The sequence below is a fragment of the Rhipicephalus microplus genome, chromosome 1 (assembly GCF_043290135.1).
Source record: "Rhipicephalus microplus isolate Deutch F79 chromosome 1, USDA_Rmic, whole genome shotgun sequence".
Lineage (NCBI taxonomy): Eukaryota > Metazoa > Arthropoda > Arachnida > Ixodida > Ixodidae > Rhipicephalus > Rhipicephalus microplus.
In genome coordinates, this window is record NC_134700.1 from 13,512,161 (window position 1) to 13,584,249 (window position 72,089).

At 42.0% G+C, this 72,089-nt stretch overlaps 12 non-coding genes across 12 annotated transcripts; all 12 read right to left on the bottom strand.

Annotated features, from left to right (window-relative positions):
• Window positions 1-2,704: 2,704 nt before the first annotated feature.
• On the bottom strand, window positions 2,705-2,777 carry TRNAK-UUU (transfer RNA lysine (anticodon UUU)). Its single transcript has one exon. It is a non-coding gene; the product is annotated as a tRNA-Lys (tRNA).
• Window positions 2,778-6,339: 3,562 nt separating this feature from the next.
• TRNAK-UUU (transfer RNA lysine (anticodon UUU)) lies at window positions 6,340-6,412 on the bottom strand. The gene has a single exon. It is a non-coding gene; the product is annotated as a tRNA-Lys (tRNA).
• Window positions 6,413-17,862: 11,450 nt separating this feature from the next.
• Window positions 17,863-17,935, bottom strand: TRNAK-UUU (transfer RNA lysine (anticodon UUU)). Its single transcript has one exon. It is a non-coding gene; the product is annotated as a tRNA-Lys (tRNA).
• An 838-nt stretch (window positions 17,936-18,773) lies between these two features.
• Window positions 18,774-18,849, bottom strand: TRNAT-UGU (transfer RNA threonine (anticodon UGU)). The gene has a single exon. It is a non-coding gene; the product is annotated as a tRNA-Thr (tRNA).
• Window positions 18,850-19,683: 834 nt separating this feature from the next.
• Window positions 19,684-19,756, bottom strand: TRNAK-UUU (transfer RNA lysine (anticodon UUU)). The gene has a single exon. It is a non-coding gene; the product is annotated as a tRNA-Lys (tRNA).
• Window positions 19,757-29,698: 9,942 nt separating this feature from the next.
• On the bottom strand, window positions 29,699-29,771 carry TRNAT-UGU (transfer RNA threonine (anticodon UGU)). The gene has a single exon. It is a non-coding gene; the product is annotated as a tRNA-Thr (tRNA).
• A 4,017-nt stretch (window positions 29,772-33,788) lies between these two features.
• On the bottom strand, window positions 33,789-33,861 carry TRNAT-UGU (transfer RNA threonine (anticodon UGU)). Its single transcript has one exon. It is a non-coding gene; the product is annotated as a tRNA-Thr (tRNA).
• A 7,192-nt stretch (window positions 33,862-41,053) lies between these two features.
• TRNAA-UGC (transfer RNA alanine (anticodon UGC)) lies at window positions 41,054-41,126 on the bottom strand. Its single transcript has one exon. It is a non-coding gene; the product is annotated as a tRNA-Ala (tRNA).
• A 7,192-nt stretch (window positions 41,127-48,318) lies between these two features.
• TRNAA-UGC (transfer RNA alanine (anticodon UGC)) lies at window positions 48,319-48,391 on the bottom strand. Its single transcript has one exon. It is a non-coding gene; the product is annotated as a tRNA-Ala (tRNA).
• Window positions 48,392-54,224: 5,833 nt separating this feature from the next.
• Window positions 54,225-54,297, bottom strand: TRNAT-UGU (transfer RNA threonine (anticodon UGU)). Its single transcript has one exon. It is a non-coding gene; the product is annotated as a tRNA-Thr (tRNA).
• A 3,556-nt stretch (window positions 54,298-57,853) lies between these two features.
• On the bottom strand, window positions 57,854-57,926 carry TRNAT-UGU (transfer RNA threonine (anticodon UGU)). The gene has a single exon. It is a non-coding gene; the product is annotated as a tRNA-Thr (tRNA).
• Window positions 57,927-71,941: 14,015 nt separating this feature from the next.
• Window positions 71,942-72,014, bottom strand: TRNAT-UGU (transfer RNA threonine (anticodon UGU)). The gene has a single exon. It is a non-coding gene; the product is annotated as a tRNA-Thr (tRNA).
• Between the last annotated feature and the right edge of the window lie 75 nt (window positions 72,015-72,089).

Below are 72,089 nucleotides of genomic sequence, written 5' to 3' on the forward strand. Positions count from 1 at the left end.
TACGACCTTCGAATAACGCGTTCGATGCTCTAACCACTGATCTACCACAGCTGCCTTCCCTCCATCCACTTTTTTGAGTTTATATGTGAACTTAGAAGAAGGAGTGGCAGTCAGCGCCATCTATAAGCCAAACGACGAATGTGAAAACACTCCTATGCGCATGTTTGGCGTCACGTAGCACGTGAACTTATAATGAGCGAGCAGCTGATTAATTGTCCCTCCTCTACAACCTAAGCACACCAAGTCTGCCAGTACGAGACCCTCGTTCATTGTAATAGGGGAAAGAAGTGTATACCTAAGGGCTCGTTTTTGCGTGTTTTAACACAATATAATGAGATCTAACAGACAGTAATGCCAAGGAATGTACAGGGGAAGTTATTAGAACCAATGGAATGTAAATAAGAAGAAAGAAAAGTGGATGAAAGAGTAAAGAGCCGTGGGCAGGAATCGAACATACGACCTTTAAATAACGCGTTCGATGCTCTAACCACTGAGCTACCACAGCGGCCTTCCATCCATCCACTTTTTTGAGTTTATATGTGAACTTAGAAGAAGGAGTGACAGTCAGCGCCATCTATAAGCCAAATGACAAATGTGAAAACACTCCTATGCGCATGTTTGGCGTCACGTAGCACGTGAACATATTGTGTGCGGGCAGCGGATTAATTGTCCCTCTTATACAACCTAAACACAACACGTCTGCCAGTACGAGACCCTCGTTCAATGAAATAAGGGAAAAAAGTGTATACCTAAGGGCTCGTTTTCCGTGTTTTAACACAATATTATTGAGATCTAACAGACAGTAATGCCAAGGAATGTGCAGGAGAAGTTGTTAGAACCAATGGAATGTAAATAAGAAGAAAGAAAAGTGGATAAAAAAATAACCAGACGTGGGCAGGAATCGAACCTACGACCTTCGAATAACGCGTTCGATGCTTTAACCACTGAGCTACCACAACGGCCTTCCTTCCATCCACTTTTTTGAGTTTATATGTGAATTCAGAAGAAGGAGTGACAGTCAGCACCATCTAAGAGCAAAACAACGATTGTGAAAACACTCTTATGCGCATGTTTGGCGTCACGTAGCACGTGAACTTATTATGAGCGGGCAGCTGATTAATTGTCCCTCTTATACAACCTAAAGACACCAAGTCTGCCAGTACGAGACCCTCGTTCAATGAAATAAGGGAAAAAAGTGTATACCTAAGCGCTCGTTTTTCCGTGTTTTAACACAATAATAATGAGATCTAACAGACAGTAATGCCAAGGAATGTACAGGGGAAGTTATTAGAACCAATGGAATGTAAATAAGAAGAAAGAAAAGTGGATCAAAAAATAACCAGCCGTGGGCAGGAATCGAACCTACGAACTTCAAATAACACGTTCGATGCTCTAACCACTGAGCTACCACAGCGGCCTTCCCTCCATCCACTTTTCTGAGTTTATATGTGAATTCAGAAGAAGGAGTGACAGTCAGCACCATCTATAAGCAAAACGACGATGGTGAAAACACTCTTATGCGCATGTTTGGCGTCACGTAGCACGTGAACTTATTATGAGCGGGCAGCTGATTTATTGTCCCTCTTATACAACCCAAAGACACCAAGTCTGCCAGTACGAGACCCTCGTTCAATGAAATAAGGGAAAGAAGTGTATACCTAAGGGCTCGTTTTTGCGTGTTTTAACACAATATTAATGAGATCTAACAGACAGTAATGCCAAGGAATGTACAGGGGAAGTTATTTGAACCAATGGAATGTAAATAAGAAGAAAAAAAGTGGATGAAAGAGTAACGAGCCGTAGGCAGGAATCGAACATACGACCTTTAAATAACGCGTTCGATGCTCTAACCACTGAGCTACCACAGCTGCCTTCCATCCATCCACTTTTTTGAGTTTATATGTGAACTTAGACTAAGGAGTGACAGTCAGCGCCATCTATAAGCCAAACGACGAATGTGAAAACACTCTTATGCGCATGTTTGGCGTCACGTAGCACGTGAACTTATTAGGAGCGGGCAGCTGACTAATTGTCCCTCTTATACAACCTAAACACACCAATTCTGCCGGTACGAGACACTCGTTCAATGAAATAAGGGAAAGAAGTGTATACCTAAGGGCTCGTTTTTCCGTGTTTTAACACAATATTATTGAGATCTAACAGACAGTAATGCCAAGGAATGTACAGGGGAAGTTATTTGAACCAATGGAATGTAAATAAGAAGAAAGAAAAGTGGATGAAAAAATAACCAGCCGTGGGCGGAATCGAACCTACGACCTTCGAATAACGCATTCGATGCTCTAACCGCTGATCTACCACAGCTGCCTTCCCTCCATCCACTTTTATGAGTTTATATGTGAATTTAGAAGTAGGAGTGACAGTCAGCGCCATCTATAAGCCAAACGGCGAATGTGAAAACACACTTATGCACATGTTTGGCGTCACGTAGCACGTGAACTTATTATGAGTGGGCAGCTGAATAATTGTCCCTCTCATACAACCTAAACACACCAAGTCTGCCAGTACGAGACCCTCGCTCAATGAAATAAGGGAAAAAAGTGTATACCTAAGCGCTCGTTTTTCCGTGTTTTAACACAATAATAATGAGATCTAACAGACAGTAATGCCAAGGAATGTACAGGGGAAGTTATTAGAACCAATGGATTGTAAATAAGAAAAAAGAAAAGTGGATGAAAAGATGACCAGCCGTGGGCAGGAATCGAACCTACGACCTTCAAATAAAACGTTCGATGCTCTAACCACTGAGCTACCACAGCGGCCTTCCCTCCATCCACTTTTTTGAGTTTATATGTGAACTTAGAAGAAGGAGTGACAGTCAGCGCCATCTATAAGCCAAACGACGAATGTGAAAACACTCTTATGCGCATGTTTGGCGTCACGTAGCACGTGAACTTATTGTGAGCGGGCAGCTGAATAATTGTCCCTCTTATACAACCTAAACACACCAATTCTGCGAGTATGAGACCCTCATTCAATGAAATAAGGGAAAGAAGTGTATACCTAGGGGCTTTGTTTTTCCGTGTTTTAACACAATAATAATGAGATCTAACAGACAGTAATGCCAAGGAATGTACAGGGGAAGTTATTTGAACCAATGGAATGTAAATAAGAAGAAAGAAAAGTGGATGAAAAAATAACCAGCCGTGGGCAGGAATCGAACCTACGACCTTCGAATAACGCGTTCGATGTTCTAACCACTGATCTACCACAGCGGCCTTCCCTCCATCCACTTTTTTGAGTTTATATGTGAACTTAGAAGAAGGAGTGACAGTCAGCGCCATCTATAAGCCGAACGACGAATGTGAAAACACTCTTATGCGCATGTTTGGCGTCACGTAGCACGTGAACTTATTATGAGCGAGCAGCTGAATAATTGTCCCTCTTATACAACCTAAACACACCAAGTCTGCCAGTACGAGACCGTCGTTCAATGAAATAAGGGAAAGAAGTGTATACCTAAGGGCTCGTTTTTGCGTGTTTTAACACAATATTAATGAGATCTAACAGACAGTAATGCCAAGGAATGTACAGGGGAAGTTATTAGAACCAATGGAATGTAAATAAGAAGAAAGAAAAGTGGATGAAAGAGTAACGAGCCGTGGGCAGGAATCGAACATACGTCCTTCAAATAACGCGTTCGATGCTTTAACCACTGAGCTACCACAGCGGCCTTCCTTCCATCCACTTTTTTGAGTTTATATGTGAACCTAGAAGAAGGAGTGACAGTCAGCGCCATCTATAAGCCAAATGACGAATGTGAAAACACTCTTATGCGCATGTTTGGCGTCACGTAGCACGTGAACTTATTATGAGCGGGCAGCTGACTAATTGTCCCTCTTATACAACCTAAACACACCAATTCTGCCGGTACGTGACACTCGTTCAATGAAATAAGGGAAAGAAGTGTATACCTAAGGGCTCGTTTTTCCGTGTTTTAACACAATATTAATGAGATCTAACAGACAGTAATGCCAAGGAATGTACAGGGGAAGTTATTAGAACCAATGGATTGTAAATAAGAAGAAAGAAAAGTGGATGAAAAAATAACCAGCCGTGGGCAGGAATCGAACCTACGACCTTCGAATAACGCGTTCGATTCTCTAACCACTGATCTACCACAGCTGCCTTCCCTCCACCCACTTTTATGAGTTTATATGTGAATTTAGAAATAGGAGTGACAGTCAATTCCATCTATAAGCCAAACGACGAATGTGAAAACACACTTATGCATATGTTTGGCATCACGTAGCACGTGAACTTATTATGAGCGGGCAGCTAATTAATTGTTCCTCTTATACAACCTAAACACACCAAGTCTGCCAGTACGAGACCCTAGCTCAATGAAATAGAGGAAAGAAGTGTATACCTAAGGGCTCGTTTTTCCGCGTTTAACACAATATTAATGAGATCTAACAGACAGTCATGTCAAGGAATGTACAGGGGAAGTTACTAGAACCAATGGAATGTAAATAAGAAGAAAGAAAAGTGGATGAAAAAATAACCAGCCGTGGGCAGAAATCGAACCTACGACCTTCAAATAACGCGTTCGATGATCTAACCACTGAGCTACCACAGCGGCCTTCCCTCCATCCACTTTTTTGAGCTTATATGTGAATTTGGAAGTAGGAGTGACAGTCAGCGCCATCTATAAGCCAAACGACGAATGTGAAAACACTCTTATGCGCATGTTTGGCGTCACATAGCACGTGAACTTATTGTGAGCGGGCAGCTGAATAATTGTCCCTTTTATTCAACCTAAACACACCAATTCTGCGAGTACGAGACCCTCATTCAATGAAATAAGGGAAAGAAGTGTATACCTAGGGGCTTTGTTTTTTCGTATTTTAACACAATATTATTGAGATCTAACAGACAGTAATGCCAAGGAATGTACAGGGGAAGCTATCAGAACCAATGGAATGTAAATAAGAAGAATGAAAAGTGGATGAAAAAATAACCAGCCGTGGGCAGGAATCAAACCTACGACCTTCAAATAACACGTTCGATGCTCTAACCACTGAGCTACCACAGCGGCCTTCCCTCCATCCACTTTTTTTAGTTTATATGTGAATTCAGAAGAAGGAGTGACAGTCAGCACCATCTATAAGCAAAACAACGATTGTGAAAACACTCTTATGCGCATGTTTGGCGTCACGTAGCACGTGAACTTATTATGAGCGGGCAGCTGATTATTTGCTCTCTTATACAACCTAAAGACACCAAGTCTGCCAGTACGAGACCCTCGTTCAATGAAATAAGGGCAAAAAGTGTATACCTAAGCGCTCGTTTTTCCGTGTTTTAACACAATAATAATGAGATCTAACAGACAGTAATGCCAAGGAATGTACAGGGGAAGTTATTAGAACCAATGGATTGTAAATAAGAAGAAAGAAAAGTGGATGAAAAAATAACCAGCCGTGGGCAGGAATCGAACCACGACCTTCAAATAACACGTTCGATGCTCTAACCACTGAGCTACCACAGCGGCCTTCCCTCCATCCACTTTTCTGAGTTTATATGTGAATTCAGAAGAAGGAGTGACAGTCAGCACCATCTATAAGCAAAACGACGATGGTGAAAACACTCTTATGCGCATGTTTGGCGTCACGTAGCACGTGAACTTATGAGCGGGCAGCTGATTTATTGTCCCTCTTATACAACCCAAAGACACCAAGTCTGCCAGTACGAGACCCTCGTTCAATGAAATAAGGGAAATAAGTGTATACCTAAGGGCTCGTTTTTGCGTGTTTTAACACAATATTAATGAGATCTAACAGACAGTAATGCCAAGGAATGTACAGGGGAAGTTATTTGAACCAATGGAATGTAAATAAGAAGAAAGAAAAGTGGATGAAAAAATAACCAGCCGTGGGCGGAATCGAACCTAAGACCTTCGAATAACGCGTTCGATGCTCTAACCGCTGATCTACCACAGCTGCCTTCCCTCCATCCACTTTTATGAGTTTATATGTGAATTTAGAAGTAGGAGTGACAGTCAGCGCCGTCTATGGGCCAAACGACGAATGTGAAAACACTCTTATGCGCATGTTTGGCGTCACGTAGCACGTGAACTTATTATGAGCGGGCAGCTGAATAATTGTCCCTCTCATACAACCTAAACACACCAAGTCTGCCAGTACGAGACCCTAGCTCAATGAAATAAGGGAAAAAAGTGTATACCTAAGCGCTCGTTTTTCCGTGTTTTAACACAATAATAATGAGATATAACAGACAGTAATGCCAAGGAATGTACAGGGGAAGTTATTAGAACCAATGGAATGTAAATAAGAAGAAAGAAAAGTGGATGAAAAGATAACCAGCCGTGGGCAGGAATCGAACCTACGACCTTCAAATAAAACGTTCGATGCTCTAACCACTGAGCTACCACAGCGGCCTTCCCTCCATCCACTTTTTTGAGTTTATATGTGAACTTAGAAGAAGGAGTGACAGTCAGCGCCATCTATAAGCCAAACGACGAATGTGAAAACACTCTTATACGCATGTTTGGCGTCACGTAGCACGTGAACTTATTGTGAGCGGGCAGCTGAATAATTGTCCCTCTTATACAACCTAAACACACCAATTCTGCGAGTATGAGACCCTCATTCAATGAAATAAGGGAAAGAAGTATATACCTAGGAGCTTTGTTTTTCCGTGTTTTAACACAATAATAATGAGATCTAACAGACAGTAATGCCAAGGAATGTACAGGGGAAGTTATTTGAACCAATGGAATGTAAATAAGAAGAAAGAAAAGTGGATGAAAAAATAACCAGCCGTGGGCAGGAATCGAACCTACGACCTTCGAATAACGCGTTCGATGTTCTAACCACTGATCTACCACAGCGGCCTTCCCTCCATCCACTTTTTTGAGTTTATATGTGAACTTAGAAGAAGAAGTGACAGTCAGCACCATCTATAAGCCGAACGACGAATGTGAAAACACTCTTATGCTCATGTTTAGCGTCACGTAGCACGTGAACTTATTATGAGCGAGCAGCTGAATAATTGTCCCTCTTATACAACCTAAACACACCAAGTCTGCCAGTACGAGACCGTCGTTCAATGAAATAAGGGAAAGAAGTGTATACCTAAGGGCTCGTTTTTGCGTGTTTTAACACAATATTAATGAGATCTAACAGACAGTAATGCCAAGGAATGTACAGGGGAAGTTATTAGAACCAATGGAATGTAAATAAGAAGAAAGAAAAGTGGATGAAAGAGTAACGAGCCGTGGGCAGGAATCGAACATACGACCTTCAAATAACGCGTTCGATGCTTTAACCACTGAGCTACCACAGCGGCCTTCCTTCCATCCACTTTTTTGAGTTTATATGTGAACCTAGAAGAAGGAGTGACAGTCAGCGCCATCTATAAGCCAAATGACGAATGTGAAAACACTCTTATGCGCATGTTTGGCGTCACGTAGCACGTGAACTTATTATGAGCGGGCAGCTGACTAATTGTCTCTCTTATACAACCTAAACACACAGATTCTGCCGGTACGTGACACTCGTTCAATGAAATAAGGGAAAGAAGTGTATACCTAAGGGCTCGTTTTTCCGTGTTTTAACACAATATTAATGAGATCTAACAGACAGTAATGCCAAGGATTGTACAGGGGAAGTTATTAGAACCAATGGATTGTAAATAAGAAGAAAGAAAAGTGGATGAAAAAATAACCAGCCGTGGGCAGGAATCGAACCTACGACCTTCGAATAACGCGTTCGATTCTCTAACCACTGAGCTACCACAGCGGCCTTCCTTCCATCCACTTTTTTGAGTTTATATGTGAACCTAGAAGAAGGAGTGACAGTCAGCGCCATCTATAAGCCAAATGACGAATGTGAAAGCACTCTTATGCGCATGTTTGGCGTCACGTAGCACGTGAACTTATTATGAGCGGGCAGCTGACTAATTGTCCCTCTTATACAACCTAAACACACCAATTCTGCCGGTACGTGACACTCGTTCAATGAAATAAGGGAAAGAAGTGTATACCTAAGGGCTCGTTTTTCCGTGTTTTAACACAATATTAATGAGATCTAACAGACAGTAATGCCAAGGATTTTACAGGGGAAGTTATTAGAACCAATGGATTGTAAATAAGAAGAAAGAAAAGTGGATGAAAAAATAACCAGCCGTGGGCAGGAATCGAACCTACGACCTTCGAATAACGCGTTCGATTCTCTAACCACTGATCTACCACAGCTGCCTTCCCTCCACCCACTTTTATGAGTTTATATGTGAATTTAGAAATAGGAGTGACAGTCAGTTCCATCTATAAGCCAAACGACGAATGTGAAAACACACTTATGCATATGTTTGGCATCACGTAGCACGTGAACTTATTATGAGCGGGCAGCTGATTAATTGTTCCTCTTATACAACCTAAACACACCAAGTCTGCCAGTACGAGACCCTAGCTCAATGAAATAGAGGAAAGAAGTGTATACCTAAGGGCTCGTTTTTCCGCGTTTAACACAATATTAATGAGATCTAACAGACAGTCATGTCAAGGAATGTACAGGGGAAGTTACTAGAACCAATGGAATGTAAATAAGAAGAAAGAAAAGTGGATGAAAAAATAACCAGCCGTGGGCAGAAATCGAACCTACGACCTTCAAATAACGCGTTCGATGATCTAACCACTGAGCTACCACAGCGGCCTTCCCTCCATCCACTTTTTTGAGCTTATATGTGAATTTGGAAGTAGGAGTGACAGTCAGCGCCATCTATAAGCCAAACGACGAATGTGAAAACACTCTTATGCGCATGTTTGGCGTCACGTAGCACGTGAACTTATTGTGAGCGGGCAGCTGAATAATTGTCCCTTTTATTCAACCTAAACACACCAATTCTGCGAGTACGAGACCCTCATTCAATGAAATAAGGGAAAGAAGTGTATACCTAGGGGCTTTGTTTTTTCGTATTTTAACACAATATTATTGAGATCTAACAGACAGTAATGCCAAGGAATGTACAGGGGAAGTTATTAGAACCAATGGAATGTAAATAAGAAGAATGAAAAGTGGATGAAAAAATAACCAGCCGTGGGCAGGAATCAAACCTACGACCTTCAAATAACACGTTCGATGCTCTAACCACTGAGCTACCACAGCGGCCTTCCCTCCATCCACTTTTTTTAGTTTATATGTGAATTCAGAAGAAGGAGTGACAGTCAGCACCATCTATAAGCAAAACAACGATTGTGAAAACACTCTTATGCGCATGTTTGGCGTCACGTAGCACGTGAACTTATTATGAGCGGGCAGCTGATTAATTGCTCTCTTATACAACCTAAAGACACCAAGTCTGCCAGTACGAGACCCTCGTTCAATGAAATAAGGGAAAAAAGTGTATACCTAAGCGCTCGTTTTTCCGTGTTTTAACACAATAATAATGAGATCTAACAGACAGTAATGCCAAGGAATGTACAGGGGAAGTTATTAGAACCAATGGATTGTAAATAAGAAGAAAGAAAAGTGGATGAAAAAATAACCAGCCGTGGGCAGGAATCGAACCACGACCTTCAAATAACACGTTCGATGCTCTAACCACTGAGCTACCACAGCGGCCTTCCCTCCATCCACTTTTCTGAGTTTATATGTGAATTCAGAAGAAGGAGTGACAGTCAGCACCATCTATAAGCAAAACGACGATGGTGAAAACACTCTTATGCGCATGTTTGGCGTCACGTAGCACGTGAACTTATGAGCGGGCAGCTGATTTATTGTCCCTCTTATACAACCCAAAGACACCAAGTCTGCCAGTACGAGACCCTCGTTCAATGAAATAAGGGAAATAAGTGTATACCTAAGGGCTCGTTTTTGCGTGTTTTAACACAATATTAATGAGATCTAACAGACAGTAATGCCAAGGAATGTACAGGGGAAGTTATTTGAACCAATGGAATGTAAATAAGAAGAAAGAAAAGTGGATGAAAAAATAACCAGCCGTGGGCGGAATCGAACCTAAGACCTTCGAATAACGCGTTCGATGCTCTAACCGCTGATCTACCACAGCTGCCTTCCCTCCATCCACTTTTATGAGTTTATATGTGAATTTAGAAGTAGGAGTGACAGTCAGCGCCGTCTGTGGGCCAAACGACGAATGTGAAAACACACTTATGCACATGTTTGGCGTCACGTAGCACGTGAACTTATTATGAGCGGGCAGCTGAATAATTGTCCCTCTCATACAACCTAAACACACCAAGTCTGCCAGTACGAGACCCTAGCTCAATGAAATAAGGGAAAAAAGTGTATACCTAAGCGCTCGTTTTTCCGTGTTTTAACACAATAATAATGAGATATAACAGACAGTAATGCCAAGGAATGTACAGGGGAAGTTATTAGAACCAATGGAATGTAAATAAGAAGAAAGAAAAGTGGATGAAAAGATAACCAGCCGTGGGCAGGAATCGAACCTATGACCTTCAAATAAAACCTTCGATGCTCTAACCACTGAGCTACCGCAGCGGCCTTCCCTCCATCCACTTTTTTGAGTTTATATGTGAACTTAGAAGAAGGAGTGACAGTCAGCGCCATCTATAAGCCAAACGACGAATGTGAAAACACTCTTATACGCATGTTTGGCGTCACGTAGCACGTGAACTTATTGTGAGCGGGCAGCTGAATAATTGTCCCTCTTATACAACCTAAACACACCAATTCTGCGAGTATGAGACCCTCATTCAATGAAATAAGGGAAAGAAGTGTATACCTAGGGGCTTTGTTTTTCCGTGTTTTAACACAATAATAATGAGATCTAACAGACAGTAATGCCAAGGAATGTACAGGGGAAGTTATTTGAACCAATGGAATGTAAATAAGAAGAAAGAAAAGTGGATGAAAAAATAACCAGCCGTGGGCAGGAATCGAACCTACGACCTTCGAATAACGCGTTCGATGCTCTAACCACTGATCTACCACAGCGGCCTTCCCTCCATCCACTTTTTTGAGTTTATATGTGAACTTAGAAGAAGGAGTGACAGTCAGCGCCATCTATAAGCCAAACGACGAATGTGAAAACACTCTTATGCGCATGTTTGGCGTCACGTAGCACGTGAACTTATTATGAGCGAGCAGCTGAATAATTGTCCCTCTTATACAACCTAAACACACCAAGTCTGCCAGAACGAGACCGTCTTTCAATGAAATAAGGGAAAGAAGTGTATACCTAAGGGCTCGTTTTTGCGTGTTTTAACACACTATTAATGAGATATAACAGACAGTAATGCCAAGGAATGTACAGGGGAAGTTATTAGAACCAATGGAATGTAAATAAGAAGAAAGAAAAGTGGATGAAAGAGTAACGAGCCGTGGGCAGGAATCGAACATACGACCTTCAAATAACGCGTTCGATGCTTTAACCACTGAGCTACCGCAGCGGCCTTCCTTCCATCCACTTTTTTGAGTTTATATGTGAACTTAGAAGAAGGAGTGACAGTCAGCGCCATCTATAAGCCAAACGACGAATGTGAAAACACTCTTATGCGCATGTTTGGCGTCACGTAGCACGTGAACTTATTATGAGCGGGCAGCTGACTAATTGTCCCTCTTATACAACCTAAACATACCAATTCTGCCGGTACGTGACACTCGTTCAATGAAATAAGGGAAAGAAGTGTATACCTAAGGGCTCGTTTTTCCGTGTTTTATTTATTTATTTTATTTTATTTATTTTAATACTGCCAACTTGCTTTACAAGCCATAGGCAGGAGTGGATTGTACACAAAAGAAAATGATGAACAATCTGTGAAAACGGTTCCAAACAAATCTGTGGAATAAAACTAAAAACAGTGTTGAACAATCTTTTCAGTATGTGAAACAAGAAACAACAGGTTCCAGTAAAACACACACGATAATACAGTTGAAAATACTGGTAAGAAAATACATGGACCACAGGGTGAAAAAATGTTTCAGTTTAGGACAAATAAAATAACTACAAGGGGAAAAAAAGAGAAGAATGTGCAAAAGAGCGCATGTTCACGCAGTAGTCTGCTCGACAACGATAAGAAGGGTGCAATGATTTTTGTTTCAATGTCGCACGCCATCTGGAAAGCGACAGACGCCACAGGAAACATCTCGGTCATAGATGAGCGAGAGCGTGCATAAACGACGACATGGTTGGGCTCTGTAATACATTTTCAGGCAATGCGTTCCATTCATGGATTGTACGAGGGAAGAACGATTTTTTGAACATGTTGGTTCGGCACGAGTATTCGATTAGTTTGAACGAATGAGATGAACGGGTTGGGCGCCTACTACACGGTTTAATATACAGTTCCCTATCTATTTTGACATGTTGTCGATAAATCAGGTATAACATCTTGAGCCTGTCTCGATAGCGTCGTACCTCTAGAGTTTCGAGGTTCGCGTCCTGTAAAAGAGCACTGACGGATGTATGACGACGGTAAGAATTAAAGATAAATCTGACTGCTTTCCGCTGTATGTTTTCGATTTCGCTTACGTTTGATTGGGTGTAAGGGCCCCAGACAGGAGTAGCGTATTCTAGTAATGGTCTTATGAATGTCTTGTAGGCCAACAATTTTATATTGCTCGTAGATTTAGCCAAGGTTCTTCTCAGGTATCCAAGTTTCTTCATGGCCTTATTTTTAATGTGAGCTACATGGTTACTCCACCTAAGGTCCGACGTGATCACTAAACCGAGGTATTTATATTGCGTGACAGACGATAAGTTATGGCCATTAATGCTGTACACAAAAGGTAATGACTTCTGTTTGCGTGTTATGGTCATCGATACTGTTTTTCTGAGGTTAATGCTCATTTGCCATTCTAAGCACCAAGTAGCTATAACTGATAAAGATGAATTTAGGATAGCCTGATCTGCCTCGCTGTGGATTTCATTGTAGAGTATGCAGTCGTCTGCAAACAACCGAATTTTAACTGGTATGTGTTGCACTATGTCATTAATGAACAGTAGAAAAAACAGGGGACCCAAGACTGATCCCTGTGGTATTCCAGACCGCACATCAGATGAGTCCGACTTTGCGTCGTCGACAACGACTGTTTGCCGCCTGTTTGTCAGATACGCCTCTGTCCATTGAAGTAGCTGGTCGTTTTTGAGAATGGGTTTTAGTTTTAATAGCAACTTTTGATGGGATACACGGTCAAAGGCCTTTTCAAAATCCAAAAATATTATGTCAATTTGACCTTGGCTGTCCAGTGTTGCCGCAATTTCATGTACGGTTTCCAGTAGTTGCGTTACGGTTGACATTCCGCGACGGAAGCCGTGTTGACGTGTGTCGCAGAGGCCATTATTTTCAATGAAGACTGAAATGTGCTTAAATATAATGTGCTCCATCAGTTTCGATGAGGTACAAAGAAGAGAGATAGGGCGGTAGGAGGACAGCAGTGAGCGGTCTTCTGATTTAGGGATGGGAATAATCTTTGCATGCTTCCAGTCGTGTGGTATTTCTGCACGTGAAAGTGATTTGTTGAAAATAATGCACAGATATTTGGCGCACCATTCCGCATATCTCCGGAGGAAAGCATTAGGTATTTCATCGACGCCTGGCGATTTTTTCACGTCAATGCCAAGAAGCAAGGACAGTACTCCCGCTTCGTTTATGTCGAGGGAGCTTATGGGCGGAGTAGCGTCTAGAACAGATATGCGTGGTATCTTGCCATCATCACTCGTGAACGCGGAGCAGAAGTACTCGTTCAGTGCATTTGCAATTCTGAGTTTGTCAGTCAACATGATACCATCAACACAAATATCAGACACGTGGGTCTTCTTTGGCGATAGATATCTCCAGAACTTATCCGGGGATGACTCAAGAAAGTTTTTCAGTGATACATTTTGATAGTGATCTTTAGCTTTTAATATGCCGTTTTTAAGCTGTCGGCGCAGGTTGGTTAGCTTATCAGAGTTTGCTTTTGATGGTCGTACCGTATGCTGCTTTCTCACTTTTTTTAATTTTCGCCCAAGACGCACAAGGTTTCTTGTCATCCACGGATTCGTTTCACACACATATTTTCGCTTTTTGGGCACAAAATTGTCGATACAGTTGTGAACAAGTTTTTTAAAGAAGCACCATAAGCTATGAACAGAGCCGTCATGTGATTCCGAAAGACATACAAATTTGGAAAACTCATTATCTAAAGCATCAAGTATGTCGACGTCGCTAGCATGTGAGTACACAGGAATTAAGTGTTGGCTTTTAGATGGTTTTAATCGGAAGTTTAACTCTAACGTAAGAGATGCCATTCTGTGATCTGAAATTCCCTCAAATATGTCGACTCTCGGATTGCGCTTGAGGACGTGGTCGTTTACCAGGAAAAGATCTAATATGTTAAGTGCGCGAGTCGGTTGTTTTACTAGTTGCGTCAGCCCATGAAAAAGAACGATATCGGTTAAAGGTTCTGCTGCTGCGCAAAGAGCATTAGGGAAATCAGTTGACCAGTCAACTGACGGGGCGTTGAAATCACCAGCAAGCAAAATGTTCTTACAATGCGTGCCAGCTGTACACAAAAATTCATTCAAATTGTCAAAAAATATGTCACAGTTTGGTGGGCGGTAAAAACCGGCGATTACGAGATGGAAGTCGTTTAAAAAGACTTTCGCAATGACGCATTCGGTGTCTGCTATGTCAGGGGATCTTTGAACATGCATGGACTCTTGAAACAACAGAGCGACTCCGCCCCCTCGGGAATCTCGGTCCTTCCTATATATTTTGTACCCTGGTGGTGTTATCTCGAAGTCTAAGATACCTGAGTGCAGCCAAGTTTCAGATATTATTACGACATGCGGCTCATGCGCCACTATAATACTTTGCAAGTCGCTAACTTTGTTTACGATGCTGCGAGCGTTCAGATTAATGATGCGGAAGTATTTTTGAGTGACCGAAGAAGTTCACTGTTTCTTCCTAGATTTTTTGTTGGCTGCTAAAACGGGAATTCTTTTCATCTCAGCAGCATCCCAAGCATATGTATCTCCATTTATGATGACTTTGTCGTGTACAAGTTTCACTTTCTCGCCCTTTTTCCTGATATTTGCAGTGCTTTCCCATAAGTACCTCCTGGTCTGCCTAGTTTCTGGTGAAAAGTCTTCGGCAACTGAGATATCTTTTCCCTTCAGTTTAGAGCAGTTTCTGAGTACATTAATTTTTTCACGGTGATCAATTAACCGGAGCACTACCGGTCTGTTTTTGTTTCGCCTCTTTTGTCCTATTCGGTGAATTCTTTCGACTGTTGACACCTTTACACCGAGCATGTTTTCAAATATTTCAGAAACCACCGAATTTGTTAGTGACTGGAATGTTTCATCAGGACGTTCCGGTAAACCGAACACAAGAAGATTATTGCGTCTGCTCCTGTCTTCGAGGTCGATCAGTTTGGTTTGTATGGTCTGGATAGTTGCCTCAAGGCTGGAAATTTTGCTTGTGAGTTCTGTAAATGCTGCTGTCGAATTTTCGACCTTGGATTCAATAGTGTCAAGCCTTGCTTGCATGGTTTTTTGACCATCAAGGATTTGGCGCAAAAGCTCCTCTGTGTTCGGCCCAGGGTTCGATTCCACATCACCACACATTATCAGCAATGAGCATACAACATCTTGAACAAAAAAGTACAACTTATTCAGACATGTGAGGCACGTCAGCTGGATGAAACAACGGTTGCTAGTTTTGACAATGGAGTAATTTTTACTAACCTGCATGAAATACAGGAAGGGGTTCATGTTTGCTGGGGAGCAGCCGACGTGCCCACTGAAGAAATTGCAGCTCGGTCCGTCTCTTATAGTCGGCCGCACTGATGACGTCGAACTGGGGGGTGGGTAGATCTGGTCAATGTGGCCGTCGAAGTAACAGTGGCCGTCGAAGCAACAAAGAAACCCATCTGCGCAGGCGCCTCCAGTTAAGTCTGTCGATGCGGTGCCGTGCGTTTTTCCATCTACAGATGCGCTGCTCAGTCCAGTCGAGCCGACGAGAACAATCTGCATGAAATACAGGAAGGGGTTCATGTTTGCTGGGGAGCAGCCGACGTGCCCACTGAAGAAATTGCAGCTCGGTCCGTCTCTTATAGTCGGCCGCACTGATGACGTCGAACTGGGGGGTGGGTAGATCTGGTCAATGTGGCCGTCGAAGTAACAGTGGCCGTCGAAGCAACAAAGAAACCCATCTGCGCAGGCGCCTCCAGTTAAGTCTGTCGATGCGGTGCCGTGCGTTTTTCCATCTACAGATGCGCTGCTCAGTCCAGTCGAGCCGACGAGAACAATCTGCATGAAATACAGGAAGGGGTTCATGTTTGCTGGGGAGCAGCCGACGTGCCCACTCAATTATTATTGAGTGGGCACGTCGTACTGGGGAGCAGCCGACGTGCCCACTCATTATTATTGTTTTAACACAATAATAATGAGATCTAACAGACAGTAATGCCAAGGAATGTACAGGGGAAGTTATTAGAACCAATAGAATGTAAATAATAAGAAAGAAAAGTGGATGAAAAAATAACCAGCCGTGGGCAGGAATCGAACCTACGACCTTCGAATAACGCGTTCGATTCTCTAACCACTGATCTACCACAGCTGCCTTCCCTCCACCCACTTTTATGAGTTTATATGTGAATTTAGAAATAGGAGTGACAGTCAGTTCCATCTATAAGCCAAACGACGAATGTGAAAACACACTTATGCATATGTTTGGCATCACGTAGCACGTGAACTTATTATGAGCGGGCAGCTGAATAATTGTTCCTCTTATACAACCTAAACACACCAAGTCTGCCAGTACGAGACCCTAGCTCAATGAAATAGAGGAAAGAAGTGTATACCTAAGGGCTCTTTTTTCCGCGTTTTAACACAATAATAATGAGATCTAACAGACAGTAATGCCAAGTAATGTACAGGGGAAGTTATTAGAACCAATGGAATGTAAATAAGAAGAAAGAAAAGTGGTTGAAAAAATAACCAGCCGTGGGCAGGAATCGAACCTACGACCTTCAATTCACACGTTCGATGCTCTAACCACTGAGCTACCACAACGGCCTTCCCTCCATCCACATTTTTGAGTTTATATGTGAACTTAGAAGAAGGAGTGACAGTCAGCGCCATCTATAAGCCAAACGACGAATGTGAAAACACTCTTATGCGCATGTTTGGCGTCACGTAGCACGTGAACTTATTGTGAGCGGGCAGCTGAAGAATTGTCCCTCTTATACAACCTAAACACACCAATTCTGCGAGTATGAGACCCTCATTCAATGAAATAAGGGAAAGAAGTGTATACCTAGGGGCTTTGTTTTTCCGTGTTTAAACACAATATTATTGAGATCTAACAGACAGTAATGCCCAGGAATGTACAGGGGAAGTTATTTGAACCAATGGAATGTTAATAAGAAGAAAGAAAAGTGGATGAAAAAATAACCAGCCGTGGGCGGAATCGAACCTACGACCTTCGAATAACGCGTTCGATGCTCTAACCACTGATCTACCACAGCTGCCTTCCCTCCATCCACTTTTATGAGTTTATATGTGAATTTAGAAGTAGGAGTGACAGTCAGCGCCATCTAAAAGCCAAACGACGAATGTGAAAACACTCTTATGCGCATGTTTGGCGTCACGTAGCACGTGAACTTATTGTGAGCGGGCAGCTGAATAATTGTCCCTCTCATACAACCTAAACACACCAAGTCTGCCAGTACGAGACCCTAGCTCAATGAAATAAGGGAAAAAAGTGTATACCTAAGCGCTCGTTTTTCCGTGTTTTAACGCAATAATAATGAGACCTAACAGACAGTAATGCCAAGGAATGTACAGGGGAAGTTATTAGAACCAATGGAATGTAAATAAGAAGAAAGAAAAGTGGATGAAAAGATAACCAGCCGTGGGCAGGAATCGAACCTACGACCTTCAAATAAAACGTTCGATGCTCTAACCACTGAGCTACCACAGCGGCCTTCCCTCCATCCACTTTTTTGAGTTTATATGTGAACTTAGAAGAAGGAGTGACAGTCAGCGCCATCTATAAGCCAAACGACGAATGTGAAAACACTCTTATACGCATGTTTGGCGTCACGTAGCACGTGAACTTATTGTGAGCGGGCAGCTGAATAATTGTCCCTCTTATACAACCTAAACACACCAATTCTGCGAGTATGAGACCCTCATTCAATGAAATAAGGGAAAGAAGTGTATACCTAGGGGCTTTGTTTTTCCGTGTTTTAACACAATAATAATGAGATCTAACAGACAGTAATGCCAAGGAATGTACAGGGGAAGTTATTTGAACCAATTAAATGTAAATAAGAAGAAAGAAAAGCGGATGAAAAAATAACCAGCCGTGGGCAGGAATCGAACCTACGACCTTCGAATAACGCGTTCGATTCTCTAACCACTGATCTACCACAGCTGCCTTCCCTCCACCCACTTTTATGAGTTTATATGTGAACTTAGAAATAGGAGTGACAGTCAGTTCCATCTATAAGCCAAACGACGAATGTGAAAACACACTTATGCATATGTTTGGCATCACGTAGCACGTGAACTTATTATGAGCGGGCAGCTGATTAATTGTTCCTCTTATACAACCTAAACACACCAAGTCTGCCAGTACGAGACCCTAGCTCAATGAAATAGAGGAAAGAAGTGTATACCTAAGGGCTCGTTTTTCCGCGTTTTAACACAATAATAATGAGATCTAACAGACAGTAATGCCAAGTAATGTACAGGGGAAGTTATTAGAACCAATGGAATGTAAATAAGAAGAAAGAAAAGTGGTTGAAAAAATAACCAGCCGTGGGCAGGAATCGAACCTACGACCTTCAAATAACACGTTCGATGCTCTAACCACTGAGCTACCACAACGGCCTTCCCTCCATCCACTTTTTTGAGTTTATATGTGAACTTAGAAGAAGGAGTGACAGTCAGCGCCATCTATAAGCCAAACGACGAATGTGAAAACACTCTTATGCGCATGTTTGGCGTCACGTAGCACGTGAACTTATTGTGAGCGGGCAGCTGAAGAATTGTCCCTCTTATACAACCTAAACACACCAATTCTGCGAGTATGAGACCCTCATTCAATGAAATAAGGGAAAGAAGTGTATACCTAGGGGCTTTGTTTTTCCGTGTTTTAACACAATATTATTGAGATCTAACAGACAGTAATGCCCAGGAATGTACAGGGGAAGTTATTTGAACCAATGGAATGTTAATAAGAAGAAAGAAAAGTGGATGAAAAAATAACCAGCCGTGGGCGGAATCGAACCTACGACCTTCGAATAACGCGTTCGATGCTCTAACCACTGATCTACCACAGCTGCCTTCCCTCCATCCACTTTTATGAGTTTATATGTGAATTTAGAAGTAGGAGTGACCGTCAGCGCCATCTAAAAGCCAAACGACGAATGTGAAAACACTCTTATGCGCATGTTTTGCGTCACGTAGCACGTGAACTTATTGTGAGCGGGCAGCTGAATAATTGTCCCTCTCATACAACCTAAACACACCAAGTCTGCCAGTACGAGACCCTAGCTCAATGAAATAAGGGAAAAAAGTGTATACCTAAGCGCTCGTTTTTCCGTGTTTTAACACAATAATAATGAGACCTAACAGACAGTAATGCCAAGGAATGTACAGGGGAAGTTATTAGAACCAATGGAATGTAAATAAGAAGAAAGAAAAGTGGATGAAAAGATAACCAGCCGTGGGCAGGAATCGAACCTACGACCTTCAAATAAAACGTTCGATGCTCTAACCACTGAGCTACCACAGCGGCCTTCCCTCCATCCACTTTTTTGAGTTTATATGTGAACTTAGAAGAAGGAGTGACAGTCAGCGCCATCTATAAGCCAAACGACGAATGTGAAAACACTCTTATACGCATGTTTGGCGTCACGTAGCACGTGAACTTATTGTGAGCGGGCAGCTGAATAATTGTCCCTCTTATAAAACCTAAACACACCAATTCTGCGAGTATGAGACCCTCATTCAATGAAATAAGGGAAAGAAGTGTATACCTAGGGGCTTTGTTTTTCCGTGTTTTAACACAATAATAATGAGATCTAACAGACAGTAATGCCAAGGAATGTACAGGGGAAGTTATTTGAACCAATTAAATGTAAATAAGAAGAAAGAAAAGTGGATGAAAAAATAACCAGCCGTGGGCAGGAATCGAACCTACGACCTTCGAATAACGCGTTCGATGCTCTAACCACTGATCTACCACAGCGGCCTTCCCTCCATCCACTTTTTTGAGTTTATATGTGAACTTAGAAGATGGATGGATGGATGGATGCTATGAGCGTCCCCTTTATAACGGGGTGGTGACAAGTATGCCACCAGGCTCGACAAAAAAAAAACCTTTTTTCCTTTTTTTTATGTTGGCCTAATGCCTCTACTTCGATAAATTCTATCTTAATGGAAAAAAGGTAAATTTTCAGCTTAAGTTCTTTGCCATTTACGGCACACTGTCCATATTTTATTTTTCCAATATTTATTTTTGTCCTTTCTCTCTAATTTTCTGCCACCAATACTCTAACCGTCTCTTACTTATTTCAATCGCGGGTGTGTTCAGCTTTCCATTGTTGTCCCTAAAACCCAAGGCTTCCTGTAGGCTCGTGCCCAAACGTACACCTGGGTGGATATCTCCACATTCAATCAGAACATGCTCCGCCGTTTCCTTATCTTTCCCGCAGCATGTGCATTGTTCTTCTTCTTTACTGAATCTTGCTTTATAACTACGCGTTCTAAGGCAACCCGATCTCGCTTCAAACAGTAAAGCGCTTCCCCTTGAATTGTCGTAAAATGCCTCCCTCCTTATTTCATTTTTGCCCTTTCGGTAGTTACTCAAAGCCGGTTTTTTCTCCATAGCTGCCATCCAGTAAATCCTCTCCGCCTCCCTGACTTTTCCCTTAACGCTCTTTGTTGACATATGGCTCACAATACCAGCCGTATATTTACTAGTGAGTCTTCTAGTTCTTTTTCTCCACTGTGTGTCCACGCTCTTCCTATACAAATAACGGAACACCTTCTCTGCCCATCTACTCTCCTTCATATTTCTTAGCCTTTCTTCGAACCTTATTTTGCTCTGCGCTTCCCTCGCCTCAAAACCTGCCCACCCCATATCGCCCTTTACAGCCTCGTTTGTCGTCTTCCCGTGAGCACCCAACGCGAGGCGTCCCACAGTCCTTTGATTTACATCCATTCCCGATTGCACCTCTGCCCTCATGCACACCACTGAGTTCCCAAAAGTAAGCCCTGGAACCATTACACCCTTCCACAGACCTCGAAGCACCTCATACCTATTGTATCCCCACAACGCTCTGTGCTTCATTATTGCCGCATTCCTCTTTCCTTTTGCTGCCGAGGCTTTTTCCTGTACCTCCATGTATCTATCACTCTCATTTACCCATACTCCAAGGTACTTGTATTCACTTACCCTCGGTATTTCTTGGCCTTGTATGGACACCGTCTGATCACAGGGATCATTGAATACCATCAAACCACACTTCGTTACACTGAATCCTAGTCCAAGAGCTTCACCTTCCCTTCCGCATATATTCGCCAGCTGCTGTATATCATCTCGACTGTCCGCAAATAAGACGATATCGTCCGCATAAAATAAACCTGGAAGCTTCTGCTCAATCATCATGCCGCCCTGTTTGTGTGACAGATTAAAACCAATGTTGCTACCTTCTAGCGCTTTTTCCATACTCACCATGTACAGCATGAATAACAGTGGGGACAAAGGACATCCCTGTCTCAGACCCCTGCTAACCTCAACGTTCTCTTTGCTACGCATTCCTTCCCACTCTATGCAAACTGTATTTTCTCGGTATATCTCCCTCAAAAGCTGTATACAGTCGTCGCCCATGCCCATTCCTTTCAATATATCCCACAAAAGTTCCTGATTAACGTTGTCGTATGCCCCAGTGATGTCTAGAAAAGCCACGTACAAGGGCCTATTCTCTATTTTAGATATTTCTATACACTGGGTGAGAACAAACAGGTTATCGTCTAACCGCCTGTCGACTCGAAATCCGTTCTGAAGTTCTCCCAAAATATCGTTATGTTCGGCCCATGTTTCTATTTTCATTTTTAGAAGAAGGAGTGACAGTCAGCGCCATCTATAAGCCAAACGACGAATGTGAAAACACTCTTATGCGCATGTTTGGCGTCACGTAGCACGTGAACTTATTATGAGCGAGCAGCTGAATAATTGTCCCTCTTATACAACCTAAACACACCAAGTCTGCCAGAACGAGACCGTCGTTCAATGAAATAAGGGAAAGAAGTGCATACCTAAGGGCTCGTTTTTGCGTGTTTTAACACAATATTAATGAGATCTAACAGACAGTAATGCCAAGGAATGTACAGGGGAAGTTTTTAGAACCAATGGAATGTAAATAAGAAGAAAGAAAAGTGGATGAAAGAGTAACGAGCCGTGGGCAGGAATCGAACATACGACCTTCAAATAACGCGTTCGATGCTTTAACCACTGAGCTACCGCAGCGGCCTTCCTTCCATCCACTTTTTTGAGTTTATATGTGAACTTAGAAGAAGGAGTGACAGTCAGCGCCATCTATAAGCCAAACGACGAATGTGAAAACAATCTTATGCGCATGTTTGGCGTCACGTAGCACGTGAACTTATTATGAGCGGGCAGCTGACTAATTGTCCCTCTTATACAACCTTAACACACCAATTCTGCCGGTACGTGACACTCGTTCAATGAAATAAGGGAAAGAAGTGTATACCTAAGGGCTCGTTTTTCCGTGTTTTAACACAATATTAATGAGATCTAACAGACAGTAATGCCAAGGAATGTACAGGGGAAGTTATTAGAACCAATGGAATGTAAATAAGAAGAAAGAAAAGTGGATGAAAAAATAACCAGCCGTGGAAAGGAATCGAACCTACGACCTTCGAATAACGCGTTCGATTCTCTAACCACTGATCTACCACAGCTGCCTTCCCTCCACCCACTTTTATGAGTTTATATGTGAATTTAGAAATAGGAGTGACAGTCAGTTCCATCTATAAGCCAAACGACGAATGTGAAAACACACTTATGCATATGTTTGGCATCACGTAGCACGTGAACTTATTATGAGCGGGCAGCTGATTAATTGTTCCTCTTATACAACCTAAACACACCAAGTCTGCCAGTACGAGACCCTAGCTCAATGAAATAGAGGAAAGAAGTGTATACCTAAGGGCTCGTTTTTCCGCGTTTAACACAATATTAATGAGATCTAACAGACAGTCATGTCAAGGAATGTGCAGGGGAAGTTACTAGAACCAATGGAATGTAAATAAGAAGAAAGAAAAGTGGATGAAAAAATAACCAGCCGTGAGCAGGAATCGAACCTACGACCTTCAAATAACGCGTTCGATGGTCTAATCACTGAGCTACCACAGGGGCCTTCCCTCCATCCACTTTTTTGAGCTTATATGTGAATTTGGAAGTAGGCGTGACAGTCAGCGCCATCTATAAGCCAAACGACGAATGTGAAAACACTCTTATGCGCATGTTTGGCGTCACGTAGCACGTGAACTTATTGTGAGCAGGCAGCTGATTAATTGTCCCTTTTATACAACCTAAACACACCAATTCTGCGAGTACGAGACCCTCATTCAATGAAATAAGGGAAATAAGTGTATACCTCGGGGCTTTGTTTTTCCATGTTTTACCACAATTATATTGAGATCTAACAGACAGTAATGCCAAGGAATGTACAGGGGAAGTTATTAGAATCAATGGAATGTAAATAAGAAGAAAGAAAAGTGGATGAAAAAATAACCAGCCGTGGGCAGGAATCGAACCTACGACCTTCGAATAACGCGTTCGATGCTCTAACCACTGATCTACCACAGCTGCCTTCCCTCCATCCACTTTTTTTAGTTTATATGTGAACTTAGAAGAAGGAGTGGCAGTCAGCGCCATCTATAAGCCAAACGACGAATGTGAAAACACTCCTATGCGCATGTTTGGCGTCACGTAGCACGTGAACTTATAATGAGTGAGCAGCTGATTAATTGTCCCTCCTCTACAACCTAAGCACACCAAGTCTGCCAGTACGAGACCCTCGTTCATTGTAATAAGGGAAAGAAGTGTATACCTAAGGGCTCATTTTTGCGTGTTTTAACACAATATAATGAGATCTAACAGACAGTAATGCCAAGTAATGTACAGGAGAAGTTATTAGAACCAATGGAATGTAAATAAGAAGAAAGAAAAGTGGATGAAAAAATAACCAGCCGTGGGCAGGAATCGAACCTACGACCTTCGAATAACGCGTTCGATGCTTTAACCACTGAGCTACCACAGCGGCCTTCCTTCCATCCACTTTTTTGAGTTTATATGTGAATTCAGAAGAAGGAGTGACAGTCAGCACCATCTATAAGCGAAACAACGATTGTGAAAACACTCTTATGCGCATGTTTGGCGTCACGTAGCACGTGAACTTATTATGAGCGGGCAGCTGATTAATTGTCCCTCTTATACAACCTAAAGACACCAAGTCTGCCAGTACGAGACCCTCGTTCAATGAAATAAGGGAAAAAAGTGTATACCTAAGCGCTCGTTTTTCCGTGTTTTAACACAATATTATTGAGATCTAACAGACAGTAATGCCAAGGAATGTACAGGGGAAGTTATTTGAACCAATGGAATGTAAATAAGAAGAAAGAAAAGTGGATGAAAAAATAACCAGCCGTGGGCGGAATCGAACCTACGACCTTCGAATAACGCGTTCGATGCTCTAACCACTGATCTACCACAGCTGCCTTCCCTCCATCCACTTTTATGAGTTTATATGTGAATTTAGAAGTAGGAGTGACAGTCAGCGCCATCTATAAGCCAAACGACGAATGTGAAAACACATTTATGCACATGTTTGGCGTCACGTAGCACGTGAACTTATTATGATCGGGCAGCTGATGAATTGTCCCTCTCATACAGCCTAAACACACCAAGTCTGCCAGTACGAGACCCTAGCTCAATGAAATAGGGGAAAGAAGTGTAAACCTAAGGGCTCGTTTTTTCGTGTTTTAACACAATATTAATGAGATCTGACAGACAGTCATGCCAAGGAACGTACAGGGGAAGTTATTAGAACCAATGGAATGTAAATAGGAAGAAAGAAAAGTGGATGAAAAATTAACAAGCCGTGGGCAGAAATCGAACCTACGACCTTCAAATAACGCCTTCGATGGTCTAATCACTGAGCTACCACAGCGGCCTTCCCTCGCTCCACTTTCTTGAGCTTATATGTGAATTTGGAAGTAGGCGTGACAGTCAGCGCCATCTATAAGCCAAACGACGAATGTGAAAACACTCTTATGCGCATGTTTGGCGTCACGTAGCACGTGAACTTATTGTGAGCAGGCAGCTGATTAATTGTCCCTTTTATACAACCTAAACACACCAATTCTGCGAGTACGAGACCCTCATTCAATGAAATAAGGGAAAGAAGTGTATACCTAGGGGCTTTGTTTTTCCATGTTTTACCACAATTATATTGAGATCTAACAGACAGTAATGCCAAGGAATGTACAGGGGAAGTTATTAGAACCAATGGAATGTAAATAAGAAGAAAGAAAAGTGGATGAAAAAATAACCAGCCGTGGGCAGGAATCGAACCTACGACCTTCGAATAACGCGTTCGATGCTCTAACCACTGATCTACCACAGCTGCCTTCCCTCCATCCACTTTTTTGAGTTTATATGTGAACTTAGAAGAAGGAGTGGCAGTCAGCGCCATCTATAAGCCAAACGGCGAATGTGAAAACACTCCTATGCGCATGTTTGGCGTCACGTAGCACGTGAACCTATAATGAGCGAGCAGCTGATTAATTGTCCCTCCTCTACAACCTAAGCACACCAAGTCTGCTAGTACGAGACCCTCGTTCATTGTAATAAGGGAAAGAATTGTATACCTAAGGGCTCGTTTTTGCGTGTTTTAACACATTAATAATGACATCTACCAGACAGTAATGCCAAGGAATGTAGAGGGGAAGTTATTTGAACCAATGGAATGTAAATAAGAAGAAAGAAAAGTGGATGAAAAATCACCAGCCGTGGGCGGAATCGAACCTACGACCTTCGAATAACCCGTTCGATGCTCTAACCACTGATCTACCACAGCTGCCTTCCCTCCATCCACTTTTATGAGTTTATATGTGAACTTAGAAGAAGGAGTGGCAGTCAGCGCCATCTATAAGCCAAACGACGAATGTGAAAACACTCCTATGCGCATGTTTGGCGTCACGTAGCACGTGAACTTATAATGAGTGAGCAGCTGATTAATTGTCCCTCCTCTACAACCTAAGCACACCAAGTCTGCCAGTACGAGACCCTCGTTCATTGTAATAAGGGAAAGAAGTGTATACCTAAGGGCTCATTTTTGCGTGTTTTAACACAATATAATGAGATCTAACAGACAGTAATGCCAAGTAATGTACAGGGGAAGTTATTAGAACCAATGGAATGTAAATAAGAAGAAAGAAAAGCGGATGAAAAAATAACCAGCCGTGGGCAGGAATCGAACCTACGACCTTCGAATAACGCGTTCGATGCTTTAACCACTGAGCTACCACAGCGGCCTTCCTTCCATCCACTTTTTTGAGTTTATATGTGAATTCAGAAGAAGGAGTGACAGTCAGCACCATCTATAAGCGAAACAACGATTGTGAAAACACTCTTATGCGCATGTTTGGCGTCACGTAGCACGTGAACTTATTATGAGCGGGCAGCTGATTAATTGTCCCTCTTATACAACCTAAAGACACCAAGTCTGCCAGTACGAGACCCTCGTTCAATGAAATAAGGGAAAAAGTGTATACCTAAGCGCTCGTTTTTCCGTGTTTTAACACAATAATAATGGGATCTAACAGACAGTAATGCCAAGTAATGTACAGGGGAAGTTATTAGAACCAATGGAATGTAAATAAGAAGAAAGAAAAGTGGATGAAAGAGTAACGATCCGTGGGCAGGAATCGAACATACGACCTTTAAATAAAGCGTTCGATGCTCTAACCACTGAGCTACCACAGCGGCCTTCCATCCATCCGCTTTTTTGAGTTTATATGTGAACTTAGAAGAAGGAGTGACAGTCAGCGCCATCTATAAGCCAAACGACAAATGTGAAAACACTCCTATGCGCATGTTTGGCGTCACGTAGCACGTGAAATTATTGTGTGCGGGCAGCTGATTAATTGTCCCTCTTATACAACCTAAACACAACACGTCTGCCAGTACGAGACCCTCGTTCAATGAAATAAGGGAAAAAAGTGTATACCTAAGCGCTCGTTTTTCCGTGTTTTAACACAATAATAATGGGATCTAACAGACAGTAATGCCAAGGAGTGTACAGGGGAAGTTATTAGAACCAATGGATTGTAAATAAGAAGAAAGAAAAGTGGATGAAAAATAACCAGCCGTGGGCAGGAATCGAACCTACGACCTTCGAATAACGCGTTCGATGCTCTAACCACTGAGCTACCACAGCGGCCTTCCTTCCATCCACTTTTTTGAGTTTATATGTGAATTCAGAAGAAGGAGTGACAGTCAGCACCATCTATAAGCAAAACAACGATTGTGAAAACACTCTTATGCGCATGTTTGGCGTCACGTAGCACGTGAACTTATTATGAGCGGGCAGCTGATTAATTGTCCCTTTTATACAACCTAAAGACACCAAGTCTGCCAGTACGAGACCCTCGTTCAATGAAATAAGGGAAAAAAAGTGTATACCTAAGCGCTCGTTTTTCCGTGTTTTAACACAATAATAATGGGATGTAACAGACAGTAATGCCAAGGAGTGTACAGGGGAAGTTATTAGAACCAATGGAATGTAAATAAGAAGAAAGAAAAGTGGATGAAAATATAACCAGCCGTTGGCAGGAATCGAACCTACGACCTTCAAATAACACGTTCGATGCTTTAACCACTGAGCTACCACAGCGGCCTTCCCTCCATCCACTTTTCTGAGTTTATATGTGAATTCAGAAGAAGGAGTGACAGTCAGCACCATCTATAAGCAAAACGACGATGGTGAAAACACTCTTATGCGCATGTTTGGCGTCACGTAGCACGTGAACTTATTATGAGCGGGCAGCTGATTTATTGTCCCTCTTATACAACCCAAAGACACCAAGTCTTCCAGTACGAGACCCTCGTTCAATGAAATAAGGGAAAGAAGTGTATACCTAAGGGCTCGTTTTTGCGTGTTTTAACACAATATTAATGAGATATAACAGACAGAAATGCCAAGGAATGTACAGGGGAAGTTATTTGAATCAATGTATTGTAAATAAGAAGAAAAAAAGTGGATGAAAGAGTAACGAGCCATGGGCAGGAATCGAACATACGACCTTTAAATAACGCGTTCGATGCTCTAACCACTGAGCTACCACAGCGGCCTTCCATCCATCCACTTTTTTGAGTTTATATGTGAACTTAGACGAAGGAGTGACAGTCAGCGCCATCTATAAGCCAAACGGCGAATGTGAAAACACTCTTATGCGCATGTTTGGCGTCACGTAGCACGTGAACTTATTAGGACCGGGCAGCTGACTAAATGTCCCTCTTATACAACCTAAACACACCAATTCTGCCAGTACGAGACACTCGTTCAATGAAATAAGGGAAAGAAGTGTATACCTAAGGGCTCATTTTTCCGTGTTTTAACACAATAATAATGAGATCTAACAGACAGTAATGCCAAGGAATGTACAGGGGAAGTTATTAGAACCAATGGAATGTAAATAAGAAGAATGAAAAGTGGATGAAAAAATAGCCAGCCATGGGCAGGAATCAAACCTACGACCTTCAAATAACTCGTTCGATGCTCTAACCACTGAGCTACCACAGCGGCCTTCCCTCCATCCACTTTTTTTAATTTATATGTGAATTCAGAAGAAGGAGTGACAGTCAGCACCATCTATAAGCAAAACAACGATTGTGAAAACACTCTTATGCGCATGTTTGGCGTCACGTAGCACGTGAACTTATTATGAGCGGGCAGCTGATTAATTGTCCCTCTTATACAACCTAAAGACACCAAGTCTGCCAGTACGAGACCCTCGTTCAATGAAATAAGGGAAAAAAGTGTATACCTAAGCGCTCGTTTTTCCATGTTTTAACACAATAATAATGAGATCTAACAGACAGTAATGCCAAGGAATGTACAGGGGAAGTTATTTGAACCAATGGAATGTAAATAAGAAGAAAGAAAAGTGGATGAAAAAATAACCAGCCATGGGCAGGAATCAAACCTACGACCTTCAAATAACACGTTCGATGCTCTAACCACTGAGCTACCACAGCGGCCTTCCCTCCATCCACTTTTTTGAGTTTATATGTGAACTTAGAAGAAGGAGTGACAGTCAGCGCCATCTATAAGCCAAACGACGAATGTGAAAACACTCTTATGCGCATGTTTGGCGTCACGTAGCACGTGAACTTATTGTGAGCGGGCAGCTGATTAATTGTCCCTCTTATACAACCTAAACACACCAATTCTGCGAGTACGAGACCCTCATTCAATGAAATAAGGGAAAGAAGTGTATACCTAGGAGCTCTGTTTTTCCGTGTTTTAACACAATATTATTGAGATCTAACAGACAGTAATGCCAAGGAATGTACAGGGGAAGTTATTAGAACCAATGGAATGTAAATAACAAGAAGGAAAAGTGGATGAAAAAAATAACCAGCCGTGGGCAGGAATCGAACCTACGACCTTCAAATAACACGTTCGATGCTCTAACCACTGAGCTACCACAGCGGCCTTCCCTCCATTGACTTTTCTGAGTTTATATGTGAATTCAGAAGAAGGAGTGACAGTCAGCACCATCTATAAGCAAAACGACAATGGTGAAAACACTCTTATGCGCATGTTTGGCGTCACGTAGCACGTGAACTTATTATGAGCGGGCAGCTGATTTATTGTCCCTCTTATACAACCCAAAGACACCAAGTCTGCCAGTACGAGACCGTCGTTCAATGAAATAAGGGAAAGAAGTGTATACCTAAGGGCTCGTTTTTGCGTGTTTTAACACAATATTAATGAGATCTAACAGACAGTCATGCCAAGGAACGTACAGGGGAAGTTATTAGAACCAATGGAATGTAAATAGGAAGAAAGAAAATTGGATGAAAAAATAACAAGCCGTGGGCAGAAATCGAACCTACGACCTTCAAATAACGCGTTCGATGGTCTAATCACTGAGCTGCCACAGCGGCCTTCCCTCCATCCACTTTTTTGAGTTTATATGTGAATTTGGAAGTAGGAGTGACAGTCAGCGCCATCTATAAGCCAAACGACGAATGTGAAAACACTCTTATGCGCATGTTTAGCGTCACGTAGCACGTGAACTTATTGTGAGCGGGCAGCTGATTAATTGTCCCTTTTATACAACCTAAACACACCAATTCTGCGAGTACGAGACCCTCATTCAATGAAATAAGGGAAAGAAGTGTATACCTAGGGGCTTTGTTTTTCCGTGTTTTACCACAATTATATTGAGATCTAAAAGACAGTAATGCCAAGGAATATACAGGGGAAGTTATTAGAACCAATGGAATCTAAATAAGAAGAAAGAAAAGTGGATGAAAAAATAACCAGCCGTGGGCAGGAATCGAACCTACGACCTTTGAATAACGCGTTCGATGCTCTAACCACTGATCTACCACAGCTGCCTTCCCTCCATCCACTTTTTTGAGTTTATATGTGAACTTAGAAGAAGGAGTGGCAGTCAGCGCCATCTATAAGCCAAACGACGAATGTGAAAACACTCCTATGCGCATGTTTGGCGTCACGTAGCACGTGAACTTATAATGAGCGAGCAGCTGATTAATTGTCCCTCCTCTACAACCTAAGCACACCAAGTCTGCTAGTACGAGACCCTCATTCAATGAAATAAGGGAAAGAAGTGTATACCTAAGGGCTCGTTTTTGCGTGTTTTAACACAATATAATGAGATCTAACAGACAGTAATGCCAAGGAATGTACAGGGGAAGTTATTAGAACCAATGGAATGTAAATAAGAAGAAAGAAAAGTGGATGAAAGAGTGACGAGCCGTGGGCAAGAATCGAACATACGACCTTTAAATAACGCGTTCGATGCTCTAACCACTGAGCTACCACAGCGGCCTTCCATCCATCCACTTTTTTGAGTTTATATGTGAACTTAGAAGAAGGAGTGACAGTCAGCGCCATCTATAAGCCAAACGACAAATGTGAAAACACTCCTATGCGCATGTTTGGCATCACGTAGCACGTGAACTTATTGTGTGCGGGCGGCTGATTAATTGTCCCTCTTATACAACCTAAACACAACACGTCTGCCATTACGAGACCCTCGTTCAATGAAATAAGGAAAAAAAGTGTATACCTAAGGGCTCGTTTTTCGTGTTTTAACACAATATTATTGAGATCTAACAGACAGTAATGCCAAGGAATGTACAGGGGAAGTTGTTAGAACCAATGGAATGTAAATAAGAAGAAAGAAAAGTGGATGAAAAAATAACCAGCCGTGGGCAGGAATCAAACCTACGACCTTCGAATAACGCGTTCGATGCTTTAACCACTTAGCTACCACAGCGGCCTTCCTTCCATCCACTTTTTTGAGTTTATATGTGAATTCAGAAGAAGGAGTGACAGTCAGCACCATCTATAAGCAAAACAACGATTGTGAAAACACTCTTATGCGCATGTTTGGCGTCACGTAGCACGTGAACTTATTATAAGCGGGCAGCTGATTAATTGTCCCTCTTATACAACCTAAAGACACCAAGTCTGCCAGTACGAGACCCTCGTTCAATGAAATAAGGGAAAAAAGTGTATACCTAAGCGCTCGTTTTTCCGTGTTTTAACACATTAATAATGACATCTAACAGAAAGTAATGCCAAGGAATGTACGGGGGAAGTTATTTGAACCAATGGAATGTAAATAAGAAGAAAGAAAAGTGGATGAAAAAATAACCAGCCGTGGGCGGAATCGAACCTACGACCTTCGAATAACGCGTTCGATGCTCTAACCACTGATCTACCGCAGCTGCCTTCCCTCCATCCACTTTTATGAGTTTATATGTGAATTTAGAAGTAGGAGTGACAGTCAGCGACATCTATAAGCCAAACGACGAATGTGAAAACACACTTATGCACATGTTTGGCGTCACGTTGCACGTGAACTTATTATGAGCGGGCAGCTGAATAATTGTCCCTCTCATACAACCTAAACACACCAAGTCTGCCAGTACGAGACCCTAGCTCAATGAAATAGGGGAAAGAAGTGTAAACCTAAGGGCTCGTTTTTTCGTGTTTTAACACAATAATAATGAGATCTAACAGACAGTAATGCCAAGGAATGTACAGGGGAAGTTATCAGAACCAATGGAATGTAAATAAGAAGAAAGAAAAGTGGATGAAAAAATAACCAGCCGTGGGCAGGAATCGAACCTACGACCTTCGAATAACGTGTTCGATGCTCTAACCACTGGTCTACCACAGCTGCCTTCCCGCCATCCACTTTTTTGAGTTTATATGTGAACTCAGAAGAAGGAGTGACAGTCAGCGCCATCTATAAGCCAAACGACGAATGTGAAAACACTCCTATGCGCATGTTTGGCGTCACGTAGCACGTGAACTTATTCTGAGTGGGCAGCTGACTAATTGTTCCTCTTATACAACCTAAACACACCACTTCTGCGAGTACGAGACCCTTGTTCATTGAAATAAGGGAAAGAAGTGTATACCTAAGGGCTCGTTTTTGCGTGTTTTAACACAATATTAATGAGATCTAACCGACAGTAATGCCAAGGAATGTGCAGGGGAAGTTATTAGAACCAATGGAATGTAAATAAGAAGAAAGAAAAGTGGATGAAAGAGTAACGAGCCGTGGGCAGGAATCGAACATACGACCTTCAAATAACGCGTTCGATGCTCTAACCACTGAGCTACCACAGCGGCCTTCCTTCCATCCACTTTTTTGAGCTTATATGTGAACTTAAAAGAAGGAGTGACAGTCAGCGCCATCTATAAACCAAACGACGATTGTGAAAACACTCCTATGCGCATGTTTGGCGTCACGTAGCACGTGAACTTATTATGAGCGAGCAGCTGATTAATTGTCCCTCTTATACAACCTAAACACACGAATTCTGCGAGTACGAGACCCTCGTTCAATGAAATAAGGGAAACAAGTGTATACCTAGGGGCTTTGTTTTTCCGTATTTTAACACAATATTATTGAGATCTAACAGACAGTAATGCCAAGAAATGTACAGGGCAAGTTATTAGAACCAATGAAATGTAAATAAGAAGAAAAGTGGATGAAAAAATAACCAGCCGTGGGCAGGAATCAAACCTACGACCTTCAAATAACACGTTCGATGCTCTAACCACTGAGCTACCACAGCGGCCTTCCCTCCATCCACTTTTTTGAGTTTATATGTGAATTCAGAAGAAGGAGTGACAGTCAGCACCATCTATAAGCAAAACAACGATTGTGAAAACACTCTTATGCGCATGTTTGGCGTCACGTAGCACGTGAACTTATTATGAGGGGGCAGCTGATTAATTGTCCCTCCTATACAACCTAAAGACACCAAGTCTGCCAGTACGAGACCCTCGTTCAATGAAATAAGGGAAAAAAGTGTATACCTAAGCGCTCGTTTTTCCGTGTTTTTACACAATAATAATGAGATCTAACAGAGAGTAATGCCAAGGAATGTACAGGGGAAGTTATTAGAACCAATGGAATGTAAATAAGAAGAAAGAAAAGTGGATGAAAAAATAACCAGCCGTGGGCAGGAATCGAACCTACGACCTTCAAATAACACGTTCGATGCTCTAACCACTGAGCTACCACAGCGGCCTTCCCTCCATCCACTTTTCTGAGTTTATATGTGAATTCAGAAGAAGGAGTGACAGTCAGCACCATCTATAAGCAAAACGACGATGGTGAAAACACTCTTATGCGCATGTTTGGCGTCACGTAGCACGTGAACTTATTATGAGCGGGCAGCTGATTTATTGTCCCTCTTATACAACCCAAAGACACCAAGTCTGCCAGTACGAGACCCTCGTTCAATGAAATAAGGGAAAGAAGTGTATACCTAAGGGCTCGTTTTTGCCTGTTTTAACACAATATAATGAGATCTAACAGACCGTAATGCCAAGGAATGTACATGGAAGTTATTTGAACCAATGAAATGTAAATAAGAAGAAAGAAAAGTGGATAAAAAAATAACCAGCCGTGGGTGGAATCGAACCTACGACCTTCGAATAACGCGTTCGATGCTCTAACCACTGATCTACCACAGCTACCTTCCCTCCATCCACTTTTATGAGTATATATGTGAATTTGAAGTAGGAGTGACAGTCAGTGCCATTTATAAACCAAACCACGAATGTGAAAACACACTTATGCACATGTTTGGCGTCACGTAGCACGTGAACTTATTATGAGCGGGCAGCTGATTATTTGTCCCTCTCATACAACCTAAACACACCAAGTCTGCCAGTACGAGACCCTAGCTCAATGAAATAGGGGAAAGAAGTGTAAACCTAAGGGCTCGTTTTTTCGTGTTTTAACACAATATTAATGAGATCTAACAGACAGTCATGCCAAGGAACGTACAGGGGAAGTTATTAGAACCAATGAAATGTAAATAGGGAGAAAGAAAAGTGGATGAAAGAGTAACGAGCCGTGGGCAGGAATCGAACATACGACCTTTAAATAACGCGTTCGATGCTCTAACCACTGAGCTACCACAGCGGCCTTCCATCCATCCACTTTTTTTAGTTTATATGTGAACTTAGACGAAGGAGTGACAGTCAGCGCCATCTATAAGCCAAACGACGAATGTGAAAACACTCTTATGCGCATGTTTGGCGTCACGTAGCACGTGAACTTATTAGGAGCGGGCAGCTGACTAATTGTCCCTCTTATACAACCTAAACACACCAATTCTGCCGGTACGAGACACTCGTTCAATGAAATAAGGGAAAGAAGTGTATACCTAAGGGCTCGTTTCTCGTGTTTTAACACAATAATAATGACATCTAACGGACAGTAATGCCAAGGAATGTACAGGGGAAGTTATTAGAACCATTGGAATGTAAATAAGAAGAATGAAAACTGGATGAAAAAATAAACAGCCGTGGGCAGGAATCAAACCTACGACCTTCAAATAACACGTTCGATGCTCTAACCACTGAGCTACCACAGCGGCCTTCCCTCCATCCACTTTTTTTAGTTTATATGTGAATTCAGGAGAAGGAGTGACAGTCAGCACCATCTATAAGCAAAACAACGATTGTGAAAACACTTTTATGTGCATGTTTGGCGTCACGTAGCACGTGAACTTATTATGAGCGGGCAGCTGAATAATTGTCCCTCTTATACAACCTAAAGACACTAAGTCTGCCAGTACGAGACCCTCGTTCAATGAAATAAGGGAAAAAAGTGTATACTAAGCGCTCGTTTTTCCGTGTTTTAACACAATAATAATGACATCTAACAGACAGTAATGCCAAGGAATGTACAGGGGAAGTTATTTGAACCAATGGAATGTAAACAAGAAGAAAGAAAAGTGGATGAAAAAATAACCAGCCGTGGGCGGAATCGAACCTACGACCTTCGAATAACGCGTTCGATGCTCTAACCACTGATCTACCACAGCTGCCTTCCCTCCATCCACTTTTATGAGTTTATATGTGAATTTAGAAGTAGGAGTGACAGTCAGCGCCATCAATAAGCCAAACAAAGAATGTGAAAACACACTTATGCACATGTTTGGCGTCACGTAGCACGTGAACTTATTATGAGCGGGCAGCTGAATAATTGTCCCTCTCATACAACCTAAACACACCAAGTCTGCCAGTACGAGACCCTAGCTCAATGAAATAGGAGAAAGAAGTGTAATTCTAAGGGCTCGTTTTTTCGTGTTTTAACACAATATTAATGAGATCTAACAGACAGTAATGCCAAGGAATGTACAGGGGAAGTTATCAGAACCAATGGAATGTAAATAAGAAGAAAGAAAAGTGGATGAAAAAATAACCAGCCGTGGGCAGGAATCGAACCTACGACCTTCGAATAACGTGTTCGATGCTCTAACCACTGATCTACCACAGCTGCCTTCCCGCCATCCACTTTTTTGAGTTTATATGTGAACTCAGAAGAAGGAGTGACAGTCAGCGCCATCTATAAGCCAAACGACGAATGTGAAAACACTCCTATGCGCATGTTTGGCGTCACGTAGCACGTGAATTTATTATGAGCGAGCAGCTGATTAATTGTCCCTCTTATACAACCTAAACACACCAAGTCTGCCAGTACGAGACCGTCGTTCAATGAAATAAGGGAAAGAAGTGTATACCTAAGGGCTCGTTTTTGCGTGTTTTAACACAATATTAATGAGATCTAACAGACAGTAATGCCAAGGAATGTACAGAGGAAGTTATTAGAACCAATGGAATGTAAATAAGAAGAAAGAAAAGTGGATGAAAGAGTAACGAGCCGTGGGCAGGAATCGAACATACGACCTTCAAATAACGCGTTCGATGCTTTAACCACTGACCTACCACAGCGGCCTTCCTTCCATCCACTTTTTTGAGTTTATATGTGAACTTAGAAGAAGGAGTGACAGTCAGCGCCATCTATAAGCCAAACGACGAATGTGAAAACACTCTTATGCATATGTTTGGCATCACGTAGCACGTGAACTTATTATGAGCGGGCAGCTGATTAATTGTCCCTCTTATACAACCTAAACACACCAAGTCTGCCAGTACGACACCCTAGCTCAATGAAATAGAGGAAAGAAGTGTATACCTAAGGGCTCGTTTTTCCGTGTTTAACACAATATAATGAGATCTAACAGACAGTCATGCCAAGGAATGTACAGGGGAAGTTATTAGAACCAATGGAATGTGAATAAGAAGAAAGAAAAGTGGATGAAAAAATAACCAGCCGTGGGCGGAATCGAACCTACGACCTTCGAATAACGCGTTCGATGCTCTAACCACTGATCTACCACAGTTGCCTTCCCTCCATCCACTTTTATGAGTTTATATGTGAATTTAGAAGTAGGAGTGACAGTCAGCGCCATCTATAAGCCAAACGACGAATGTGAAAACACACTTATGCACATGTTTGGCGTCACGTAGCACGTGAACTTATTATGATCGGGACGCTGATTAATTGTCCCTCTCATACAACCTAAACACACCAAGTCTGCCAGTACGAGACCCTAGCTCAATGAAATAGGGGAAAGAAGTGTAAACCTAAGGGCTCGTTTTTTCGTGTTTTAGCACAATAATAATGAGATCTAACAGACAGTCATGCCAAGGAACGTACAGGGGAAGTTATTAGAACCAATGGAATGTAAATAGGAAGAAAGAAAAGTGGATGAAAAAATAACAAGCCGTGGGCAGAAATCGAACCTACGACCTTCAAATAACGCGTTCGATGGTCTAATCACTGAGCTGCCACAGCGGCCTTCCCTCCATCCACTTTTTTGAGTTTATATGTAAATTTGGAAGTAGGAGTGACAGTCAGCGCCATTTATAAGCCAAACAACGAATGTGAAAACACTCTTATGCGCATGTTTAGCGTCACGTAGCACGTGAACTTATTGTGAGCGGGCAGCTGATTAATTGTCCCTTTTATACAACCTAAACACACCAATTCTGCGAGTACGAGACCCTCATTCAATGAAATAAGGGAAAGAAGTGTATACCTAGGGGCTTTGTTTTTTCGTGTTTTACCACAATTATATTGAGATCTAACAGACAGTAATGCCAAGGAATGTACAGGGGAAGTTATTAGAACCAATGGAATCTAAATAAGAAGAAAGAAAAGTGGATGAAAAAATAACCAGCCGTGGGCAGGAATCGAACCTACGACCTTCGAATAACGCGTTCGATGCTCTAACCACTGATCTACCACAGCTGCCTTCCCTCCATCCACTTTTTTGAGTTTATATGTGAACTTAGAAGAAGGAGTGGCAGTCAGCGCCATCTATAAGCCAAACGACGAATGTGAAAACACTCCTATGCGCATGTTTGGCGTCACGTAGCACGTGAACTTATAATGAGCGAGCAGCTGATTAATTGTCCCTCCTCTACAACCTAAGCACACCAAGTCTGCTAGTACGAGACCCTCGTTCATTGTAATAAGGGAAAGAAGTGTATACCTAAGGGCTCGTTTTTGCGTGTTTTAACACAATATAATGAGATCTAACAGACAGTAATGCCAAGGAATGTACAGGGGAAGTTATTAGAACCAATGGAATGTAAATAAGAAAGAAAAGTGGATGAAAGAGTGACGAGCCGTGGGCAAGAATCGAACATACGACCTTTAAATAACGCGTTCGATGCTCTAACCACTGAGCTACCACAGCGGCCTTCCATCCATCCACTTTTTTGAGTTTATATGTGAACTTAGAAGAAGGAGTGACAGTCAGCGCCATCTATAAGCCAAACGACAAATGTGAAAACACTCCTATGCGCATGTTTGGCATCACGTAGCACGTGAACTTATTGTGTGCGGGCAGCTGATTAATTGTCCCTCTTATACAACCTAAACACAACACGTCTGCCAGTACGAGACCCTCGTTCAATGAAATAAGGGAAAAAAGTGTATACCTAAGGGCTCGTTTTTCGTGTTTTAACACAATATTATTGAGATCTAACAGACAGTAATGCCAAGGAATGTACAGGGGAAGTTGTTAGAACCAATGGAATGTAAATAAGAAGAAAGAAAAGTGGATGAAAAAATAACCAGCCGTGGGCAGGAATCAAACCTACGACCTTCGAATAACGCGTTCGATGCTTTAACCACTTAGCTACCACAGCGGCCTTCCTTCCATCCACTTTTTTGAGTTTATATGTGAATTCAGAAGAAGGAGTGACAGTCAGCACCATCTATAAGCAAAACAACGATTGTGAAAACACTCTTATGCGCATGTTTGGCGTCACGTAGCACGTGAACTTATTATGAGCGGGCAGCTGATTAATTGTCCCTCTTATACAACCTAAAGACACCAAGTCTGCCAGTACGAGACCCTCGTTCAATGAAATAAGGGAAAAAAGTGTATACCTAAGCGCTTGTTTTTCCGTGTTTTAACACATTAATAATGACATCTAACAGACAGTAATGCCAAGGAATGTACAGGGGAAGTTATTTGAACCAATCGAATGTAAATAAGAAGAAAGAAAAGTGGATGAAAAAATAACCAGCCGTGGGCGGAATCGAACCTACGACCTTCGAATAACGCGTTCGATGCTCTAACCACTGATCTACCACAGCTGCCTTCCCTCCATCCACTTTTATGAGTTTATATGTGAATTTAGAAGTAGGAGTGACAGTCAGCGCCATCTATAAGCCAAACGACGAATGTGAAAACACACTTATGCACATGTTTGGCGTCACGTTGCACGTGAACTTATTATGAGCGGGCAGCTGAATAATTGTCCCTCTCATACAACCTAAACACACCAAGTCTGCCAGTACGAGACCCTAGCTCAATGAAATAGGGGAAAGAAGTGTAAACCTAAGGGCTCGTTTTTTCGTGTTTTAACACAATAATAATGAGATCTAACAGACAGTAATGCCAAGAAATGTACAGGGGAAGTTATCAGAACCAATGGAATGTAAATAAGAAGAAAGAAAAGTGGATGAAAAAATAACCAGCCGTGGGCAGGAATCGAACCTACGACCTTCGAATAACGTGTTCGATGCTCTAACCACTGATCTACCACAGCTGCCTTCCCGCCATCCACTTTTTTGAGTTTATATGTGAACTCAGAAGAAGGAGTGACAGTCAGCGCCATCTATAAGCCAAACGACGAATGTGAAAACACTCCTATGCGCATGTTTGGCGTCACGTAGCACGTGAACTTATTCTTAGCGGGCAGCTGACTAATTGTTCCTCTTATACAACCTAAACACACCACTTCTGCGAGTACGAGACCCTTGTTCATTGAAATAAGGGAAAGAAGTGTATACCTAAGGGCTCGTTTTTGCGTGTTTTAACACAATATTAATGAGATCTAACCGACAGTAATGCCAAGGAATGTGCAGGGGAAGTTATTAGAACCAATGGAATGTAAATAAGAAGAAAGAAAAGTGGATGAAAGAGTAACGAGCCGTGGGCAGGAATCGAACATACGACCTTCAAATAACGCGTTCGATGCTCTAACCACTGAGCTACCACAGCGGCCTTCCTTCCATCCACTTTTTTGAGCTTATATGTGAACTTAAAAGAAGGAGTGACAGTCAGCGCCATCTATAAACCAAACGACAATTGTGAAAACACTCCTATGCGCATGTTTGGCGTCACGTAGCACGTGAACTTATTATGAGCGAGCAGCTGATTAATTGTCCCTCTTATACAACCTAAACACACGAATTCTGCGTGTACGAGACCCTCGTTCAATGAAATAAGGGAAAGAAGTGTATACCTAGGGGCTTTGTTTTTCCGTATTTTAACACAATATTATTGAGATCTAACAGACAGTAATGCCAAGAAATGTACAGGGGAAGTTATCAGAACCAATGAAATGTAAATAAGAAGAAAGAAAAGTGGATGAAAAAATAACCAGCCGTGGGCAGGAATCAAACCTACGACCTTCAAATAACACGTTCGATGCTCTAACCACTGAGCTACCACAGCGGCCTTCCCTCCATCCACTTTTTTGAGTTTATATGTGAATTCAGAAGAAGGAGTGGCAGTCAGCACCATCTATAAGCAAAACAACGATTGTGAAAACACTCTTATGCGCATGTTTGGCGTCACGTAGCACGTGAACTTATTATGAGCGGGCAGCTGATTAATTGTCCCTCTTATACAACCTAAAGACACCAAGTCTGCCAGTACGAGACCCTCGTTCATTGAAATAAGGGAAAAAAGTGTATACCTAAGCGCTCGTTTTTCCGTGTTTTAACACAATAATAATGAGATCTAACAGAGAGTAATGCCAAGGAATGTACAGGGGAAGTTATTAGAACCAATGGAATGTAAATAAGAAGAAAGAAAAGTGGATGAAAAATAAACAGCCGTGGGCAGGAATCGAACCTACGACCTTCAAATAGCACGTTCGATGCTCTAACCACTGAGCTACCACAGCGGCCTTCCCTCCATCCACTTTTCTGAGTTTATATGTGAATTCAGAAGAAGGAGTGACAGTCAGCACCATCTATAAGCAAAACGACGATGGTGAAAACACTCTTATGCGCATGTTTGGCGTCACGTAGCACGTGAACTTATTATGAGCGGGCAGCTGATTTATTGTCCCTCTTATACAACCCAAAGACACCAAGTCTGCCAGTACGAGACCCTCGTTCAATGAAATAAGGGAAAGAAGTGTATACCTAAGGGCTCGTTTTTGCGTGTTTTAACACAATATAATGAGATCTAACAGACCGTAATGCCAAGGAATGTACATGGAAGTTATTTGAACCAATGGAATGTAAATAAGAAGAAAGAAAAGTGGATAAAAAAATAACCAGCCGTGGGTGGAATCGAACCTTCGACCTTCGAATAACGCGTTCGATGCTCTAACCACTGATCTACCACAGCTACCTTCCCTCCATCCACTTTTATGAGTATATATGTGAATTTGAAGTAGGAGTGACAGTCAGTGCCATTTATAAGCCAAACGACAAATGTGAAAACACTCCTATGCGCATGTTTGGCATCACGTAGCACGTGAACTTATTGTGAGCGGGCAGCTGATTAATTGTCCCTCTTATACAACCTAAACACACCAATTCTGCGAGTATGAGACCCTCATTCAATGAAATAAGGGAAAGAAGTGTATACCTAAGGGCTCGTTTTTGCGTGTTTTACCACAATATAATGAGATCTAACAGACAGTAATGCCAAGGAATGTACAGGGGAAGTTATTAGAACCAATGGAATGTAAATAAGAAGAAAGAAAAGTGGATGAAAGAGTGACGAGCCGTGGGCAAGAATCGAACATACGACCTTTAAATAACGCGTTCGATGCTCTAACCACTGAGCTACCACAGCGGCCTTCCATCCATCCACTTTTTTGAGTTTATATGTGAACTTAGAAGAAGGAGTGACAGTCAGCGCCATCTATAAGCCAAACGACAAATGTGAAAACACTCCTATGCGCATGTTTGGCATCACGTAGCACGTGAACTTATTGTGTGCGGGTGGCTGATTAATTGTCCCTCTTATACAACCTAAACACAACACGTCTGCCATTACGAGACCCTCGTTCAATGAAATAAGGAAAAAAAGTGTATACCTAAGGGCTCGTTTTTCGTGTTTTAACACAATATTATTGAGATCTAACAGACAGTAATGCCAAGGAATGTACAGGGGAAGTTGTTAGAACCAATGGAATGTAAATAAGAAGAAAGAAAAGTGGATGAAAAAATAACCAGCCGTGGGCAGGAATCAAACCTACGACCTTCGAATAACGCGTTCGATGCTTTAACCACTTAGCTACCACAGCGGCCTTCCTTCCATCCACTTTTTTGAGTTTATATGTGAATTCACAAGAAGGAGTGACAGTCAGCACCATCTATAAGCAAAACAACGATTGTGAAAACACTCTTATGCGCATGTTTGGCGTCACGTAGCACGTGAACTTATTATGATCGGGACGCTGATTAATTGTCCCTCTCATACAACCTAAACACACCAAGTCTGCCAGTACGAGACCCTAGCTCAATGAAATAGGGGAAAGAAGTGTAAACCTAAGGGCTCGTTTTTTCGTGTTTTAACACAATAATAATGAGATCTAACAGACAGTCATGCCAAGGAACGTACAGGGGAAGTTATTAGAACCAATGGAATGTAAATAGGAAGAAAGAAAAGTGGATGAAAAAATAACAAGCCGTGGGCAGAAATCGAACCTACGACCTTCAAATAACGCGTTCGATGGTCTAATCACTGAGCTGCCACAGCGGCCTTCCCTCCATCCACTTTTTTGAGTTTATATGTAAATTTGGAAGTAGGAGTGACAGTCAGCGCCATCTATAAGCCAAACAACGAATGTGAAAACACTCTTATGCGCATGTTTAGCGTCACGTAGCACGTGAACTTATTGTGAGCGGGCAGCTGATTAATTGTCCCTTTTATACAACCTAAACACACCAATTCTGCGAGTACGAGACCCTCATTCAATGAAATAAGGGAAAGAAGTGTATACCTAGGGGCTTTGTTTTTTCGTGTTTTACCACAATTATATTGAGATCTAACAGACAGTAATGCCAAGGAATGTACAGGGGAAGTTATTAGAACCAATGGAATCTAAATAAGAAGAAAGAAAAGTGGATGAAAAAATAACCAGCCGTGGGCAGGAATCGAACCTACGACCTTCGAATAACGCGTTCGATGCTCTAACCACTGATCTACCACAGCTGCCTTCCCTCCATCCACTTTTTTGAGTTTATATGTGAACTTAGAAGAAGGAGTGGCAGTCAGCGCCATCTATAAGCCAAACGACGAATGTGAAAACACTCCTATGCGCATGTTTGGCGTCACGTAGCACGTGAACTTATAATGAGCGAGCAGCTGATTAATTGTCCCTCCTCTACAACCTAAGCACACCAAGTCTGCTAGTACGAGACCCTCGTTCATTGTAATAAGGGAAAGAAGTGTATACCTAAGGGCTCGTTTTTGCGTGTTTTAACACAATATAATGAGATCTAACAGACAGTAATGCCAAGGAATGTACAGGGGAAGTTATTAGAACAAATGGAATGTAAATAAGAAAGAAAAGTGGATGAAAGAGTGACGAGCCGTGGGCAAGAATCGAACATACGACCTTTAAATAACGCGTTCGATGCTCTAACCACTGAGCTACCACAGCGGCCTTCCATCCATCCACTTTTTTGAGTTTATATGTGAACTTAGAAGAAGGAGTGACAGTCAGCGCCATCTATAAGCCAAACGACAAATGTGAAAACACTCCTATGCGCATGTTTGGCATCACGTAGCACGTGAACTTATTGTGTGCGGGCGGCTGATTAATTGTCCCTCTTATACAACCTAAACACAACACGTCTGCCATTACGAGACCCTCGTTCAATGAAATAAGGAAAAAAAGTGTATACCTAAGGGCTCGTTTTTCGTGTTTTAACACAATATTATTGAGATCTAACAGACAGTAATGCCAAGGAATGTACAGGGGAAGTTGTTAGAACCAATGGAATGTAAATAAGAAGAAAGAAAAGTGGATGAAAAAATAACCAGCCGTGGGCAGGAATCAAACCTACGACCTTCGAATAACGCGTTCGATGCTTTAACCACTTAGCTACCACAGCGGCCTTCCTTCCATCCACTTTTTTGAGTTTATATGTGAATTCACAAGAAGGAGTGACAGTCAGCACCATCTATAAGCAAAACAACGATTGTGAAAACACTCTTATGCGCATGTTTGGCGTCACGTAGCACGTGAACTTATTATGATCGGGACGCTGATTAATTGTCCCTCTCATACAACCTAAACACACCAAGTCTGCCAGTACGAGACCCTAGCTCAATGAAATAGGGGAAAGAAGTGTAAACCTAAGGGCTCGTTTTTTCGTGTTTTAACACAATAATAATGAGATCTAACAGACAGTCATGCCAAGGAACGTACAGGGGAAGTTATTAGAACCAATGGAATGTAAATAGGAAGAAAGAAAAGTGGATGAAAAAATAACAAGCCGTGGGCAGAAATCGAACCTACGACCTTCAAATAACGCGTTCGATGGTCTAATCACTGAGCTGCCACAGCGGCCTTCCCTCCATCCACTTTTTTGAGTTTATATGTAAATTTGGAAGTAGGAGTGACAGTCAGCGCCATCTATAAGCCAAACAACGAATGTGAAAACACTCTTATGCGCATGTTTAGCGTCACGTAGCACGTGAACTTATTGTGAGCGGGCAGCTGATTAATTGTCCCTTTTATACAACCTAAACACACCAATTCTGCGAGTACGAGACCCTCATTCAATGAAATAAGGGAAAGAAGTGTATACCTAGGGGCTTTGTTTTTTCGTGTTTTACCACAATTATATTGAGATCTAACAGACAGTAATGCCAAGGAATGTACAGGGGAAGTTATTAGAACCAATGGAATCTAAATAAGAAGAAAGAAAAGTGGATGAAAAAATAACCAGCCGTGGGCAGGAATCGAACCTACGACCTTCGAATAACGCGTTCGATGCTCTAACCACTGATCTACCACAGCTGCCTTCCCTCCATCCACTTTTTTGAGTTTATATGTGAACTTAGAAGAAGGAGTGGCAGTCAGCGCCATCTATAAGCCAAACGACGAATGTGAAAACACTCCTATGCGCATGTTTGGCGTCACGTAGCACGTGAACTTATAATGAGCGAGCAGCTGATTAATTGTCCCTCCTCTACAACCTAAGCACACCAAGTCTGCTAGTACGAGACCCTCGTTCATTGTAATAAGGGAAAGAAGTGTATACCTAAGGGCTCGTTTTTGCGTGTTTTAACACAATATAATGAGATCTAACAGACAGTAATGCCAAGGAATGTACAGGGGAAGTTATTAGAACAAATGGAATGTAAATAAGAAAGAAAAGTGGATGAAAGAGTGACGAGCCGTGGGCAAGAATCGAACATACGACCTTTAAATAACGCGTTCGATGCTCTAACCACTGAGCTACCACAGCGGCCTTCCATCCATCCACTTTTTTGAGTTTATATGTGAACTTAGAAGAAGGAGTGACAGTCAGCGCCATCTATAAGCCAAACGACAAATGTGAAAACACTCCTATGCGCATGTTTGGCATCACGTAGCACGTGAACTTATTGTGTGCGGGCAGCTGATTAATTGTCCCTCTTATACAACCTAAACACAACACGTCTGCCAGTACGAGACCCTCGTTCAATGAAATAAGGGAAAAAAGTGTATACCTAAGGGCTCGTTTTTCGTGTTTTAACACAATATTATTGAGATCTAACAGACAGTAATGCCAAGGAATGTACAGGGGAAGTTGTTAGAACCAATGGAATGTAAATAAGAAGAAAGAAAAGTGGATGAAAAAATAACCAGCCGTGGGCAGGAATCAAACCTACGACCTTCGAATAACGCGTTCGATGCTTTAACCACTTAGCTACCACAGCGGCCTTCCTTCCATCCACTTTTTTGAGTTTATATGTGAATTCAGAAGAAGGAGTGACAGTCAGCACCATCTATAAGCAAAACAACGATTGTGAAAACACTCTTATGCGCATGTTTGGCGTCACGTAGCACGTGAACTTATTATGAGCGGGCAGCTGATTAATTGTCCCTCTTATACAACCTAAAGACACCAAGTCTGCCAGTACGAGACCCTCGTTCAATGAAATAAGGGAAAAAAGTGTATACCTAAGCGCTTGTTTTTCCGTGTTTTAACACATTAATAATGACATCTAACAGACAGTAATGCCAAGGAATGTACAGGGGAAGTTATTTGAACCAATGGAATGTAAATAAGAAGAAAGAAAAGTGGATGAAAAAATAACCAGCCGTGGGCGGAATCGAACCTACGACCTTCGAATAACGCGTTCGATGCTCTAACCACTGATCTACCACAGCTGCCTTCCCTCCATCCACTTTTATGAGTTTATATGTGAATTTAGAAGTAGGAGTGACAGTCAGCGCCATCTATAAGCCAAACGACGAATGTGAAAACACACTTATGCACATGTTTGGCGTCACGTTGCACGTGAACTTATTATGAGCGGGCAGCTGAATAATTGTCCCTCTCATACAACCTAAACACACCAAGTCTGCCAGTACGAGACCCTAGCTCAATGAAATAGGGGAAAGAAGTGTAAACCTAAGGGCTCGTTTTTTCGTGTTTTAACACAATAATAATGAGATCTAACAGACAGTAATGCCAAGAAATGTACAGGGGAAGTTATCAGAACCAATGGAATGTAAATAAGAAGAAAGAAAAGTGGATGAAAAAATAACCAGCCGTGGGCAGGAATCGAACCTACGACCTTCGAATAACGTGTTCGATGCTCTAACCACTGATCTACCACAGCTGCCTTCCCGCCATCCACTTTTTTGAGTTTATATGTGAACTCAGAAGAAGGAGTGACAGTCAGCGCCATCTATAAGCCAAACGACGAATGTGAAAACACTCCTATGCGCATGTTTGGCGTCACGTAGCACGTGAACTTATTCTTAGCGGGCAGCTGACTAATTGTTCCTCTTATACAACCTAAACACACCACTTCTGCGAGTACGAGACCCTTGTTCATTAAAATAAGGGAAAGAAGTGTATACCTAAGGGCTCGTTTTTGCGTGTTTTAACACAATATTAATGAGATCTAACCGACAGTAATGCCAAGGAATGTGCAGGGGAAGTTATTAGAACCAATGGAATGTAAATAAGAAGAAAGAAAAGTGGATGAAAGAGTAACGAGCCGTGGGCAGGAATCGAACATACGACCTTCAAATAACGCGTTCGATGCTCTAACCACTGAGCTACCACAGCGGCCTTCCTTCCATCCACTTTTTTGAGCTTATATGTGAACCTAAAAGAAGGAGTGACAGTCAGCGCCATCTATAAACCAAACGACAATTGTGAAAACACTCCTATGCGCATGTTTGGCGTCACGTAGCACGTGAACTTATTATGAGCGAGCAGCTGATTAATTGTCCCTCTTATACAACCTAAACACACGAATTCTGCGTGTACGAGACCCTCGTTCAATGAAATAAGGGAAAGAAGTGTATACCTAGGGGCTTTGTTTTTCCGTATTTTAACACAATATTATTGAGATCTAACAGACAGTAATGCCAAGAAATGTACAGGGGAAGTTATTAGAACCAATGAAATGTAAATAAGAAGAAAGAAAAGTGGATGAAAAAATAACCAGCCGTGGGCAGGAATCAAACCTACGACCTTCAAATAACACGTTCGATGCTCTAACCACTGAGCTACCACAGCGGCCTTCCCTCCATCCACTTTTTTGAGTTTATATGTGAATTCAGAAGAAGGAGTGGCAGTCAGCACCATCTATAAGCAAAACAACGATTGTGAAAACACTCTTATGCGCATGTTTGGCGTCACGTAGCACGTGAACTTATTATGAGCGGGCAGCTGATTAATTGTCCCTCTTATACAACCTAAAGACACCAAGTCTGCCAGTACGAGACCCTCGTTCATTGAAATAAGGGAAAAAAGTGTATACCTAAGCGCTCGTTTTTCCGTGTTTTAACACAATAATAATGAGATCTAACAGAGAGTAATGCCAAGGAATGTACAGGGGAAGTTATTAGAACCAATGGAATGTAAATAAGAAGAAAGAAAAGTGGATGAAAAATAAACAGCCGTGGGCAGGAATCGAACCTACGACCTTCAAATAGCACGTTCGATGCTCTAACCACTGAGCTACCACAGCGGCCTTCCCTCCATCCACTTTTCTGAGTTTATATGTGAATTCAGAAGAAGGAGTGACAGTCAGCACCATCTATAAGCAAAACGACGATGGTGAAAACACTCTTATGCGCATGTTTGGCGTCACGTAGCACGTGAACTTATTATGAGCGGGCAGCTGATTTATTGTCCCTCTTATACAACCCAAAGACACCAAGTCTGCCAGTACGAGACCCTCGTTCAATGAAATAAGGGAAAGAAGTGTATACCTAAGGGCTCGTTTTTGCGTGTTTTAACACAATATAATGAGATCTAACAGACCGTAATGCCAAGGAATGTACATGGAAGTTATTTGAACCAATGGAATGTAAATAAGAAGAAAGAAAAGTGGATAAAAAAATAACCAGCCGTGGGTGGAATCGAACCTTCGACCTTCGAATAACGCGTTCGATGCTCTAACCACTGATCTACCACAGCTACCTTCCCTCCATCCACTTTTATGAGTATATATGTGAATTTGAAGTAGGAGTGACAGTCAGTGCCATTTATAAGCCAAACGACAAATGTGAAAACACTCCTATGCGCATGTTTGGCATCACGTAGCACGTGAACTTATTGTGAGCGGGCAGCTGATTAATTGTCCCTCTTATACAACCTAAACACACCAATTCTGCGAGTATGAGACCCTCATTCAATGAAATAAGGGAAAGAAGTGTATACCTAAGGGCTCGTTTTTGCGTGTTTTACCACAATATAATGAGATCTAACAGACAGTAATGCCAAGGAATGTACAGGGGAAGTTATTAGAACCAATGGAATGTAAATAAGAAGAAAGAAAAGTGGATGAAAGAGTGACGAGCCGTGGGCAAGAATCGAACATACGACCTTTAAATAACGCCTTCGATGCTCTAACCACTGAGCTACCACAGCGGCCTTCCATCCATCCACTTTTTTGAGTTTATATGTGAACTTAGAAGAAGGAGTGACAGTCAGCGCCATCTATAAGCCAAACGACAAATGTGAAAACACTCCTATGCGCATGTTTGGCATCACGTAGCACGTGAACTTATTGTGTGCGGGCGGCTGATTAATTGTCCCTCTTATACAACCTAAACACAACACGTCTGCCATTACGAGACCCTCGTTCAATGAAATAAGGAAAAAAAGTGTATACCTAAGGGCTCGTTTTTCGTGTTTTAACACAATATTATTGAGATCTAACAGACAGTAATGCCAAGGAATGTACAGGGGAAGTTGTTAGAACCAATGGAATGTAAATAAGAAGAAAGAAAAGTGGATGAAAAAATAACCAGCCGTGGGCAGGAATCAAACCTACGACCTTCGAATAACGCGTTCGATGCTTTAACCACTTAGCTACCACAGCGGCCTTCCTTCCATCCACTTTTTTGAGTTTATATGTGAATTCACAAGAAGGAGTGACAGTCAGCACCATCTATAAGCAAAACAACGATTGTGAAAACACTCTTATGCGCATGTTTGGCGTCACGTAGCACATGAACTTATTATGAGCGAGCAGCTGATTAATTGTCCCTCTTATACAACCTAAACACACCAAGTCTGCCAGTACGAGACCGTCGTTCAATGAAATAAGGGAAAGAAGTGTATACCTAAGGGCTCGTTTTTGCGTGTTTTAACACAATATTAATGAGATCTAACAGACAGTCATGCCAAGGAATGTACAGGGGAAGTTATTAGAACCAATGGAATGTGAATAAGAAGAAAGAAAAGTGGATGAAAAAATAACCAGCCGTGGGCGGAATCGAACCTACGACCTTCGAATAACGCGTTCGATGCTCTAACCACTGATCTACCACAGTTGCCTTCCCTCCATCCACTTTTATGAGTTTATATGTGAATTTAGAAGTAGGAGTGACAGTCAGCGCCATCTATAAGCCAAACGACGAATGTGAAAACACACTTATGCACTTGTTTGGCGTCACGTAGCACGTGAACTTATTATGATCGGGACGCTGATTAATTGTCCCTCTCATACAACCTAAACACACCAAGTCTGCCAGTACGAGACCCTAGCTCAATGAAATAGGGGAAAGAAGTGTAAACCTAAGGGCTCGTTTTTTCGTGTTTTAACACAATAATAATGAGATCTAACAGACAGTCATGCCAAGGAACGTACAGGGGAAGTTATTAGAACCAATGGAATGTAAATAGGAAGAAAGAAAAGTGGATGAAAAAATAACAAGCCGTGGGCAGAAATCGAACCTACGACCTTCAAATAACGCGTTCGATGGTCTAATCACTGAGCTACCACAGCGGCCTTCCATCCATCCACTTTTTTGAGTTTATATGTAAATTTGGAAGTAGGAGTGACAGTCAGCGCCATCTATAAGCCAAACGACGAATGTGAAAACACTCTTATGCGCATGTTTAGCGTCACGTAGCACGTGAACTTATTGTGAGCGGGCAGCTGATTAATTGTCCCTTTTATACAACCTAAACACACCAATTCTGCGAGTACGAGACCCTCATTCAATGAAATAAGGGAAAGAAGTGTATACCTAGGGGCTTTGTTTTTTCGTGTTTTACCACAATTATATTGAGATCTAACAGACAGTAATGCCAAGGAATGTACAGGGGAAGTTATTAGAACCAATGGAATCTAAATAAGAAGAAAGAAAAGTGGATGAAAAAATAACCAGCCGTGGGCAGGAATCGAACCTACGACCTTCGAATAACGCGTTCGATGCTCTAACCACTGATCTACCACAGCTGCCTTCCCTCCATCCACTTTTTTGAGTTTATATGTGAACTTAGAAGAAGGAGTGGCAGTCAGCGCCATCTATAAGCCAAACGACGAATGTGAAAACACTCCTATGCGCATGTTTGGCGTCACGTAGCACGTGAACTTATAATGAGTGAGCAGCTGATTAATTGTCCCTCCTCTACAACCTAAGCACACCAAGTCTGCTAGTACGAGACCCTCGTTCATTGTAATAAGGGAAAGAAGTGTATACCTAAGGGCTCGTTTTTGCGTGTTTTAACACAATATAATGAGATCTAACAGACAGTAATGCCAAGGAATGTACAGGGGAAGTTATTAGAACCAATGGAATGTAAATAAGAAGAAAGAAAAGTGGATGAAAGAGTGACGAGCCGTGGGCAAGAATCGAACATACGACCTTTAAATAACGCGTTCGATGCTCTAACCACTGAGCTACCACAGCGGCCTTCCATCCATCCACTTTTTTGAGTTTATATGTGAACTTAGAAGAAGGAGTGACAGTCAGCGCCATCTATAAGCCAAACGACAAATGTGAAAACACTCCTATGCGCATGTTTGGCATCACGTAGCACGTGAACTTATTGTGTGCGGGCAGCTGATTAATTGTCCCTCTTATACAACCTAAACACAACACGTCTGCCAGTACGAGACCCTCGTTCAATGAAATAAGGGAAAAAAGTGTATACCTAAGGGCTCGTTTTTCGTGTTTTAACACAATATTATTGAGATCTAACAGACAGTAATGCCAAGGAATGTACAGGGGAAGTTGTTAGAACCAATGGAATGTAAATAAGAAGAAAGAAAAGTGGATGAAAAAATAACCAGCCGTGGGCAGGAATCAAACCTACGACCTTCGAATAACGCGTTCGATGCTTTAACCACTTAGCTACCACAGCGGCCTTCCTTCCATCCACTTTTTTGAGTTTATATGTGAATTCAGAAGAAGGAGTGACAGTCAGCACCATCTATAAGCAAAACAACGATTGTGAAAACACTCTTATGCGCATGTTTGGCGTCACGTAGCACGTGAACTTATTATGAGCGGGCAGCTGATTAATTGTCCCTCTTATACAACCTAAAGACACCAAGTCTGCCAGTACGAGACCCTCGTTCAATGAAATAAGGGAAAAAAGTGTATACCTAAGCGCTTGTTTTTCCGTGTTTTAACACATTAATAATGACATCTAACAGACAGTAATGCCAAGGAATGTACAGGGGAAGTTATTTGAACCAATGGAATGTAAATAAGAAGAAAGAAAAGTGGATGAAAAAATAACCAGCCGTGGGCGGAATCGAACCTACGACCTTCGAATAACGCGTTCGATGCTCTAACCACTGATCTACCACAGCTGCCTTCCCTCCATCCACTTTTATGAGTTTATATGTGAATTTAGAAGTAGGAGTGACAGTCAGCGCCATCTATAAGCCAAACGACGAATGTGAAAACACACTTATGCACATGTTTGGCGTCACGTTGCACGTGAACTTATTATGAGCGGGCAGCTGAATAATTGTCCCTCTCATACAACCTAAACACACCAAGTCTGCCAGTACGAGACCCTAGCTCAATGAAATAGGGGAAAGAAGTGTAAACCTAAGGGCTCGTTTTTTCGTGTTTTAACACAATAATAATGAGATCTAACAGACAGTAATGCCAAGAAATGTACAGGGGAAGTTATCAGAACCAATGGAATGTAAATAAGAAGAAAGAAAAGTGGATGAAAAAATAACCAGCCGTGGGCAGGAATCGAACCTACGACCTTCGAATAACGTGTTCGATGCTCTAACCACTGATCTACCACAGCTGCCTTCCCGCCATCCACTTTTTTGAGTTTATATGTGAACTCAGAAGAAGGAGTGACAGTCAGCGCCATCTATAAGCCAAACGACGAATGTGAAAACACTCCTATGCGCATGTTTGGCGTCACGTAGCACGTGAACTTATTCTTAGCGGGCAGCTGACTAATTGTTCCTCTTATACAACCTAAACACACCACTTCTGCGAGTACGAGACCCTTGTTCATTGAAATAAGGGAAAGAAGTGTATACCTAAGGGCTCGTTTTTGCGTGTTTTAACACAATATTAATGAGATCTAACCGACAGTAATGCCAAGGAATGTGCAGGGGAAGTTATTAGAACCAATGGAATGTAAATAAGAAGAAAGAAAAGTGGATGAAAGAGTAACGAGCCGTGGGCAGGAATCGAACATACGACCTTCAAATAACGCGTTCGATGCTCTAACCACTGAGCTACCACAGCGGCCTTCCTTCCATCCACTTTTTTGAGCTTATATGTGAACTTAAAAGAAGGAGTGACAGTCAGCGCCATCTATAAACCAAACGACAATTGTGAAAACACTCCTATGCGCATGTTTGGCGTCACGTAGCACGTGAACTTATTATGAGCGAGCAGCTGATTAATTGTCCCTCTTATACAACCTAAACACACGAATTCTGCGAGTACGAGACCCTCGTTCAATGAAATAAGGGAAAGAAGTGTATACCTAGGGGCTTTGTTTTTCCGTATTTTAACACAATAATATTGAGATCTAACAGACAGTAATGCCAAGAAATGTACAGGGGAAGTTATTAGAACCAATGAAATGTAAATAAGAAGAAAGAAAAGTGGATGAAAAAATAACCAGCCGTGGGCAGGAATCAAACCTACGACCTTCAAATAACACGTTCGATGCTCTAACCACTGAGCTACCACAGCGGCCTTCCCTCCATCCACTTTTTTGAGTTTATATGTGAATTCAGAAGAAGGAGTGACAGTCAGCACCATCTATAAGCAAAACAACGATTGTGAAAACACTCTTATGCGCATGTTTGGCGTCACGTAGCACGTGAACTTATTATGAGCGGGCAGCTGATTAATTGTCCCTCTTATACAACCTAAAGACACCAAGTCTGCCAGTACGAGACCCTCGTTCAATGAAATAAGGGAAAAAAGTGTATACCTAAGCGCTCGTTTTTCCGTGTTTTAACACAATAATAATGAGATCTAACAGAGAGTAATGCCAAGGAATGTACAGGGGAAGTTATTAGAACCAATGGAATGTAAATAAGAAGAAAGAAAAGTGGATGAAAAATAAACAGCCGTGGGCAGGAATCGAACCTACGACCTTCAAATAACACGTTCGATGCTCTAACCACTGAGCTACCACAGCGGCCTTCCCTCCATCCACTTTTCTGAGTTTATATGTGAATTCAGAAGAAGGAGTGACAGTCAGCACCATCTATAAGCAAAACGACGATGGTGAAAACACTCTTATGCGCATGTTTGGCGTCACGTAGCACGTGAACTTATTATGAGCGGGCAGCTGATTTATTGTCCCTCTTATACAACCCAAAGACACCAAGTCTGCCGGTACGAGACCCTCGTTCAATGAAATAAGGGAAAGAAGTGTATACCTAAGGGCTCGTTTTTGCGTGTTTTAACACAATATAATGAGATCTAACAGACCGTAATGCCAAGGAATGTACATGGAAGTTATTTGAACCAATGGAATGTAAATAAGAAGAAAGAAAAGTGGATAAAAAAATAACCAGCCGTGGGTGGAATCGAACCTACGACCTTCGAATAACGCGTTCGATGCTCTAACCACTGATCTACCACAGCTACCTTCCCTCCATCCACTTTTATGAGTATATATGTGAATTTGAAGTAGGAGTGACAGTCAGTGCCATTTATAAGCCAAACGACAAATGTGAAAACACTCCTATGCGCATGTTTGGCGTCACGTAGCACGTGAACTTATTGTGAGCGGGCAGCTGATTAATTGTCCCTCTTATACAACCTAAACACACCAATTCTGCGAGTATGAGACCCTCATTCAATGAAATAAGGGAAAGAAGTGTATACCTAAGGGCTCGTTTTTGCGTGTTTTAACACAATATAATGAGATCTAACAGACAGTAATGCCAAGGAATGTACAGGGGAAGTTATTAGAACCAATGGAATGTAAATAAGAAGAAAGAAAAGTGGATGAAAGAGTGACGAGCCGTGGGCAAGAATCGAACATACGACCTTTAAATAACGCGTTCGATGCTCTAACCACTGAGCTACCACAGCGGCCTTCCATCCATCCACTTTTTTGAGTTTATATGTGAACTTAGAAGAAGGAGTGACAGTCAGCGCCATCTATAAGCCAAACGACAAATGTGAAAACACTCCTATGCGCATGTTTGGCATCACGTAGCACGTGAACTTATTGTGTGCGGGCGGCTGATTAATTGTCCCTCTTATACAACCTAAACACAACACGTCTGCCATTACGAGACCCTCGTTCAATGAAATAAGGAAAAAAAGTGTATACCTAAGGGCTCGTTTTTCGTGTTTTAACACAATATTATTGAGATCTAACAGACAGTAATGCCAAGGAATGTACAGGGGAAGTTGTTAGAACCAATGGAATGTAAATAAGAAGAAAGAAAAGTGGATGAAAAAATAACCAGCCGTGGGCAGGAATCAAACCTACGACCTTCGAATAACGCGTTCGATGCTTTAACCACTTAGCTACCACAGCGGCCTTCCTTCCATCCACTTTTTTGAGTTTATATGTGAATTCACAAGAAGGAGTACAGTCAGCACCATCTATAAGCAAAACAACGATTGTGAAAACACTCTTATGCGCATGTTTGGCGTCACGTAGCACATGAACTTATTATGAGCGGGCAGCTGATTAATTGTCCCTCTTATACAACCTAAAGACACCAAGTCTGCCAGTACGAGACCCTCGTTCAATGAAATAAGGGAAAAAAGTGTATACCTAAGCGCTCGTTTTTCCGTGTTTTAACACATTAATAATGACATCTAACAGACAGTAATGCCAAGGAATGTACAGGGGAAGTTATTTGAACCAATGGAATGTAAATAAGAAGAAAGAAAAGTGGATGAAAAAATAACCAGCCGTGGGCGGAATCGAACCTACGACCTTCGAATAACGCGTTCGATGCTCTAACCACTGATCTACCACAGCTGCCTTCCCTCCATCCACTTTTATGAGTTTATATGTGAATTTAGAAGTAGGAGTGACAGTCAGCGCCATCTATAAGCCAAACGACGAATGTGAAAACACACTTATGCACATGTTTGGCGTCACGTTGCACGTGAACTTATTATGAGCGGGCAGCTGAATAATTGTCCCTCTCATACAACCTAAACACACCAAGTCTGCCAGTACGAGACCCTAGCTCAATGAAATAGGGGAAAGAAGTGTAAACCTAAGGGCTCGTTTTTTCGTGTTTTAACACAATAATAATGAGATCTAACAGACAGTAATGCCAAGGAATGTACAGGGGAAATTATCAGAACCAATGGAATGTAAATAAGAAGAAAGAAAAGTGGATGAAAAAATAACCAGCCGTGGGCAGGAATCGAACCTACGACCTTCGAATAACGTGTTCGATGCTCTAACCACTGGTCTACCACAGCTGCCTTCCCGCCATCCACTTTTTTGAGTTTATATGTGAACTCAGAAGAAGGAGTGACAGTCAGCGCCATCTATAAGCCAAACGACGAATGTGAAAACACTCCTATGCGCATGTTTGGCGTCACGTAGCACGTGAACTTATTCTGAGTGGGCAGCTGACTAATTGTTCCTCTTATACAACCTAAACACACCACTTCTGCGAGTACGAGACCCTTGTTCATTGAAATAAGGGAAAGAAGTGTATACCTAAGGGCTCGTTTTTGCGTGTTTTAACACAATATTAATGAGATCTAATCGACAGTAATGCCAAGGAATGTGCAGGGGAAGTTATTAGAACCAATGGAATGTAAATAAGAAGAAAGAAAAGTGGATGAAAGAGTAACGAGCCGTGGGCAGGAATCGAACATACGACCTTCAAATAACGCGTTCGATGCTCTAACCACTGAGCTACCACAGCGGCCTTCCTTCCATCCACTTTTTTGAGCTTATATGTGAACTTAAAAGAAGGAGTGACAGTCAGCGCCATCTATAAACCAAACGACGATTGTGAAAACACTCCTATGCGCATTTTTGGCGTCACGTAGCACGTGAACTTATTATGAGCGAGCAGCTGATTAATTGTCCCTCTTATACAACCTAAACACACGAATTCTGCGAGTACGAGACCCTCGTTCAATGAAATAAGGGAAACAAGTGTATACCTAGGGGCTTTGTTTTTCCGTATTTTAACACAATATTATTGAGATCTAACAGACAGTAATGCCAAGAAATGTACAGGGCAAGTTATTAGAACCAATGAAATGTAATTAAGAAGAAAAGTGGATGAAAAAATAACCAGCCGTGGGCAGGAATCAAACCTACGACCTTCAAATAACACGTTCGATGCTCTAACCACTGAGCTACCACAGCGGCCTTCCCTCCATCCACTTTTTTGAGTTTATATGTGAATTCAGAAGAAGGAGTGACAGTCAGCACCATCTATAAGCAAAACAACGATTGTGAAAACACTCTTATGCGCATGTTTGGCGTCACGTAGCACGTGAACTTATTATGAGCGGGCAGCTGATTAATTGTCCCTCTTATACAACCTAAAGACACCAAGTCTGCCAGTACGAGACCCTCGTTCAATGAAATAAGGGAAAAAAGTGTATACCTAAGCGCTCGTTTTTCCGTGTTTTAACACAATAATAATGAGATCTAACAGAGAGTAATGCCAAGGAATGTACAGGGGAAGTTATTAGAACCAATGGAATGTAAATAAGAAGAAAGAAAAGTGGATGAAAAAATAACCAGCCGTGGGCAGGAATCGAACCTACGACCTTCAAATAACACGTTCGATGCTCTAACCACTGAGCTACCACAGCGGCCTTCCCTCCATCCACTTTTCTGAGTTTATATGTGAATTCAGAAGAAGGAGTGACAGTCAGCACCATCTATAAGCAAAACGACGATGGTGAAAACACTCTTATGCGCATGTTTGGCGTCACGTAGCACGTGAACTTATTATGAGCGGGCAGCTGATTTATTGTCCCTCTTATACAACCCAAAGACACCAAGTCTGCCAGTACGAGACCCTCGTTCAATGAAATAAGGGAAAGAAGTGTATACCTAAGGGCTCGTTTTTGCGTGTTTTAACACAATATAATGAGATCTAACAGACCGTAATGCCAAGGAATGTACATGGAAGTTATTTGAACCAATGGAATGTAAATAAGAAGAAAGAAAAGTGGATAAAAAATAACCAGCCGTGGGTGGAATCGAACCTACGACCTTCGAATAACGCGTTCGATGCTCTAACCACTGATCTACCACAGCTACCTTCCCTCCATCCACTTTTATGAGTATATATGTGAATTTGAAGTAGGAGTGACAGTCAGTGCCATTTATAAGCCAAACCACGAATGTGAAAACACACTTATGCACATGTTTGGCGTCACGTAGCTTGTGAACTTATTATGAGCGGGCAGCTGATTAATTGTCCCTCTCATACAACCTAAACACACCAAGTCTGCCAGTACGAGACCCTAGCTCAATAAAATAGGGGAAAGAAGTGTAAACCTAAGGGCTCGTTTTTTCGTGTTTTAACACAATATTAATGAGATCTAACAGACAGTCATGCCAAGGAACGTACAGGGGAAGTTATTAGAACCAATGGAATGTAAATAGGGAGAAAGAAAAGTGGATGAAAGAGTAACGAGCCGTGAGCAGGAATCGAACATACGACCTTTGAATAACGCGTTCGATGCTCTAACCACTGAGCTACCACAGCGGCCTTCCATCCATCCACTTTTTTTAGTTTATATGTGAACTTAGACGAAGGAGTGACAGTCAGCGCCATCTATAAGCCAAACGACGAATGTGAAAACACTCTTATGCGCATGTTTGGCGTCACGTAGCACGTGAACTTATTAGGAGCGGGCAGCTGACTAATTGTCCCTCTTATACAACCTAAACACACCAATTCTGCCGGTACGAGACACTCGTTCAATGAAATAAGGGAAAGAAGTGTATACCTAAGGGCTCGTTTCTCGTGTTTTAACACAATAATAATGACATCTAACGGACAGTAATGCCAAGGAATGTACAGGGGAAGTTATTAGAACCAATGGAATGTAAATAAGAAGAATGAAAAGTGGATGAAAAAATAACCAGCCGTGGGCAGGAATCAAACCTACGACCTTCAAATAACACGTTCGATGCTCTAACCACTGAGCTACCACAGCGGCCTTCCCTCCATCCACTTTTTTTAGTTTATATGTGAATTCAGGAGAAGGAGTGACAGTCAGCACCATCTATAAGCAAAACAACGATTGTGAAAACACTTTTATGTGCATGTTTGGCGTCACGTAGCACGTGAACTTATTACGAGCGGGCAGCTGATTAATTGTCCCTCTTATACAACCTAAAGACACCAAGTCTGCCAGTACGAGACCCTCGTTCAATGAAATAAGGGAAAAAAGTGTATACCTAAGCGCTCGTTTTTCCGTGTTTTAACACAATAATAATGACATCTAACAGACAGTAATGCCAAGGAATGTACAGGGGAAGTTATTTGAACCAATGGAATGTAAATAAGAAGAAAGAAAAGTGGATGAAAAAATAACCAGCCGTGGGCGGAATCGAACCTACGACCTTCGAATAACGCGTTCGATGCTCTAACCACTGATCTACCACAGCTGCCTTCCCTCCATCCACTTTTATGAGTTTATATGTGAATTTAGAAGTAGGAGTGACAGTCAGCGCCATCAATAAGCCAAACTAAGAATGTGAAAACACACTTATGCACATGTTTGGCGTCACGTAGCACGTGAACTTACTATGAGCGGGCAGCTGAATAATTGTCCCTCTCATACAACCTAAACACACCAAGTCTGCCAGTACGAGACCCTAGCTCAATGAAATAGGAGAAAGAAGTGTAATTCTAAGGGCTCGTTTTTTCGTGTTTTAACACAATATTAATGAGATCTAACAGACAGTAATGCCAAGGAATGTACAGGGGAAGTTATCAGAACCAATGGAATGTAAATAAGAAGAAAGAAAAGTGGATGAAAAAATAACCAGCCGTGGGCAGGAATCGAACCTACGACCTTCGAATAACGTGTTCGATGCTCTAACCACTGATCTACCACAGCTGCCTTCCCGCCATCCACTTTTTTGTGTTTATATGTGATCTCAGAAGAAGGAGTGACAGTCAGCGCCATCTATAAGCCAAACGACGAATGTGAAAACACTCCTATGCGCATGTTTGGCGTCACGTAGCACGTGAACTTATTATGAGCGAGCAGCTGATTAATTGTCCCTCTTATACAACCTAAACACACCAAGTCTGCCAGTAGGAGACCGTCGTTCAATGAAATAAGGGAAAGAAGTGTATACCTAAGGGCTCGTTTTTGCGTGTTTTAACACAATATTACTGAGATCTAACAGACAGTAATGCCAAGGAATGTACAGAGGAAGTTATTAGAACCAATGGAATGTAAATAAGAAGAAAGAAAAGTGGATGAAAGAGTAACGAGCCGTGGGCAGGAATCGAACATACGACCTTCAAATAACGCGTTTGATGCTTTAACCACTGACCTACCACAGCGGCCTTCCTTCCATCCACTTTTTTGAGTTTATATGTGAACTTAGAAGAAGGAGTGACAGTCAGCGCCATCTATAAGCCAAACGACGAATGTGAAAACACTCTTATGCATATGTTTGGCATCACGTAGCACGTGAACTTATTATGAGCGGGCAGCTGATTAATTGTCCCTCTTATACAACATAAACACACCAAGTCTGCCAGTACGAGACCCTAGCTCAATGAAATAGAGGAAAGAAGTGTATACCTAAGGGCTCGTTTTTCCGTGTTTAACACAATATTAATGAGATCTAACAGACAGTCATGCCAAGGAATGTACAGGGGAAGTTATTAGAACCAATGGAATGTGAATAAGAAGAAAGAAAAGTGGATGAAAAAATAACCAGCCGTGGGCGGAATCGAACCTACGACCTTCAAATAACGCGTTCGATGCTCTAACCACTGATCTACCACAGCTGCCTTCCCTCCATCCACTTTTATGAGTTTATATGTGAATTTAGAAGTAGGAGTGACAGTCAGCGCCATCTATAAGCCAAACGACGAATGTGAAAACAAACTTATGCACATGTTTGGCGTCACGTAGCACGTGAACTTATTATGATCGTGACGCTGATTAATTGTCCCTCTCATACAACCTAAACACACCAAGTCTGCCAGTACGAGACCCTAGCTCAATGAAATAGGGGAAAGAAGTGTAAACCTAAGGGCTCGTTTTTTAATGTTTTAACACAATAATAATGAGATCTAACAGACAGTCATGCCAAGGAACGTACAGGGGAAGTTATTAGAACCAATGGAATGTAAATAGGAAGAAAGAAAAGTGGATGAAAAAATAACAAGCCGTGGGCAGAAATCGAACCTACGACCTTCAAATAATGCGTTCGATGGTCTAATCACTGAGCTGCCACAGCGGCCTTCCCTCCATCCACTTTTTTGAGTTTATATGTGAATTTGGAAGTAGGAGTGACAGTCAGCGCCATCTATAAGCCAAACGACGAATGTGAAAACACTCTTATGCGCATGTTTAGCGTCACGTAGCACGTGAACTTATTGTGAGCGGGCAGCTGATTAATTGTCCCTTTTATACAACCTAAACACACCAATTCTGCGAGTACGAGACCCTCATTCAATGAAATAAGGGAAAGAAGTGTATACCTAGGGGCTTTGTTTTTTCGTGTTTTACCACAATTATATTGAGATCTAACAGACAGTAATGCCAAGGAATGTACAGGGGAAGTTATTAGAACCAATGGAATCTAAATAAGAAGAAAGAAAAGTGGATGAAAAAATAACCAGCCGTGGGCAGGAATCGAACCTACGACCTTCGAATAACGCGTTCGATGCTCTAACCAGTGATCTACCACAGCTGCCTTCCCTCCATCCACTTTTTTGAGTTTATATGTGAACTTAGAAGAAGGAGTGGCAGTCAGCGCCATCTATAAGCCAAACGACGAATGTGAAAACACTCCTATGCGCATGTTTGGCGTCACGTAGCACGTGAACTTATAATGAGCGAGCAGCTGATTAATTGTCCCTCCTCTACAACCTAAGCACACCAAGTCTGCTAGTACGAGACCCTCGTTCATTGTAATAAGGGAAAGAAGTGTATACCTAAGGGCTCGTTTTTGCGTGTTTTAACACAATATAATGAGATCTAACAGACAGTAATGCCAAGGAATGTACAGGGGAAGTTATTAGAACCAATGGAATGTAAATAAGAAGAAAGAAAAGTGGATGAAAGAGTGACGAGCCGTGGGCAAGAATCGAACATACGACCTTTAAATAACGCGTTCGATGCTCTAACCACTGAGCTACCACAGCGGCCTTCCATCCATCCACTTTTTTGAGTTTATATGTGAACTTAGAAGAAGGAGTGACAGTCAGCGCCATCTATCAGCCAAACGACGAATGTGAAAACACTCCTATGCGCATGTTTGGCGTCACGTAGCACGTGAACTTATTCTTAGCGGGCAGCTGACTAATTGTTCCTCTTATACAACCTAAACACACCACTTCTGCGAGTACGAGACCCTTGTTCATTGAAATAAGGGAAAGAAGTGTATACCTAAGGGCTCGTTTTTGCGTGTTTTAACACAATATTAATGAGATCTAACCGACAGTAATGCCAAGGAATGTGCAGGGGAAGTTATTAGAACCAATGAAATGTAAATAAGAAGAAAGAAAAGTGGATGAAAGAGTAACGAGCCGTGGGCAGGAATCGAACATACGACCTTCAAATAACGCGTTCGATGCTCTAACCACTGAGCTACCACAGCGGCCTTCCTTCCATCCACTTTTTTGAGCTTATATGTGAACTTAAAAGAAGGAGTGACAGTCAGCGCCATCTATAAACCAAACGACAATTGTGAAAACACTCCTATGCGCATGTTTGGCGTCACGTAGCACGTGAACTTATTATGAGCGACCAGCTGAATAATTGTCCCTCTTATACAACCTAAACACACGAATTCTGCGAGTACGAGACCCTCGTTCAATGAAATAAGGGAAAGAAGTGTATACCTAGGGGCTTTGTTTTTCCGTATTTTAACACAATATTATTGAGATCTAACAGACAGTAATGCCAAGAAATGTACAGGGGAAGTTATTAGAACCAATGAAATGTAAATAAGAAGAAAGAAAAGTGGATGAAAAAATAACCAGCCGTGGGCAGGAATCAAACCTACGACCTTCAAATAACACGTTCGATGCTCTAACCACTGGGCTACCACAGCGGCCTTCCCTCCATCCACTTTTTTGAGTTTATATGTGAATTCAGAAGAAGGAGTGACAGTCAGCACCATCTATAAGCAAAACAACGATTGTGAAAACACTCTTATGCGCATGTTTGGCGTCACGTAGCACGTGAACTTATTATGAGCGGGCAGCTGATTAATTGTCCCTCTTATACAACCTAAAGACACCAAGTCTGCCAGTACGAGACCCTCGTTCAATGAAATAAGGGAAAAAAGTGTATACCTAAGCGCTCGTTTTTCCGTGTTTTAACACAATAATAATGAGATCTAACAGAGAGTAATGCCAAGGAATGTACAGGGGAAGTTATTAGAACCAATGGAATGTAAATAAGAAGAAAGAAAAGTGGATGAAAAATAAACAGCCGTGGGCCGGAATCGAACCTACGACCTTCAAATAACACGTTCGATGCTCTAACCACTGAGCTACCACAGCGGCCTTCCCTCCATCCACTTTTCTGAGTTTATATGTGAATTCAGAAGAAGGAGTGACAGTCAGCACCATCTATAAGCAAAACGACGATGGTGAAAACACTCTTATGCGCATGTTTGGCGTCACGTAGCACGTGAACTTATTATGAGCGGGCAGCTGATTTATTGTCCCTCTTATACAACCCAAAGACACCAAGTCTGCCAGTACGAGACCCTCGTTCAATGAAATAAGGGAAAGAAGTGTATACCTAAGGGCTCGTTTTTGCGTGTTTTAACACAATATAATGAGATCTAACAGACCGTAATGCCAAGGAATGTACATGAAAGTTATTTGAACCAATGGAATGTAAATAAGAAAAAAGAAAAGTGGATAAAAAAAATAACCAGCCGTGGGCGGAATCGAACCTACGACCTTCGAATAACGCGTTCGATGCTCTAACCACTGATCTACCACAGCTACCTTCCCTCCATCCACTTTTATGAGTATATATGTGAATTTGAAGTAGGAGTGACAGTCAGTGCCATTTATAAGCCAAACCACGAATGTGAAAACACACTTATGCACATGTTTGGCGTCACGTAGCACGTGAACTTATTATGAGCGGGCAGCTGATTAATTGTCCCTCTCATACAACCTAAACACACCAAGTCTGCCAGTACGAGACCCTAGCTCAATGAAATAGGGGAAAGAAGTGTAAACCTAAGGGCTCGTTTTTTCGTGTTTTAACACAATATTAATGAGATCTAACAGACAGTCATGCCAAGGAACGTACAGGGGAAGTTATTAGAACCAATGGAATGTAAATAGGAAGAAAGAAAAGTGGATGAAAGAGTAACGAGCCGTGGGCAGAAATCGAACATACGACCTTTAAATAACGCGTTCGATGCTCTAACCACTGAGCTACCACAGCGGCCTTCCCTCCATCCACTTTTTTTAGTTTATATGTGAATTCAGGAGAAGGAGTGACAGTCAGCACCATCTATAAGCCAAACTAAGAATGTGAAAACACACTTATGCACATGTTTGGCGCCACGTAGCACGTGAACTTACTATGAGCGGGCAGCTGAATAATTGTCCCTCTCATACAACCTAAACACACCAAGTCTGCCAGTACGAGACCCTAGCTCAATGAAATAGGAGAAAGAAGTGTAATTCTAAGGGCTCGTTTTTTCGTGTTTTAACACAATATTAATGAGATCTAACAGACAGTAATGCCAAGGAATGTACAGGGGAAGTTATCAGAACCAATGGAATGTAAATAAGAAGAAAGAAAAGTGGATGAAAAAATAACCAGCCGTGGGCAGGAATCGAACCTACGACCTTCGAATAACGTGTTCGATGCTCTAACCACTGATCTACCACAGCTGCCTTCCCGCCATCCACTTTTTTGAGTTTATATGTGATCTCAGAAGAAGGAGTGACAGTCAGCGCCATCTATAAGCCAAACGACGAATGTGAAAACACTCCTATGCGCATGTTTGGCGTCACGTAGCACGTGAACTTATTATGAGCGAGCAGCTGATTAATTGTCCCTCTTATACAACCTAAACACACCAAGTCTGCCAGTAGGAGACCGTCGTTCAATGAAATAAGGGAAAGAAGTGTATACCTAAGGGCTCGTTTTTGCGTGTTTTAACACAATATTACTGAGATCTAACAGACAGTAATGCCAAGGAATGTACAGAGGAAGTTATTAGAACCAATGGAATGTAAATAAGAAGAAAGAAAAGTGGATGAAAGAGTAACGAGCCGTGGGCAGGAATCGAACATACGACCTTCAAATAACGCGTTTGATGCTTTAACCACTGACCTACCACAGCGGCCTTCCTTCCATCCACTTTTTTGAGTTTATATGTGAACTTAGAAGAAGGAGTGACAGTCAGTGCCATCTATAAGCCAAACGACGAATGTGAAAACACTCTTATGCATATGTTTGGCATCACGTAGCACGTGAACTTATTATGAGCGGGCAGCTGATTAATTGTCCCTCTTATACAACATAAACACACCAAGTCTGCCAGTACGAGACCCTAGCTCAATGAAATAGAGGAAAGAAGTGTATACCTAAGGGCTCGTTTTTCCGTGTTTAACACAATATTAATGAGATCTAACAGACAGTCATGCCAAGGAATGTACAGGGGAAGTTATTAGAACCAATGGAATGTGAATAAGAAGAAAGAAAAGTGGATGAAAAAATAACCAGCCGTGGGCGGAATCGAACCTACGACCTTCAAATAACGCGTTCGATGCTCTAACCACTGATCTACCACAGCTGCCTTCCCTCCATCCACTTTTATGAGTTTATATGTGAATTTAGAAGTAGGAGTGACAGTCAGCGCCATCTATAAGCCAAACGACGAATGTGAAAACAAACTTATGCACATGTTTGGCGTCACGTAGCACGTGAACTTATTATGATCGTGACGCTGATTAATTGTCCCTCTCATACAACCTAAACACACCAAGTCTGCCAGTACGAGACCCTAGCTCAATGAAATAGGGGAAAGAAGTGTAAACCTAAGGGCTCGTTTTTTAATGTTTTAACACAATAATAATGAGATCTAACAGACAGTCATGCCAAGGAACGTACAGGGGAAGTTATTAGAACCAATGGAATGTAAATAGGAAGAAAGAAAAGTGGATGAAAAAATAACAAGCCGTGGGCAGAAATCGAACCTACGACCTTCAAATAACGCGTTCGATGGTCTAATCACTGAGCTGCCACAGCGGCCTTCCCTCCATCCACTTTTTTGAGTTTATATGTGAATTTGGAAGTAGGAGTGACAGTCAGCGCCATCTATAAGCCAAACGACGAATGTGAAAACACTCTTATGCGCATGTTTAGCGTCACGTAGCACGTGAACTTATTGTGAGCGGGCAGCTGATTAATTGTCCCTTTTATACAACCTAAACACACCAATTCTGCGAGTACGAGACCCTCATTCAATGAAATAAGGGAAAGAAGTGTATACCTAGGGGCTTTGTTTTTTCGTGTTTTACCACAATTATATTGAGATCTAACAGACAGTAATGCCAAGGAATGTACAGGGGAAGTTATTAGAACCAATGGAATCTAAATAAGAAGAAAGAAAAGTGGATGAAAAAATAACCAGCCGTGGGCAGGAATCGAACCTACGACCTTCGAATAACGCGTTCGATGCTCTAACCAGTGATCTACCACAGCTGCCTTCCCTCCATCCACTTTTTTGAGTTTATATGTGAACTTAGAAGAAGGAGTGGCAGTCAGCGCCATCTATAAGCCAAACGACGAATGTGAAAACACTCCTATGCGCATGTTTGGCGTCACGTAGCACGTGAACTTATAATGAGCGAGCAGCTGATTAATTGTCCCTCCTCTACAACCTAAGCACACCAAGTCTGCTAGTACGAGACCCTCGTTCATTGTAATAAGGGAAAGAAGTGTATACCTAAGGGCTCGTTTTTGCGTGTTTTAACACAATATAATGAGATCTAACAGACAGTAATGCCAAGGAATGTACAGAAGAAGTTATTAGAACCAATGGAATGTAAATAAGAAGAAAGAAAAGTGGATGAAAGAGTAACGAGCCGTGGGCAGGAATCGAACATACGACCTTCAAATAACGCGTTTGATGCTTTAACCACTGACCTACCACAGCGGCCTTCCTTCCATCCACTTTTTTGAGTTTATATGTGAACTTAGAAGAAGGAGTGACAGTCAGTGCCATCTATAAGCCAAACAACGAATGTGAAAACACTCTTATGCATATGTTTGGCATCACGTAGCACGTGAACTTATTATGAGCGGGCAGCTGATTAATTGTCCCTCTTATACAACATAAACACACCAAGTCTGCCAGTACGAGACCCTAGCTCAATGAAATAGAGGAAAGAAGTGTATACCTAAGGGCTCGTTTTTCCGTGTTTAACACAATATTAATGAGATCTAACAGACAGTCATGCCAAGGAATGTACAGGGGAAGTTATTAGAACCAATGGAATGTGAATAAGAAGAAAGAAAAGTGGATGAAAAAATAACCAGCCGTGGGCGGAATCGAACCTACGACCTTCAAATAACGCGTTCGATGCTCTAACCACTGATCTACCACAGCTGCCTTCCCTCCATCCACTTTTATGAGTTTATATGTGAATTTAGAAGTAGGAGTGACAGTCAGCGCCATCTATAAGCCAAACGACGAATGTGAAAACAAACTTATGCACATGTTTGGCGTCACGTAGCACGTGAACTTATTATGATCGTGACGCTGATTAATTGTCCCTCTCATACAACCTAAACACACCAAGTCTGCCAGTACGAGACCCTAGCTCAATGAAATAGGGGAAAGAAGTGTAAACCTAAGGGCTCGTTTTTTAATGTTTTAACACAATAATAATGAGATCTAACAGACAGTCATGCCAAGGAACGTACAGGGGAAGTTATTAGAACCAATGGAATGTAAATAGGAAGAAAGAAAAGTGGATGAAAAAATAACAAGCCGTGGGCAGAAATCGAACCTACGACCTTCAAATAACGCGTTCGATGGTCTAATCACTGAGCTGCCACAGCGGCCTTCCCTCCATCCACTTTTTTGAGTTTATATGTGAATTTGGAAGTAGGAGTGACAGTCAGCGCCATCTATAAGCCAAACGACGAATGTGAAAACACTCTTATGCGCATGTTTAGCGTCACGTAGCACGTGAACTTATTGTGAGCGGGCAGCTGATTAATTGTCCCTTTTATACAACCTAAACACACCAATTCTGCGAGTACGAGACCCTCATTCAATGAAATAAGGGAAAGAAGTGTATACCTAGGGGCTTTGTTTTTTCGTGTTTTACCACAATTATATTGAGATCTAACAGACAGTAATGCCAAGGAATGTACAGGGGAAGTTATTAGAACCAATGGAATCTAAATAAGAAGAAAGAAAAGTGGATGAAAAAATAACCAGCCGTGGGCAGGAATCGAACCTACGACCTTCGAATAACGCGTTCGATGCTCTAACCAGTGATCTACCACAGCTGCCTTCCCTCCATCCACTTTTTTGAGTTTATATGTGAACTTAGAAGAAGGAGTGGCAGTCAGCGCCATCTATAAGCCAAACGACGAATGTGAAAACACTCCTATGCGCATGTTTGGCGTCACGTAGCACGTGAACTTATAATGAGCGAGCAGCTGATTAATTGTCCCTCCTCTACAACCTAAGCACACCAAGTCTGCTAGTACGAGACCCTCGTTCATTGTAATAAGGGAAAGAAGTGTATACCTAAGGGCTCGTTTTTGCGTGTTTTAACACAATATAATGAGATCTAACAGACAGTAATGCCAAGGAATGTACAGGGGAAGTTATTAGAACCAATGGAATGTAAATAAGAAGAAAGAAAAGTGGATGAAAGAGTGACGAGCCGTGGGCAAGAATCGAACATACGACCTTTAAATAACGCGTTCGATGCTCTAACCACTGAGCTACCACAGCGGCCTTCCATCCATCCACTTTTTTGAGTTTATATGTGAACTTAGAAGAAGGAGTGACAGTCAGCGCCATCTATAAGCCAAACGACAAATGTGAAAACACTCCTATGCGCATGTTTGGCATCACGTAGCACATGAACTTATTGTGTGCGGGCAGCTGAATAATTGTCCCTCTTATACAACCTAAACACAACACGTCTGCCAGTACGAGACCCTCGTTCAATGAAATAAGGGAAAAAAGTGTATACCTAAGGGCTCGTTTTTCGTGTTTTAACACAATATTATTGAGATCTAACAGACAGTAATGCCAAGGAATGTACAGGGGAAGTTGTTAGAACCAATGGAATGTAAATAAGAAGAAAGAAAAGTGGATGAAAAAATAACCAGCCGTGGGCAGGAATCAAACCTACGACCTTCGAATAACGCGTTCGATGCTTTAACCACTTAGCTACCACAGCGGCCTTCCTTCCATCCACTTTTTTGAGTTTATATGTGAATTCAGAAGAAGGAGTGACAGTCAGCACCCTCTATAAGCAAAACAACGATTGTGAAAACACTCTTATGCGCATGTTTGGCGTCACGTAGCACGTGAACTTATTATGAGCGGGCAGCTGATTAATTGTCCCTCTTATACAACCTAAAGACACCAAGTCTGCCAGTACGAGACCCTCGTTCAATGAAATAAGGGAAAAAAAGTGTATACCTAAGCGCTTGTTTTTCCGTGTTTTAACACATTAATAATGACATCTAACAGACAGTAATGCCAAGGAATGTACAGGGGAAGTTATTTGAACCAATGGAATGTAAATAAGAAGAAAGAAAAGTGGATGAAAAAAGAACCAGCCGTGGGCGGAATCGAACCTACGACCTTCGAATAACGCGTTCGATGCTCTAACCACTGATCTACCACAGCTGCCTTCCCTCCATCCACTTTTATGAGTTTATATGTGAATTTAGAAGTAGGAGTGACAGTCAGCGCCATCTATAAGCCAAACGACGAATGTGAAAACACACTTATGCACATGTTTGGCGTCACGTTGCACGTGAACTTATTATGAGCGGGCAGCTGAATAATTGTCCCTCTCATACAACCTAAACACACCAAGTCTGCCAGTACGAGACCCTAGCTCAATGAAATAGGGGAAAGAAGTGTAAACCTAAGGGCTCGTTTTTTCGTGTTTTAACACAATAATAATGAGATCTAACAGACAGTAATGCCAAGAAATGTACAGGGGAAGTTATCAGAACCAATGGAATGTAAATAAGAAGAAAGAAAAGTGGATGAAAAAATAACCAGTCGTGGGCAGGAATCGAACCTACGACCTTCGAATAACGTGTTCGATGCTCTAACCACTGATCTACCACAGCTGCCTTCCCGCCATCCACTTTTTTGAGTTTATATGTGAACTCAGAAGAAGGAGTGACAGTCAGCGCCATCTATCAGCCAAACGACGAATGTGAAAACACTCCTATGCGCATGTTTGGCGTCACGTAGCACGTGAACTTATTCTTACCGGGCAGCTGACTAATTGTTCCTCTTATACAACCTAAACACACCACTTCTGCGAGTACGAGACCCTTGTTCATTGAAATAAGGGAAAGAAGTGTATACCTAAGGGCTCGTTTTTGCGTGTTTTAACACAATATTAATGAGATCTAACCGACAGTAATGCCAAGGAATGTGCAGGGGAAGTTATTAGAACCAATGGAATGTAAATAAGAAGAAAGAAAAGTGGATGAAAGAGTAACGAGCCGTGGGCAGGAATCGAACATACGACCTTCAAATAACGCGTTCGATGCTCTAACCACTGAGCTACCACAGCGGCCTTCCTTCCATCCACTTTTTTGAGCTTATATGTGAACTTAAAAGAAGGAGTGACAGTCAGCGCCATCTATAAACCAAACGACAATTGTGAAAACACTCCTATGCGCATGTTTGGCGTCACGTAGCACGTGAACTTATTATGAGCGAGCAGCTGAATAATTGTCCCTCTTATACAACCTAAACACACGAATTCTGCGAGTACGAGACCCTCGTTCAATGAAATAAGGGAAAGAAGTGTATACCTAGGGGCTTTGTTTTTCCGTATTTTAACACAATATTATTGAGATCTAACAGACAGTAATGCCAAGAAATGTACAGGGGAAGTTATTAGAACCAATGAAATGTAAATAAGAAGAAAGAAAAGTGGATGAAAAAATAACCAGCCGTGGGCAGGAATCAAACCTACGACCTTCAAATAACACGTTCGATGCTCTAACCACTGGGCTACCACAGCGGCCTTCCCTCCATCCACTTTTTTGAGTTTATATGTGAATTCAGAAGAAGGAGTGACAGTCAGCACCATCTATAAGCAAAACAACGATTGTGAAAACACTCTTATGCGCATGTTTGGCGTCACGTAGCACGTGAACTTATTATGAGCGGGCAGCTGATTAATTGTCCCTCTTATACAACCTAAAGACACCAAGTCTGCCAGTACGAGACCCTCGTTCAATGAAATAAGGGAAAAAAGTGTATACCTAAGCGCTCGTTTTTCCGTGTTTTAACACAATAATAATGAGATCTAACAGAGAGTAATGCCAAGGAATGTACAGGGGAAGTTATTAGAACCAATGGAATGTAAATAAGAAGAAAGAAAAGTGGATGAAAAATAAACAGCCGTGGGCAGGAATCGAACCTACGACCTTCAAATAACACGTTCGATGCTCTAACCACTGAGCTACCACAGCGGCCTTCCCTCCATCCACTTTTCTGAGTTTATATGTGAATTCAGAAGAAGGAGTGACAGTCAGCACCATCTATAA